Raw genomic sequence first — 71,893 nt, 5'->3', positions numbered from 1 at the left:
GAAGACGATGAGGTTTGCGATCGTGCTATCGTGGATCGGCCGCCATTACCGTCTCCTCTTGCCGACTCCAGCTGTTGAAGCGTCTCTCCGTGAGAACTCCGTGACAATTTGGTGGAGCCTGCTGGGTACGAGTATCCCATGCAAGAAACCCCTCCAGGGAGCCGTGCCGCCAGCCCTGCGCCGATTGACACCCCGGTACACCGCTTCAGCCGGAGGCTGCAGGGACTTTCACCGGAGCTTGGACCACTCGCGACAGTCATGATGCCAGCCACCGGTATTCTCACGCAAGCTGCCGGTGCTACACCTGCCCACTATACCTTGCAGACCCCGCGGGTTCCCAAGGCCTTCCACGGGGACCTTTTCGAAGACGTGGAGGACTGGTTCCTTCACTTCGAGCGTGTGGCTGCTTATAACCAGTGGGACGACGCCGCGAAACTAAGAAACGTCTACTTTAGCCTAGAGGATGGCGCCCGCACGTGGTTTGAGAACCGTGAGGAAGTTCTAACTTCCTGGCGAGAGTTTCGCCGTCGCCTGCTGGAGGCCTACACCAGCGCGGATCGCCGCGAAAGAGCGGAGCGGGCAATCCAGTCCCGCGTCCAGCTACCGAACGAAAGCGTACAAATGTACGTCGAGGACATGACGCGGCTCTTCAGGAGAGCTGATCCTGCCATGCCTGAAGAGAAGAAACTTCGGCACTTAATGAGAGGCGTCAAAGAGCAGCTGTTCGCAGGCCTCGTGCGCAGCCCACCATCTACAGTTGCTGCATTTCTTTCGGAAGCCACAACGATGGAGAAGGTCCTGCAACAGCGTTGCGCCAGTTACGACCGGCCCGTGCATGCTGCTGCAGTCACATCATCGTTTGCCACCATCGGACAGCATCCTGATGATTTGCGGGAACTTATTCGCACAATCGTGCGTGAGGAGCTTCACAAATTTTGTAGCCCGTCGCAGCCTGCGCTCGGTTCCATCTCCGCTCTTGTACGAGAGGAGGTGCAACAGGCGTTCCGGGGCCCTGTTCCTGTGGTCGACGTACCACCTCTGCCTGGGGCCTACCACCGTCCGACGTACGCCGAAGTTGCAAGGCGTCCGGCTCCCGCTTCGCCGCCACCAATTCACGCCACGCCTCAAGCCCCGCGGCCCTCTGTGCAACCGGTGCAGTACTTCGAGGATCGTCGAGCACCCCTCCGAAAGACCGACGTTTGGCGTACACCTAACCGACGACCGCTCTGTTTTCACTGCGGAGAGCCAGGTCATCTTTATCGAAATTGTTATTACCGACGCATCGGCATCCAAGGCTTCCGCACCGACTCACCGAGACCCCGTCAAGGTGAACGACCCCCTGAAATTGAAGAATTCCTTGCGGACCAGCGCAATCCATCCCGAGCGCAGCGGCAGTCGCGCTCACCCTCACCGAGGCGCTCTTCCCCGACACCTCCCGGCTTCTCGCGAGCGGCATCGGGCCGATCGCCAAGTCCTCGTCGGGAAAACTGAAACCCGCGACCTTCGGGGGCGAGGTCGCTGGGGGGCGCTGTGCTGAAGACCTCCCGTCGTCGCCGCTACAATCCGACAAAAAACCGCCGACGCCATCACCAGAGTTAAAAAACCGCGTTTCTTTAGAAATACCCGTTCTTATCGATGGTCGCAGAGTAAGCGCATTAGTTGATACCGGGGCCGATTATTCGATCTTAAGTGGACAACTGGCGACCATTCTGAAAAAAGTGATTACCCCTTGGCCTGGCGCGCACCTTCGAACTGCCGGCGGTCATCTGGTTACGCCCAAGGGTATGTGCACTGCTCGCGTTCAGATCAGCAAGTCCACGTTCGTCGTCAGCTGCATCGTCCTGGGCGAGTGTTCTCGGGACCTAATCCTCGGCATCGACTTTCTGCGGGAGTATGGAGCAATTATCGATCTGCGCAACCGAATCGTCATGTTTTCCACAGAGCAAGCCGCCGAACTCGACTACTCCTGCCAACGCAGCGCCGCACTTCGCGTTTTCGCCGACAGCGTCACACTTCCGCCCCGTAGCAGTGTTTTGATTGAAGTCGCCTGTGCTGAGTTGCACGACACTGAAGCAGTCGCCGAGGCTAATCATTCGCTCCTCCTGACTCAAGGCATCTGCGCCGCTCGAAGCTTACTAACAATTCGCGCTGGCCGGTCTGCGATCCTTGTTACAAATTTTTCTCCAGAGCACCGGCACCTTTTCTCTGGAACTGCGATCGCTACCGCTGAAGCGGTTGTGGATGTTCCGGTCTGCTTTGCGTTCGCGGCAGCGGCCCCTGACGACCAATCATCGCGCGCCACTGACGACCAATCTGTTCCGAATGTCGACATCAACTGCAACCTCCCCGAAGGAAAGCGCCTGGCCTTAGAGCACTTGCTATTGGAGTATAAACAGTGTTTCGCTTCTTCGTCGAAAGTTCGTCAAACGCCCCTAACGCAACACCGGATCATTACGTATGACGACGCTCGCCCTATCCGCCAGCAGCCTTATCGTGTTTCCGCCAAAGAACGGGAAGTAATCCAAAAGCAAGTTCAGGAGATGATTGACGACGGTGTAGTTCAACCTTCCCAAAGCCCGTGGTCTTCGCCTGTTGTCCTTGTTAAAAAGAAGGATGGAACACTTCGATTCTGCGTGGACTACCGTAAATTAAACAATGTGACTAAAAAGGACGTCTACCCGTTGCCCCGCATTGATGACTCCCTGGACAGATTACGGCGTGCTAAGTACTTTTCATCCATTGACCTGAAGAGCGGTTATTGGCAAATTGAAGTGGACGAACGGGACCGCGAAAAAAACTGCCTTCGTTACACCAGATGGCCTCTATGAATTCAAAGTGCTGCCTTTTGGCTTGTGCTCTGCGCCAGCGACGTTTCAACGGATGATGGACACTGTCCTCACCGGCCTCAAGTGGCAAAGTTGTCTTGTATACCTGGACGACGTTGTCGTTTTTTCAGAAACTTTTGAACAGCATCTCGTGCGCCTGCGAACTGTCCTCAGAGCCCTCCATTCCGCTGACCTTACGCTGAAGCCCCAGAAGTGCCACTTCGGTTACACAGAGCTCAGGTTCCTCGGTCACGTTGTGAGCGCCGACGGAGTTCGACCCGACCCCGACAAGACAGCCGCCGTCGCCAATTTTCCTACTCCGACTGACAAGAAAGCTGTCCAGCGTTTTCTGGGTCTCTGTGCATATTACCGACGGTTTATTGCGGACTTCGCAAAGATTGCAGAGCCGTTGACGCGCCTCACCAGGAGCAACACCTCCTTCGTTTGGACAATAGACCAAGAGACGGCTTTCTCTTCGCTCCGCCAACGCCTTCAGACATCTCCCGTTCTTGCACACTTCGACGAAGAGGCCGACACCGAGATCCACACCGACGCCAGCAATATCGGTCTTGGAGCTGTCCTTGTCCAACACCAAGAGGGCATTGAGAGAGTTATAGCCTATGCTAGCCGTACTCTCTCCCGCGCCGAACGCAATTACTCTACGTCAGAGAAGGAATGCCTTGCTGTCGTATGGGCCACCATGAAATTTCGCCCTTACCTTTACGGCCGCGCATTCAAAGTCGTAACCGACCACCACTGCCTATGCTGGCTGGCTAATTTGCGAGACCCGTCTGGACGATTGGCCCGCTGGAGTTTACGACTCCAAGAATTCGACATTACCATCGTATATAAGTCGGGCCGTAAACACGAAGACGCCGACACGCTGTCGCGTGCACCACTCGACTCTTCCGGTCCCGAAATCGACGACGACAGCGGTTTCCTCGGTATACTTAATGCATCGGACATAATAGCCCGGCAGCGGGCTGACACGGACCTCCGACCGCTGATTGACAACCTTGAAGGTCACGCCATGCCTCTACCACGACACTTCGCTCGACGTCTCGGCTCTTTCTGTTTGCGCGAAGGTATCTTATACAAGAACTCGAGAGGCCAAGAAAGAGCTTACCTTCTGGTACTTCCGGCCGATCTTCGCGCCGACATTTTATTGGCATGCCACGACGAGCCCACTTCAGGCCATCTGGGTTTTTCCCGGACGCTCGCCAGGATACGCAACATGTACTACTGGCCCGGACTCTCGGACGATGTCCAAAGGTACGTAAAAAGCTGCCGTGAATGCCAGCGCCGGAAGACGCCACCGCTTAAGCCGGCGGGTTTTCTCAAGCCCGTTACTACACCCCGCTCTCCGTTCAATCAAATAGGAATGGACCTTCTCGGTCCTTTTCCGTTGTCACTCTCAGGAAACAAGTGGATCATAGTCGCTACTGACTATTTGACTCGCTACGCCGAGACCAAGGCGATACCCTGTGCCACAGCTTCAGAGGTCGCCGACTTTTTCATGCAAAACATCGTCTTGCGGCACGGAGCCCCTTCGTGCGTTATTACCGACAGAGGCACAGCGTTTACAGCGCAGCTAATCGACCATATATTTACGTTGAGCTGCACTAGCCATCGCAAGACCACAGCTTATCATCCGCAGAGCAATGGGCTAACCGAACGCTTAAACAAGACCATTGCGGACATGCTGTCAATGTACGTAGACGTTCAGCACAAAACTTGGGATGAGGTGCTACCGTACGTCACATTTGCGTACAACACGGCCCTCCAGGAGACTACCCGCTTTACTCCCTTTCGTCTTGTATATGGACGTGAAGTCCAGAGCATGCTTGACGCGATGCTACCATGCCTCGATGACGACCAACTCGCACCCGATGTTCATGAAATTGCCCAACGCGCTGAAGAAGCCCGTCAGCTTGCCCGCGTACACATCGGCCAGCAGCAGGGCACTGATGCGCGCCGTTACAACCTTCGACACCGACAGGTCGACTACAATCCCGGTGAACAAGTTTGGGTGTGGACACCTGTCCGCCGCCAGGGCTTGTCCGAGAAACTACTCTGCCGGTACTTTGGCCCCTATAAAGTGCTACGGCGTATCAGTGATGTTACCTATGAAGTGGTTCCCGACGGTGCCGCGCAACCGAGACGTCGACAGCCCAACAGCTCTGACATTGTGCACGTTGTGCGGCTTAAGCCGTACTATGCCCGATAACGGCTTAGCGGCCCTCCGTTTTGACTCTGTGTGTGCTCCGTTTTCCTGCGATGCCCTTCTTTTTCGGAGGGGGGAATAATGCCACCTAGTGTTGCCAGGTGGCGCAAGCTGTCCGCGAAGACGATGAGGTTTGCGATCGTGCTATCGTGGATCGGCCGCCATTACCGTCTCCTCTTGCCGACTCCAGCTGTTGAAGCGTCTCTCCGTGAGAACTCCGTGACAATATATATATATATATATATATATATATATATATATATATATATATATATATATATATATATATATATATATATATATATATATATATATATATATATATATATATATATGTATAATTGGTTTTTGGGGAAAGGAAATGGCGCAGTATCTGTCTCATATATCGTTGGACACCTGAACCGCGTCGTAAGGGAAGGGATAAAGGAGGGAGGGAAAGAAGAAAATGGTGCCGTAGTGGAGGGCTCCGGAATAATTTCGACCATCTGGGGATCTGTAACGTGCACTGACATCGCACAGCACACGGGCGCCTTAGCGTTTTTCCTCCATAAAAACGCAGCCGCCGCGGTCGGGTTCGAACCCGGGAAGAAGTAAGATGCGGAGATTTTATTTTTTTTACAGGCGTGATGCCTGAGGGACTATTTTTGTTGCTGCCCGTCGCGTCCCCTTGAAGAACTGAAAATTGGTTTTGGGGGAAAGGAAATTGCACAGTGTCAGCTGTCTCACATACCGGCGGACATCTGAACCGCGCCGTAAGGGAAATGATAAAGTAGGGATTGAAAGAAGAAAGAGAGAAAGAGGTGTCGTAGTGGAGGGCTCCGGAATAATTTCGACCACTTGGAGATCTTTAACGTGCACTGACATCGCGCAGCACACGGACGCTTTAGTATTTCGCCTCCATCGAAACGCAGCCGCCGCGATCGGGTTCGAACCAGGGAACCCCGGATCAGTAGCCGAGCGCCTACACCACTGAGCCACCGCGGCAGGTTCGTCCCCTTGGCGCTGTCACTGAAATTCAACGCTTGTTGAACCTCGTTTTTGAGCAAGTATTGTAGGGGTTAATTACAAAGCGTCTTCTCCGCACTTTACCACCCTTCCTTCTGAGACACAATGGTATCGACCGTATTGTCCCCCCCCCCCCCCCCCCCCACCGCTTAAGTGCCGACTCGAGGTAGGACTCACCGGCTTGGTCCGCGCCGATCGAACAGTGGCTTCGGACGCGGGAGGGTGTGACACGTAGTCAGGCTCCGGAACAGCGGAGGCAATGTGCGAGTATCCCACGGGATCCACGCTCTCTACGTCCTGCTGGCGAGGATCGCTTATGGAGGGACGCGCTTATGAGCCTGGTAGGGTTGTGTGCCCGCCGATAACAACCAGCGCAACTTGAACAGGGAAGAGCTGATCGGGAATGTTAAGAAACAATGCGGACAAAGCAGAAATCCCTGCTGGCCATCCTGCGCAGTGACCTCGACAGTTCGATCAGCGTCTATGGCAGCGTGATGTACCGCTACTGGAAAGCGCCGCCCTTGATTGAGACCTCTTCGATCACTGGTAGGATAGCATATGATGTATGAATGGCAACCGTTCGCGATCGGCCCTTAAAGCATAACTATTTCAACTATAACAAGCGTACATATCTTGTTGTTGTCCATGGTCACATGGCACATACCCACGACGGGGGATTGGCCAGGGTTCTGTGGGGAGACCCCACAGAATAGGGTAAACTGGTGTCAAGCTAATGATTGCGCCTTGGGTAAAATTTCAGAGTAATTTAAAGGGAAAGGAAGAAACAAAATATAGGGAGAGAATATCTGACAATTAAATAATAAATATATGAAAATACCCAAACGCTCTTACCAATGCGGAAATTTGGAAACAATTGGCAAGGGAATCTTCGATAGCTGTTATATAATTGTGGAGGTATTTGGAAACTTGATGCATTGCAAAACCCCTGGCGCTCGCGCCGAAAGAGGAACCGACCAAGTGAGAACCAGCTTCGTATTGGGAATTTCTAGGTGTGCTCTCCTCTGATGTGCTAACCTCCGGCAAGAGAGTTAGAAATGCTCCAATGTCTCTACTTCACCACACGCCGCACAAAGGTTTGTGGGACTGAACCTGCATCTACATAAATGAAGATTTAAACGGGGAATTCTGCACCGCATGGGTGTCATCACTACCTCACATTCCGGGTTTTACACGCACGAGTCTTCCAAGGGTACATGAGATGTTGGTAGTCAACAGTAGAGAGTAAGGGACCGTTTCACTCGGCGGTTATAAACTGAAAACGCTGAAATCAAGTCATACCGAAAAGAACAATATTAGGGACGCTACAGGCAACTGGTGCATTTAGAGCTGATTTTGCCAAAAAGTCTGCTGCTTCATTTTGTAAAATACCGCAGTGGCCTGGTATTCGAACGAAGCGCACCTCTTTCACCCATCCAGGAATAAAAAAACTTTAATGAGCGCCTCAAAAATGCGTCTCGTGTGGACTTCAGCGCCAGCAAAACAGAGAGACAATCTGAGAGGAATACCACCTGAGAAACAGTTGTGGGAATTTTCTAAGCGGCCAGCCCCAGAACTCTGCTAGAAATATGGTTGTGTAATCCGTGACTCTAACGAAAAAGCGCCACGAGAGAGACTGAAAAAATACCAACCCCTGCCTTCCGGTAGGCCCCAGACGCATCTGTAGCAATTACAGTATGTTACGGGTACTGGGCCAAGTGATCAAAGAGGATTTCAGTTAATGTCCTTGCAGGCTAATGCTTCGCATTATGTGGGAAAATATAATCAAAAGTAATATCCACAGGGTACGCTGCCCTACCAACTCTGCATACAAAATTGAGATCCACACCAATGTTGGATAAATGGTTCTGAGTAAATACAACTTGAGGGATGCGGAACCTTGACCAATGTGGTGTGAGGAAAAGTGCTGGGTGCGAGACTAAAATAAGAGTAGCCACACCAGGAGCCGACTCAAATCCCCGCAAAAAAGTCCTGACAGTTAAAAGGTGAAAACGGGAGTTAAGGTCGGGAATACGAGCCACCAGGTACAGAGCTTTCCGAGGCATGAGGTTAGCGAAATCGGGCGAAGGTTTTGAAGTGTAAGTGTTTTGTTGGGTTTGGGTATGAATATTACCTTCGCGTGGCGCCAGGACTGCGGGAGGATACGCTCCCTCCAGGTCTGGTTGAAGTATTGCATAATTTGGGTGAGCGATTGGTCGTCCAGATTACGGAGCATGGAGTTTGTGATTTGGTCTGCACCAGGTGCGGAGTTGGTTCGGAGAGTCAGGAGGGCCGCTCTGACTTCCGTCTCAGTGATGTCTGTGTCGAGTGTTGTATTGGTTGGTCCTGTGTAGGTGGGTAGAGGTGTGGGGGCACCCGGAGAGGTGTATGTGTTCTGAAGTGTGTTTATGAGGGCCTCGGGATCGTCAATATGTTGGTGTGTGAGGCGTGTCACGTGGTGTTGTGTGGAGGATTTGGTGTATGTGGGGTCGATGAGGTGTCGGAGAAGTTGCCATGCTCGTTTGCTGGACAGGTTTCCGGCGATGCCGTCTCATATCTGTCCCCATTTGGATCGGCAGAGCTCCTCCGAGTGTTGTTGGATTTTTGTCTGCAGTGCGGCCAGCCGCTTTTTAAGTGTCCTGTGATATTTATTGCCTTTCCAGCGTTCCAGGAGGCTGTGATAACCTCCCAGAGGTGGGCTAGGTGTGTGTCCAGGGCAGGGGTTTCGGTGGTCGTTTTATTAGGAGCAGTCATTAAAAAAGTTCTCTATTGCTTTACTATGCCAAACTTAACTACTCGATGCGAACGATGGAAAAGATTTAAAAGAAAGATTTTGCTACGCATCAGAAAAATAGACCATACCTTCAATATTTTCATAACAGTACTTTCTAGCATTCCAATATATGAAAATTTTATACTTGAGTTGCTGGCAGCTTATTCAAATTCCCACGTCACTTCAATGATGATGACTATGAAGGCGTTCCTTCACTAGCAGGGTGACAGCTAACACCACTTCGATGCAGCATTAAAAGGCTACCTGTCTTTGGCATCAAAAGAAAGTGCATGTCCAATCTTTTTGTTACTAACACATGAAAAAAAGCTGCGATTAGCAGCAGTTCGCAAAGCACTCGCGTTTTATATCTCATAAATGTAATTTTTTTGTAAGTCGAGATCGGAATTCATGCGCGCATATATTCCGATTATCATTTCACGTAGTTCATAAATCGTGTTTATTTCACTGGAACACTTCTACAGGTAAATGCCGAGTAAAAAGTTTATTACCTACATTGAACCGAACAGGATCGATGAGATCGATTGTTGATTGACCCAACATTGGCGTGACATAAAAAGGGTAACCACGTTGGTAACGCGGCCCTTAATATTGATGCGCCAACATTCACTGCCAACTGTCAGCCAACCGCCTTCCTCGGCATAAGTAGGCATGCAATCGGCAAAATGTTCAGCTGCTATCGAAACCGATTTTGTTTCAGCCCGAACATCGGCAGTTTGTCTATTTAAAAATTCTGCTGCCTCAGATTAGAGGGATTGCAGGAGTGGTTATACAAAGCGAACCAAATGAAATCATAGTGGGTAATGATTGCACTTTCTTCACAAACTATGCAGGCGGTAGCTGCCGCAAATAAGCATCCAGTTCATTCCACAATTTGACTGTGCGCGGGAAGAAAAAAATTTATGACAATAAAACGATATCCTCAATGTTGTAAAATTATATGAACGGTACAGTGTTCAAAGAATCGGTACTGTGCGCCTCACAGACAGTGGCCAACGAGTAAAAATAGTGGAACTTTACAATCGATCTTATGAACAATTTTTTTGTAGCATGATAAGCCATTCACACGTCCGTCGATGCTCCAGCGAAATTCAGTGGTAAGACGAGGTAATGCTATGATGGGGAAATGTTTAAATCGCAACGGTTAAAAATTAATCCGAGGTGTTTTTTCTGTACGCACTTGAGTTAGCAATGAACGCTTGGGAGAGTTACGCTTTTTTTTCTGCGAATTTCTGTGAGACTCATCAGAGACTTCTAGCATTCAGTGTCTTCAAACGTACTACTTCGAACCAATTTAACTAGATTCTTTACGTACAAGATTTTATTTGTACAAGAGCGCTTTTCTTTTCATTACAACAGATGACAGCTGCCGGGAACATTCATGCTTACGAGTTTAGAGCAAGCTATAATGTTCTTTGTTGAGGGCTTCTGACAGCCACATGTCGTCTGAAGCGCAACGCTTCTGGTGACATCTGCCAAAGAAGAAAACCAACAAATTAACAAACAAACAAGAAACAAACAGTGACAAGCAACGGATATTTTTTTGTGATTTCAGCAACTTTCGTGCTTTCTTTCATTGGTACTTTTGTTAAGTGCAGTGGAATAAGAAACAATGAACTGAAATATCAGCGGAGTGCACCTTAAAGATGCCCAGGTGGTCGAAATTATCCCGGAGCCCTCCCCATACCTATAGCTATCCAAACATGACATAAATACTTTGGATGCCTTGATCCGCAAAGCATTCAAAGTCGCACTTCATCTTCCCCTCAACACCCCCACAGACAGATTACTAGGCCTGGGCCTCCACAACACGATCGGGGAACTCGTGGAGACCCATCGACAGGGTCCATACATAAGGCTTACACAAACCTCCACAGGCCGGTATATCCTGGACTCCCTCGGAATCAGAATACCGGCCAACGACCCAACCCTCCTCCCCATTCCTCGATCCCTTCACCGACAGCTGGTCATCAAGCCACTGCGAAAAAATATGCACCCCTCCCACCATGAGCAGCGCCACAGAGCCCGTGCGAAGGCACTCCGCCAAGTGTAAGTCTCCGAGCCGGACGCCGTATGGGGGGACGCCGCCTGCACGGATGACGAAGCAACCGCATCCGTGGAGGACTGCTCTTCATCCGCACTCATCACACTACCTCTCCCCCCTGACACCATCCCAGAGGTTGCAGAGGAAGCCGCCATCGCAATTGCCATCACCCGTACGGAAACCCAGTACATTTTAACAGACTCTAAAACTGCAATTCTAAATTTTGCTCGAGGCCGAGTCCACGTCCCTGCTTTTGGCATACTGGGCTCACCTGATGCACCCCCACCCCGCCATGTAGAGCTTATATGGGTGCCTGCGCACTCCGGGAATCCCGGAAATGAGGCCGCCAACCTTTTAGCTCGAGGTTCTTTAAACCGGGTTCACGTGGCCTCGGATCGGGGATTTTGCGAGGAAGCGAATGCACTCGTTCAGCTAGATGACGCAAGCCTACAGAGCCTCGCGCCAGCTCTACCCCCCCGCCCCCCCCCCCCCCCTCCCTAGATAACAAACACGCAACACTGTGGCGCAAACTACAGACACACACACTCCCCTCACCCCTGACCCTAGCCCACTATCACCCCTCCTTCCCCACTCCTGCCTGCACCTTGTGCCCAGAACCATTCGCCTCTTCCCTCCACATCCTCTCCCTCTGCCCGGCGGACCCTCCCCCGCGCGGCCTAGAGGACCTCAAGACCTGGGAGGACTGGGAGACCTTGCTGCGCTCGGAGGACCCGGCCGTGCAGACAATCGCCACCGGCCGGGCTGCCAGTGTTATGGACCTTAGGGACATAAACACTTGAGTGCAGTATGGTCGTGAGGAAACCCATGGGCGTGCCCCGACTTCCTCCCCAACAATAAAGTTTTTCTCTCTCTCTTTCTCTCCAGGTACAGAACTGCGGTAGAAACTGATTGAGGGAGACCTAGGCAGAGGCGCAGTGCGTGCCTTTCTAAAAGCAGCAACGGATGAAGCTTATATTTAGGGGAGAGCGAAAAACGTATGCAGCCAAATTCCAAAATTGGTCTTACATAGGCTTTGCAGAAAAGTACAAGCGTGTCCCGGCGCATGCAAAATTTCCTATTACTTATCCGTGGAAACCTACCTAGTGCACGCTCTCCTCTCTCAACGTTAGTCTTGATGTGGGGCCGCCAATTCAAATTGGCATCACAAATGACGTCTAGATACCTCCACGATTCTACCTAGGGTATGCTGTCCGAGCGATAATGTAGCCTTATATATAGAGGCCATGAAGCAATCATGGAAGGAATCAACAATACCATGTGTGGGAGAAGAATCCACAACTATGTAAGGGCCTTCCTGTCGAACCGCACGGCCACGGTGGGACTGGGAGACCTAAGAAGCGAAACATTTAACACACCAAACAAAGGAACTCCACAAGGATCGGTGATCTCACCGATCCTGTTCAACATGGCAATGATCGGCCTCGCACGCAAGCTGAGCAAGATCGAAGGTATCCAGCATGCCATGTATGCGGATGACATCACTGTCTGGGTCAACCAAGGGTCACTTGGCCGAAAAGAAGAACTATTGCAGAAAGCAGCGACATGCGTGGAGGAATACGTCAGGCCTAGAGGACTCGCGAGTTCAACCGAGAAATCGGAAATTCTGTGGGTCGGAAAGAAGCCAACGCCGGAAGAATTGACAGTGCGTTTGGAAGGACAGACCATTCCAGAACGAAACATGATAAGAATACTGGGTATGTGGATCCAAGGATGCAATAGATGCAGCCACACACTCAGTCTCCTAAAACAATCAACACAGCAAGTCAGCAGAATGATCACGCGAGTCTCACAGAAAAGGCACGGGATGAATTAGGGAGATACAGTAAAGGTGATTAAAAGCCTCGTAATCAGCCGGATCACCTATTCCCTGCCGTATCACCACATGACAAAGAATGAGAATGAACAAGCGGACACGCTTATAAGGAAAGCCTTCAAAACAGCGCTAAACCTACCAAGAAATACATCAAATGAAAACCTCTTGATGCTGGGCATCCACAATACCTTCGAAGAGCTACGAGAGGCGCAAGCTGGATCGCAACTAACCAGACTACAACAGTCGACCACTGGCCGTGCGCTCCTCCGCAGGTTACGGTATAGCAGTAAAGAAACAGAAGGCAGAGTAGCAAACATACCAGACGAAGTCATACAAACCATCAGAGTCTGCCCCTTACCGAGAAACATGGACCCAAACCTGCACGGGGCTGGACGAGCCGCTAGGGCAGAGTACGTAGAAAAACACTTAGCTACCAAAGAAAACACGGTATACACAGATGCAGGCCTGTATCCGTGGAACAGGGACACCAAAGAACATAGAGTTACATCAGTGGTCGTCAACCAGAACCTAGAGGCGGTCCCGTGTGCAACAACCAAAAAGTGTTCGGTAACCGAGGGGGAAGATGTTGCCGTAGCTCTGGCAGTAGCTGAAGGGAACCGACTAAATAAATAACTCACGATTCTGACGGACTCGAAAGCCGCGTGTAGAAGCTACACGGCGGGAAGAATATACAAGGGAGCACTGCAAATCATCCTCCAGGCAGGGCCTCCCAATACATCATTACAACACAAAATTTTCTGAATACCGGGACACGCCGGAGTGGAAGGGAACCTGAGGGCAGACAGTCTAGCTCGCGAGATGACCCACCGAGCAGACACAACGGAGTCACAGGAACATACCACAACGGAAGTTTGGAACAAGCCTTATTGTAAGTCATATGAGGACATCAATAAGTGCTTCGAGGAAATAGACCTCTCCCGGCCTACGTCATTAGCCCAGGTGTCTCTGGTGAGAGAAGAAAGGTTGCGAGGCGCCTCGAATCGGAGCAGAAAGGCGGCAAGGGAGCCCTCGACACCAGCAAAACCGGTTCAAGCGTGCAACACCTTGTGCTTAATTCGAGGAAACGGCGCGGAAGCCAGGGCACACGCGTTCTCGTCAGCGCGCACCGAACCTACCTCTGTCGTCTAGCAACAGTGACATATCCCTCTCAGACTCCGCCTCGTGTGTGAATGCGGGAGAGGCAGTGGGTCAACACCACTCTGGTCCCACGGTGGGATCCTCGCTGGCCAGTGACGTCATGAGCTCCTCCCCTCTCGAGGTCCCTGGTGTGAATTTTTTTTCCTCCTCCAGGACCCAATAAATTTGTTTTTATGTAACCATTTCGGTTGTCTTGTTCGCCTTCATTTGTTGCTGATATTGCATAGCTTTCAGCTCCGCAAAACACACGACGGAAGCAGCCCGCTAATTTCGCTTGATGCCGGGCCGCCTGCACACCGCCCGCGTCATTTTGGGGTGTCATCAGCGCACCGTGAACATGACACAACCCCAATTAATGGACCACCGGTGCCCCAAGAATGCACGAAGGACGTATATCTGTTGCTGGATATTCGTATGTCCGATGGACGTCGAGTTTGAACCTGGATAGGAACTGTGGACATCCCTGAGACCGTCCCGCGCAAAAAAAAGGCTGCCGAAGTAACGTCCCTCGTACGTTCACACCGGACGTTCCGACGTCCTTAGGATGCCAGGATTAGGATGTAGTGCGAATTCAAGATGCTCAGACCTTTGTCGAACAACTCAGTGTCTACCTTGTCATCCTCTGGACGTCCGGAAGCGGATATATCTTGGACCATTTGTGGCAGCTGCTAAAACAAATAAGTTTAAAGTGCTAATTCCTTGGCATTATCAGAACACCGAAGGAACAATTAACATGCGTACAACTTTCTCAGAAACGGTCATACAATCCTGCAGGCAGGCAATCACGGAACTCTTGACAGCAGGATAATCTTCATTATTAACAGCTATAATTAATCTGATAACTCTAAGGCACAAAGAGGGCAACAGTAGAGCGCATGGACGCACCTCGCTACCTAACCTTTGAAGCCATGGGAGGAGGAGGAGGAAAACTTTTATTTCTATTTACAGTGAGAAGCCATGGGCTCATCCTCGTATGCCTATGTGTGGTGTTCATGGTGCTCTATTGGTGGGTGGTTAATAAGTGAAGTTTAATGAAATATTTGCGCCACGTATGCCAGCTAAGGCAGGCACAATTTAAGAAGTTCAAGTGCAAAATTCTGTTAAGTTGAAAAGCATCATTACTGTATCGAGGGGGAAAAAAATGTAGGATACAATGCTAGAAACATACTTCTGTTTCTGCTGGTATCACAGCTTTCATTAGACGTTCCCCCTCTCTCTAATCCTTACCTCTCGTCCCATCGATCGTACAGTAGCTGCTGTCTCACTGCCACCACGCAAAATGATTTTGTAATCAATTTTGTCTTTTTTACCGCATTTCAAAATCTCGGGAGAGGAAAGTGTATCCTGCAGACGTCCGGACTCGGCCGTCCGTGCCTGGGCGTATATCGTACTTCCCGTGGATATCCGGATTTGGTACGGAACTATACGGATCTTAGTGGAGCGTCGATAGCTAATCGCTGGACGTAGTTTCATGGGCAATGGCAACAGCATCAGTTATTGCGCGCCATTTGAAACTCTTGCCGTGGACACTGGTTTTTCGAGTAGTAGTATGGCTTATATATCGTTGATGCCTGCTGTGTGCCTCTTGGATGAGCGCCGTAGTGAATTTAAATGATGAAGCAGCGATTATATCGCATTTCTCCATGCCTAACGTGACATGTATTCGGTCATTCCAGCTCCTATAGGTGACGCGGCGGCAGTGCGACATGGCGGACGAGGCGGTGATGGCGCCGATGCCATAACGTGCGGCTCTATAAAGCAAAGCAGCTTCTTGATGTTGTGGCACCTTTGGTGCGATTTTTAGAGTCTGGATAAGCAGCAGTAAATGATTCTTGGTTATTAATAAGATCCTATGCTTAAGTTTGGCTGCATTACAGGCTCAAAATAAATTTCATGATTGTGAGCATGGAATCGCTAGTTCGCAAGTGCCGCGCGCGCAAAAACCCCGTCGGCGTTGAAACTTGCGAACTCAGCATGGTCAAGTGCGACGAGCATTTTAAAGTGTAATTTTCTGCGCGTTCACTTTTTTTTCTTTCGGCACTCACCCGAAAGCGCAAAGAAACTACTTTAATGACCCAGTCAGTCTGACGCTATATTTCGCGCCTACACGAGTGCGGCCCTTACTCGCGTAAATACGGGATGCGTATTTATTGCGGGCTGATCTTATAAGGACACAACTAAAAAAAAATCAGCAGTTGGTAACACTGGCTATGGTCCGCAGCGTAATATTACAATTACAATAGTCATCAAAATCAACTTTTTAATGTTGGACTGCATCAAGCAAGCCAGAAACGTCAGAAGCCTTGAGCGTACAATTTCAACGCGTGATTGACTGATTGTTTACCTAAACAGAAAAGTTTCACCAGTGGTCTACATTTTCTAACGGAGGAATTCTGTTCGGTGGCCCTGAATGTGCACGGATCTTTACTGCACATTTAATTGTATCCGATTATAGTCAGTCTGCAGCGTGCGTTGGTCACATATGCGGTAATAGAAGAGGCAATGTAGCTGTTGTTTGAAGCGACAGCCATGGGGCCATTCAAGCTTTATAATACAGTCGAAATTAGCGCTCAAAATGTGTTTTTTTATTAGCGGGAGAAAACGCTGTGATCGAGTGAGCAGACGGCAGTTTCCAAGAAGCGTTTGCAATTATTCATCCACTTTACGCACATATCCGAGGAATGAAGGTACAATTGTGAAGTTCTTGCTATTCATATCACTCTTTAGCAATCACGTCGTGGCCAGAAAACCGTGTTTAATCTAGACCAGAATGGACTGAAGCGTGATGGAAAAATCTGTTTGCTGCAAACGTCCGCCTTAAAATATAACCAATATACTCCATATCAGCTAAGTGTTTAAGCTCTGCACTGCTTTCATGCAGCTGTAATAGGCTCAGCTGGTAGCATGAACAAAACTCCGAATAGGAATGCACTGACGACACCATGTCGTGGCATCAACAGCGTACGTCGCTGATTAACAGACGGGTCATTGTGCTGAAACTCGTTACCAATCTGCAGAATGAACTTTTTTTTAAAGCGAAATTTATTGCCCGGGGGCATCAATGACGGGTGAAGGTGTGATGAATGATGTAGTAGAGATTAAATGAATGGAAAAAGGTTAGCTGATTTGATGAAGTCCTGTAGAGAACGATGGTACGGTCCCTGCGTCCAGGCAATGTATGAAGCAGGGTTGCTTGGTGAAAGACCTGTTACCATCAGGTGCCGGATCCTTGTAGGCTTGAGAGCTGGGCGCAGTCCCACAGTAAGTGGTGAATGTCGGCCTCAATGTTCTCGTGTTTACATATCGGACAGCCTGGCCGAGGAAACAATTCTCGGTACTGAGGCCACTTCCGAGTGATGGCTGGTGTGAGGGTAACCCCGACCCGGATCCTACTAAGCGCAACCTCCTCTGCACGGGTAAGACCGCGGGGGAGGGTTACCGCACACGGAGGGATGAGAGCGCGTGTGCGGCGCCGGAGGAGTTCCTTTCTTGATGAAAGGAGGGTAAAATTGTCCAAATGAAGGAGCCGATGCGGTGATGAATTTGTATTCTCAAGGCTGGTCGCCTAATCTGCCTGGCTTTGATAGGTCAGAAGATCGCGTGGGACCCTCTCAATACGTACTGGCTGCGGGATGCGTGCCGCGAGCCGGTGGATGTCCTGACATATCGTTGGACAGCGGCTAACACGTCGTAGCAACCGGACAACTTGAAGGGCGTCAGTGCGGATGACAACGCGGGCCTCAGAGAGCATAGTTATGTCGGCCACGGAGCAGAGTGCTTCTTGAGCTGCAACGAGCTCAGCACAAAAGGACGAAGGGGGTTCCGTAAGCTGAAACCAAGAGGTTTGATTCAGGGCAGGTCTGCACGTGCAGTAGGTAGCTGTTGTTGCTTTGCAGTGTTGTATGCTTGCGTCTACGTATACAATAATTGATCCTTCAGGCAGGCAAGCATCTTGTTCCTCAAATATCTGACGAAGCAACGATGCCGGACGAGCAGATGTTCGTCGGCGATTATCTGTTGGCTTGTTGTCGCTGAGCTGTACAAACTTCCATGGGGAAAGAACTGGCGTTGGCGGCTGAACAATGGAGTGTGACGCTGCATAAGTCCTCAGTGCATGCGTGGAGTGCGATAGACTGGTCTTAAGGCTGCGCGCTTCACGGCGCTGCTGCACAAGATCGTCAATGGTATTGAGCTGCGCATTTTCTTGTAAAGATATGATCGGTGTGATGCGTAGAAGGCACGTAATGTTCCTCATAGCCTCTCGGTTCACGGCTTCAAGGCGATCCCATTGGGCTCTTGTAAGATGTTGAAAATGGGCTTGATAAACAACACGTGGCTGCAGAACTGCCCTGACCAGCTGCCGTGCAACGAACGAGCCTGCGCCACCAGTTTTAGGGGAAATTCTTCTAATCAAACCCAAAGTCTGAATAGCTTGCCTTTTTGCCCGAGAAAGCCATGCAGTCGCTGATCCTGATTGATGAATCACTAAGCCAAGGACTTTTACACTCGGATTTCCTGTAGTGTGGTGCCTGATAGACAAAGACGGATTGGACTTGCAGCAAGTTTACGGCGTCCTCAGCTGTTGGCAACTGACGTGTATGTTGTTTTATGCATGGATAGCTGAAGTCCGATGGATGATGCGTAATTACAGGTAACATCCAAGGCAGATTAAACGGCAGCCTCCTGAGTACGGAGATCTTGGTGAGTACCCCACACCGTGATGTCGTCAGCGTACTAAAGAAATTTTAGGTCACGGATGTCATGTAAGCGCCAAGCCAGCGGGATGAAAGCAATATTAAATAACGTCGGCGACAATACTGATCCCTGGGGCACGCCACAAAGAGGAACAAATGATCCGACCGCTTCGCCGCTGGGGCGTATTGCAAATTTTCTGCCTTCCAAAAATGATTGGACAAAACTACGCACTCTCAGAAGGAGATGAAGCATGTCGATGGAGTTTAGAATGACTGCATGACTGATGTTGTCATATGCTTTTTCAACGTCCATTGCTAAAACAGTAGGCACATTGCGGCTGCGGGTAGATGACAAAACTGCAGATGCTAAGACAGCCAACCCGTTCTCTGTACCAACATATGGACGAAAGCCGATTTGTGCTGGGTGATAAAAACCGTGCTGCTCTAGCCACCATGACAATTGTGTGGCTAGCATTTTCGCCGCCAGCTTGCACAGCTTAGGAGTTAAGGAGATAGGTCGCAAGTTGGCAAGATCCGTCGGAAGCTTTCCTGGTTTCGGGATAGGAATCACGACAGCGGATTTCCAGCTCTCGGGCACTACGCCATCCAACCATACTTTGTTTATGGCGTCAAGTAGTTGAGGGCGTGCAGCGCTACTCAGGTTCTTGTACACCTCGTACGGAATATTGTCCGAGCCGGGCGCTGTTTTCCGTTTCGCATCATCTATTGCAGCCAGCAACTCAGGCATAGAGAATGGACACGCAATTCCATCTACGCCGACATCAGATGGCATTTGATATACATGCGCTGGGATGCCTGCCATATTTAAACTAGCGGCTGAAGAAGGCACAGCATCGTATTTTGGGAAAAACTTTCGCGCAGCTTCTTTGGCGAAATCATCTGGCTACAAGTTAGCCGCGAAGCATGCGGTTGCCGCTGCGTCAGTCGAACAGCGACCGTGTTCCATTGTACGGAATGTTCGCCAGAGAGAGGCATTCAAGGATCTTGCAGAAAATTCCTCGCACCACGCATGCCACTGCCGCCGAGAGAGGTCGCGTTCATATTTGCGTGCCTTAGCTGCAAGATAGTGCAATTGCGTACGTGCCTGCGACGAAGTAGGGTCTGGCGTAGCAGCCAGCTCGGCTTGACGGCGTGCCGCCCACAAGTGAAGAAGGCCGAGGCCAGGTGCCGGTCGACCAACACCAGTCCAGGTGGTAGTTGCAGCACTGTTGAGCGCTGTTTGTATGCGCTCGACAAGGATTGGCGAAGAATCTGAAGAGAGATTGTCCATACAGGAGCGAAAACTGTCCCAATTGACCACAGAACATTTGTAGCGTAAATGTCGGAAATGTGAGCTGTGAAGACCGATGATGATAGGGTGATGATCACTTCCCCAGCAGTCTGGCTCCGTGTGCCAGGAGGGAGTACCCGGATTCGACCACCACGTCAAGTCTGGATCATAGGAAGCACTGCGAGTTTGACGCACTGGCCGTGTTGCTGTCCCAGGATGGTTGTGAAGCACAAATTGGACATCCGTGAAGGCGTTCCGCAGACGCCTGCCACGAGGGCTTGAAGTGGGGTACCGCCAATCCTGGTGAGGGGCGTTAAAGTCGCCTCCGACTAAAATCAGACACCCGGGGTACTGCCGACGGACACTTGTTAACCAACCAAGATTAATACGGGACGAAGCACCACCGGCTGGTCTAACGTAAAATGAAACGACCACATAGGTTCCCTTCTGAAGTTTCGCAGCCACTGCCACTACCTCTTGATACGACGTGCACCAGTTTTCGAGAGCAAGGCGTACATGCGGAAAACGTGAGTCCACATACACCGCCGCCTTTCCCGGGGGAGCAGCAGTTTGTACACGATGGTCTATCATTGAAGGAGACATGTAGGCACTAAAGCCTGGAATCGATGGCAAGGCATTTGTTTCCGGTAGCAGCATGGCCCATACCTGGAGCTTGTGAATTTGTAGTCGGGTCTTGAGCTCTCCCACCTTCGTGGAAATGCCTCTGCAGTTCCGCTGCAGCACACCAGCACGACTGGAACTCGCCATTTCTAGTAACTAGCCCAAGCGCGGTAGAATCACGGACGTCAGGTTGGACCACTAGTTGACCATAAACCGGAGCAAAGAAGTCGCAGAGTTGTCCAGTGGCACTGCGGTAACCTGGGAAGAGGCGGCAGGAAATGATACTGGTGGGCGGCAGGGAGGCGATGTTGCTGCACCATTGATGGATGTGGCGTATGATTCCGCTGCCCGTCTACGTCGAGCGAGCAGTTCCCGGTGTTGCCGGAGCTTGGTGACCTCCGCTAAAAGACGTGTGATTTGTTCGTCGACTGCGGCCATATCGTCCTGCGGTAGCTCAGGCACACTGCGCTGTTTTGTCGGCTGTTTTCGGAGGCGTTCTTTTCGCACAGTACCTTTAGAAGGCTGCTGAGCTGAAGGATCATGCGAGGTGTGCTCAGAGCGCTCCGGCCACTTGTCCTCATCCCACTGGAGAGCTGCGAACCGATTGGATGTCTGCATTGAAGTTATACTGTCTTGTATTGGCCAATTTCAGTAGAACACGTTCTTGGGCAAGTTGGTTCATAGCTTTAGTAGATGAAGCGCACAAAAACACAGCACACAGGAAAGGAAGACACGATACAGGCGCTTCTGTCTTGAGTATTCCTTTCCTGTGAGCTGTGTTTTTGTGCGCTTCATCTACTACAGGTATTGGTCAATGCTTAGTCATTCGACGACGAGCCTGTTGTGTTGGCTTTTGTTTTGTCGGACAGCTTGGAGATGTTATCTCGTGGTCGTCAGATTTACAAAGGCCGCATCGATAAGCCACTTTCCCTTCCGATGTACTTTCACCGTCAGCAGTGAAGGGGCAGGATTTGCGCATATGTCCAGTACGGAAGCAGTTATAGCAATATACCGCACTCGGTTTATATGGCCGAGGTCGTAAAATACAGCCATAATAGTACAGACGGGCTGGTAGTGTCAGAGGGCCTTGCAAGGTGACTATGCAAGAGCGCCCCTTTCCCATGCGTCGGGCCTGGATGACACGGTGCGTAGGACAGTACAGCTCACGCTGGAGTGCAGTTTGATCCTCAGTGGTATCGACCTTGTAGACGACGCAGCGCTGCAAGTCGGAGCCTTCAACTAAATACACTTGTACTGACACTGAGATTTCGCTTGTCAGTGAAATACTGGTGAGCGTTTGCAGCCGTTCTACGGCAGTCAGAGTCTAAGCCACACTGCAGTGGTGTTGGACTTTGTCCTGTTTGTGAAGCACCGAAAACCTTTGGTTCAGAGGCACGCGTCCAAGTTAGCTTGTAAAATCTTGTTTGGTATATTCGTGAGGCTTTTGTTGGCCAGTGATTTAATGGTCACTTTGTAAGAAGACGATCCGGGTGTAGGGTCCACCGAGTTCTCGATCGTAAGGCAAGTGCGCTTACCTTGCACCGCCCTATGCTCTTGGTTTTGTCGCATCTGTCTCTAGGTCCTTTTGTGTTTCCTCCTTTGCCCATAATTCTCAGCCCTTGAGCCTCGAGGAATTGGTCTGCAGTGTCGGCGAACTCTTCCAATGAACACAACTTTCTGTCGCGAATAGCGCTAGCTTTGAGCTGCAACATGCTAAAAATTGCCCTGTGACAAGCTTGTCACGCATCCCTTCAAAACTCTTTTCGTGTTTGCCATATCAAGCCACCTATAGAAATAGTTGGTCAGCCTGCAGGAAAACCGCTTAGCGGTTTCAGAATCCTCAGGTTTGGCGGTGCGAAATCGCTCACGAAAACCCTCTGCCATAAGCCTGAATCTTTGGAGGAGTGCCTTCTTGACTTTCTCGTAGTTTATGGAATCAGCAGCAGGCATTCTCCCGAACACATTCAGTGCCTCTCCGACTAAACACATGCTCAATGCCGTGGCCCATACACTACGCTCCCAGCCTTGCCCCAAAGCTATCCGCTCGAATCGTTGCAGATATACGTCCAGATCATCTCTTAATTTTGTCATCAAAAGGAGCCATCAGCTTTCTTGGACAAGCTCTGGCCGGTCTAGGAGATTCTGTACTCGCTAAGAACGCTGATCATTTTCCGTGATCTCAACATATCCTCCCACGACATGCGCGTGATATGGCCCCTTTAATGGAGAATACCTAAGTAATCTGCTATTTACTGATGCCATTGCCTTGCTAAGTCACTCAGGATATGAACTGCAAAGCATTATAAATTAGTTAGACAGGCATATCAGAACGGTGGGTCTAAAAGTTAACATGCAGAAAACCAACGTAATGTTCAACAGTCTAGCAAGGGAACACCGGTTCACAATTGGTAGCGAGCTACTGGAAGCGGTAAGGGAATAGATCTGCTTAGGGCAGGTAGTGACAGTTATACTCCGTTTCAAACGCCATGTGCAACGCTGTCAGAGCTAGCGCTATTGTTTACGCTGCCTACATCCGCGACCAAAAAGTAGTCATTTGTGGTGAGCCAAACATAGTAAATACTTTGCCTGTAGGCTTACCACATGACACATTTATTATGATTTATTAAAACGCTGTCAATAATTTATTATCATTTATTAAAACGCTGTCGCTTTTTCGTGCCATAGACCACTCGGGCACAGAACAAGCGCGGAGTAACACGCCTTTCTTTTGAAGCGAAAAGCTTCACTACGCTAGTCAACACCGCGCTTCGCTCGAGCCGGCGTATGTCGGAGCACGAGTGACGTCACGCACGACGCAGTGGCCGCCGCGGACTCCGTCGCGTTTTCTCTCTCTCTCGCTCCCCAGTCACACCGAGCCACAGGTGTCTCGCCACTATGCAGTGTCGCGCGTTTCCTCAAAATGCAACTTTCAGTTTTCTCTTTCCTTCCCTCTTTTATTCCTTCCTTTACGGCACGGTTCGGGTGAGCCGACGGCGTTCATAGAATTCATTTGCATTGACAACTTTGCAAAGGCTGTTCATTTTCACGAAATGAAAGACGCACAAGCGGCTCCGTGGTCAGTGGAGGCCTCAATCTCGCTTTCATGTACATGGCGTTGGCGTCAAATGCCTGCTTTGATTGCTTTCCGCACACTGGATAGGCAGCGCGCCCTCCCTGCCACCCTGGGAGGTCGCGTGCAGGTTATGGTTGATAGCGAGAGATTATACGCCAAATGAACGCTGCGGCCAGATGCCGCATGTCAGCCACAACGCTGTCAACACTAATTCATTCATTCCACACCTCTATCTCTCTCACCACGAATCAAAGCACGAATGAGGCGTCCACGTATCCAGGGGGCCAGTTATGAACCCTTCCCTTGCTCAAAGCCATCGCCGTCTGGAACATTGTCAACGCCAACGAACGCAGTGAACGCCAATATCTTTCGCTTTGGATATCCTGGATTAGCTCAGCTAATCTAGATTAATTTTTTTTCCCGTCCGGACTATTTCCGTACCTTTCACAGCGTTGCGCCTGATGTATAAAACGGAGTATAATCCGGATCATACTAAAAGGATAAGAATAGGGTGGAGCGCATATGGCAGGTTCACTCAGATACGAATGGCAGTTTACCAATATTCCTCAAGAGGAAAGTGTAAAAATTGAAAATTCGTTTTTGGGGAAAGGAAATGGCGCAGTATCTGTCTCACATCGGCGGACACCTGAACCGCTCCGTAAGGGAAGGGAATAAAAGAAGGAAGAGGCGCAGTAGTGGAGGGCTCAGGAATGGATTCGACCACCTGGGGGATCCTGGAACTTTCCTGTCCATCTGCTTGTTCTGCGGTCGCACTCGGCACATCACTTACGTGACCTTTTCGTCCGCGTTCCGGTCTAGTAGACCGTGGTTACCGCTCCAAACAAGATGTTCAGACAAGACACCCCACCGAAGTACGGCCTCTTGGTGGGTACACGAATAATGGCAAGGCTTCACCACGAGATTTTAGGCGATTTTCAGTGACTAGTTAAAATTAGATTCTTGTTTCCTCCGATATCGCTCTGCTTCCTTGTTACAATATGGCATTTTCTTTTCGAATATGATCTCACGACACGTGTTTCGGTCAGTTAAAAACGTCGAGGCAGGGTATACAAGGCACGGGTATCCTTTTCAGAAGCTGCTGTTTCTCTGAAAAGGGGACTGGAGTCTCATTAGCTCCTGAACTCCGTAGCTCCTGCAATGCGCGACTAAGTCCTCGCACAGCAGCAAACACGAAAGGGTTCGCGCAAGTGCCAGGGAGGAGTACACAGAACGCAAAGAAAAGTTTTATTTGGAACATAACGACGCTTGGCAGCTTGCTCGTGGAAACCAACGTCCACCTGCACGGGCCACAGCACCTGCACACACGCCACCCCCAACAAGGAACACCCACCTATCCCACACTGCTGCTACGTGTGTAGAGGGTTCGCGTGCAATGTGTTCTATGGCCAAATCCACCAGTCATTGACACCAAGCGCAAGCCTGGCAATCGAACCGAACTAATTACTAGTGAAGCTGGCCGCTCGAGTGGCACTAGACTGACAACCGCTATTCCCCGTGTAGTGAAGTGTATAGAGACGAGCAATGAAATTATTCGTGTTGGGTATCTTGCAGCCATGCGCTCTCTCTCTCTCTCACACACACACGCACACAGACAGGCACACAAGCATCCATTCACATTTGCTGACCCCGTGTCAAAATCGTGTAAAAACACTAGAAACCCCACCAATTCCCCATTTATTTCATGTTGTACACGGCAAATACAGAGTAATACAAGCACATTTAGAACGCACAGTTAAGATTAAAACCCTAATAACCGAGCAGTTAACCTACAGAAATTAAAAAAAAAAGCGTTGAACTTCGAAGGACACTGAGCGAAAATGGCCATCGAAGAGGAGTCTTCACTGATGCTTGACCCAACGGCACGATGCAAAAATTGCGCGCGACGCGAAAACCGAACGAGTGAAGACCGCAAGCTAGAAGTAACGTGGCCAGGCACCCTCAGAAAACCAGGACGCGAACTCACCTTGTTCAGGGCGGCTCCAGGATCCAGAAAACCGAAAGCGGATCGCGACTAAGCGCCGACGATTGAACGACACATGACACCCGACAAATGACTGGACGTCTTCTGGGAAGCCTCCGTGCGGGAAGCAGCAGGCGAAATTTACTTTACTGCTGTCTAATTTGTACAGAGTAAGGCGATACAGACAAATGCAAAACATTGCGTCTCACAGCTCCCTAGCAGAGTATACAAAATAAGAGGTGGTCTCGGAACAAAGTGAGAACAAAGCGTTGCACAGTGAAATTACAGCCCAAATACAGGGCAGCTTAACCAGAGACCGGCTTTCAGTGGGGCCCGATGCAAACGTAGCATGTGCACAGCCCCCGGCGTTGCAAGCAAAGCTGAACAGCGAATCACCACAGAGGCTAGGATCACCGTGGGGCAAACGTGACAGAGAAAAAAAAATGTGCAGGTGGGTTGGGTGGTCAGGGACGGGATACGTACCATGAGATGGTGTCGACTGCTGATAACCGGACGGGCCGGCGATAGCAGGAACGCCGGACGCGTCCGTGGCTGCCATGGCGGTGGACGCGCTGTCCCCGGATAGCGCGGCGGCTGGGGAGGCGGCGACCACAGGTGCTATGGTCTTGTCGTCGTATGGTGTTAAACTATTTGGTGACGGCTTGATGTCTACTGCAAATGACAAGTTACGAGGTGGTGTCAGCAACAGGGCCGAGAAACTTGAGCAAAACTTTGTTTACCTTGACTCATGATAGAAATGTCTGAAGGCAGTGAAGGTTGAGCAGGAAGAAGGGCAGAGTTGTCGGATGTGGACCCTGTGTAAGCAGACAGCTGTGACTCGTCCCCTACTGCTTGTGACGATGAGGCAACATCTGGGAACACTGGAACCTGAGAAGAAATAAAAAAAAGGCGTATCGCAAGAACTAAGAACATGTTTGGCAATTGTTACGGGCACAGACTCTTAAACGGGGAGCACAGCAGCAAGGGGCCACCTACGTTCTCGGTCGACGTAGATTCCTCCATAACGTCCAAAGGCTGCACATCGAAGTCCGCATCGTCGCCTTCAACCGCGTTGTCCCCAATCGAGTCCTGAGTATGCTGAGAGATGCTGGCCTGAACACTTGAACCGTGACGAGCGCCTGAAGGCACGGCAGTAGACGACGCCACATTGGAAGCCCGACTCGAAGGAGACGTGGCGGGAGGGTTGGTCTTGTGATCACTAGACATACTACCGTCCTCAATAATTTCGGGACTGTCGGGCACCTTGATACGCGTCGCCGGCGGAGCGTCTTCAGAGTCGCTCTTGTTGGAGTCGCTAGATGAGCGCCGCCGAGGCCGGCGGCTTCTCTTCCTTTTACTGAGCGGTGGAGATTCGGCACGCGGCGAATCCACGGGTCCAGCGTCTGCAGCACCGTCCACACTGGTCACGAATTCACCATTCTTGTTCTTGTTGGTGTCCTCCACGAGACCCTTGACCTTCAGAATCTCGGCAGTCTTGAAAAGCGCCATGAGATCGTCCTGCGACACGTCCACCTCACCGCGGTACATGAACTCGACTATCGCCCTCAAGTCCGTGTAGCGCATGTCCTTCAGTATCACAATAGGATGCTTGCAGGGATTCTCGGCAAAAAGCGCTTGAAAAAAAGGGCTGCAGGCGGAGAGGACCATCTTGTGTGCCTTCAGCGATAGACCTTCGCACGCCAGCGTAACGTCCACCAGAGCTTCGTTAGACAGCATTTGATAGAACACGGCCAGCATGTTCGACTGGTGGTTGTTCCACTTCAGGCAGAACTGTTGGGATCCCATCGTCGTCCGAAGTGGATGCGCGGCTGCAAAGGAAAAAAATTGCTATACGCACCCGTAGAACAGCCATGCGGCACTCAAATCTACAACGACGCGGATCAAGCTGTAAAACTGGCTGAAAGCACGAAATCCTCAAATTCACGTCAAAAACGCAAAGGAAGCCAACCAAAACGCCAATGTCGGCGTCAAAAATTATAAACCCAATCGTAATAGAAATGGGCCTAATACTTTTGTCGCAAGTCCGTGCGGCCTGGGGATAATTAAGAATGGCGAACGCCAGGTTGACAAGACGCCACGCCTGTCTTCCGTCATTAAGCTGGCCTCCCCGCCTCCCTCATGCAAATGTTCACTCGAATGGTCATATTGGCTTCCGCAGAAAATATTTCCACCGGGCAAGTTAACGTACAAAATTTTACATAGCCGCATAACTCGCGCCTAAAGACCTGGAACAATGAACCCCACCACTCTAGATATTGCCCAAAATCTTGTAACTGGCCTATCAAACGCGAACTCCGCAATCCAGACGTGGCGAAGGGCACGGAACTGATTAAAAATATGGAACGAGGCCAAATTTTTTTGAATATTACAAAACGGCCGCTCAGGAAAGCTGAAAAGTCGGCATATACCGCACGGAACAGTTGCGGCGAGGAGCGTCAGTCAACGCTCGGCACGAACGCAGTTGTCGGGAAAGTGTCGTAGAACTAAAAAATATATACCTCATTGAGACGAGAACGATATTCCACTTCGCGGAATTGTTGAAAATACTTCAGAACGGCAGTCTAGCTTCAAAAAAAAAACCAAGGCGTAAAACTATCAACGGTCTTCCCGAGGAACAAAGCGCACGACTGAAAAAAAAATCCTGCAAAAGTGCCACAAAAACCCATCTAAAATAGAGAAATAGTTGACTAAAGCAAGAATGATAATTGTACTAAGGCAAAATTCGTTGAAGTTAACAACGAACACTTCCCAAGAGGAATCCAACATTTAAGCCTAACATACCTATACAGGACTAGGCGTTCGCGTTGCAGCGGCTCACCGCAGATGCGGCCTCACAGCACGGCGCCTTCGGGTCTACTCACGACGCAAGGGCTGCCCGCCGGCGGGTAGTAAGCAAATACAAGTGGCGCCAATAACCGCATCGGCCAATAAGCGCCCTCGACGTGCTGTCCTCTAATGGCGGAAACCTCAATAAACGCTAAAAAAAGGCGACCAAACGCGATGTCAGCGAACAACATTCTTAACGGTGATACTTTGTGTAGTTATGATGAATTTGCGCTATTATAGATCATTAAAGAGAGTAGTTATAGCCGCAGAACTCGCGCCTAAAAAGCTGAAACAATGAACCCCACCATTCTAGATATTCCTAAAATTTTGTAACATGCCTATCAATCGCGAACTCCGCAAGCCAGACGCGGCGAAGGGCACGGAACAGATTAAAAAGATTGAATGCTGCAAATTAACGAGTCGAACGCGATGAGGCAAAATTTCTTTGAATATTCCAAAACGGTCACTCGAACCTCTAAGAAAAAAAAAAACGAATATCCGTAAGCAGAATTTTTGAACTGTCAGAAGAGCGCTCACAATTATGTGCAGAAAACGCGTATACATGCTATCAATAGCAGAAAGCTGAAGTAAATCAGGAATGCAATTTTACTAGCCTGGAACTCCCTAAAACGAAACCGCAAAGCTCCCGCCCGCGCAAATACGGTCGAATATGGCGGACGCTTCTCCCCAGAACTAAGGCTCTACAGCGAGGCCTAGCAACGAGCGAGGCACGGCGTCTCGCCGCCATTAGACAGGGCCTCACCAACTACACCTCAAATATTTTAGAACGGCCCTCAAAATTGGTATGGAACCTGAAAACGCAGCACCTACCCCCGAAGGACGCCAGGAACGCGGAAAAACTCTGCATGTACCCCACGGTACAGTCACGGCAAGGAGCCTCATTCAACGGCCCGAACGAACGCAGATATCAGGAAAGTGTCGTAGAACTAAAAAAAATACCTCACTGATACGAGAACGGCACTCCAATACGCGGAATTTGCTGAAAATACTTCGGAACGGCAGTCTAGCTTCAAAAAACCAAGGCGTAAAACTATCAACGGTCTTCCCGAGGACGAAAGCGCCCGACTGAAAAAAGTCCCGCAAAGATGCCAAAAACCCATATAAATGAACAATAGTTGACTAAAGCAAGAATGATAATTATACTAAGGCAACATTTGTGAAAATTAGCTATGAACGAGTCCCAAAAGGAATCGAACATTTAAGGTTTACATACCCGTACAAGACTAGGCGTTCGCGTTGCAGCAGCTCAGCGCAGATGCGGCCTCACAGCACGGTGTCTTCGAGTCATCTGACGGGCAGCCGGCGGGAGGCAATCAAACGCCAGTGGCGCCAGCAAGCGCCTCGGCCAATCAGCATCCTCGCCGTGGTGCCCTCTAATGACGGAAACCTTAATCAACTCTAAAAAATTGGAAGATAATATTTCGTTTTTTGAGGAAAGGAAATGGCGCAGTATCTGTCTCACATATCGTTGGACGCCTGAACCGCGCAGTAGGGGAAGGAAAAAAGGAGGGAGTTCAAGAAGAAAGGAAGAAAGAGGGGCCGTAGTGGAGGGCTTCGGAATAATTTCGACCACCTGGGGATCTTTAACGTGCATTGACGTCGCGCGGCACACGGGCGCCTTCGCGTTTTGTCTCCGTAAAAACGCAGCCGTCGCGGTCGGGTCCGAACCCGGGAACGCCGGATCAGTAGCCGAGCGCCCTAACCACTTAGGCTTCGTCTTTAAGAGAGACGCGACCGGGTGTCGCAGCGTTGCCGAGGGGTACACGGAGCGCCAACGCCTGTTCAGCGCGACGCGTGACCCGTTGGACAATTTAAGGAAACGACGCCTGTCTCACATATCTCCGTGGACACCTGAACCGGGCCTTAAGGGAAGGAAATTGAAATGAAAATTGGTTTTAAGGGAAGGAAATGACGCCCGATCTCAAAATTCTATTCCCTTACGGCGCGTTAAGGTGTCCACCGAGATGTGCCATTTTTAGCTCACGGCCAAAGACGCCGACGACACCGTCTTCTCGGCGACACGAGTTCCTTAACGCTGTCGCGTTAATACGCCAGTCCCTTTAACGGGTACCGACATCGATGTTCGATCAAAGCTGCACTTATCTCCCCGCATCCAGCGTCCTAGTACCAAGCGTCCATTGCCAGTGAGCCTGCGTTCATGCCAACACTGCTTCGTTTACCAGATAATGCACGTGGTGACTTGGTCCCATTTGCTCTTGGTTTGTGAATAGCGGTATACTGACCAACATCAACGAGCAGTGCCAGAAATTAAGACACCAAGGCTGACAATGCAAAACATGCTCTTTATTTCGAAAAAAAAAACGCTCGAGCAAGTCTTGACATACTGTAAGGAGTACAGTCACTCTAGACGCAACGTTGACACAGCTAGTGCAATTCATCAGGATATTCTAGCCCTCCATTCTCCGTTGGTCAGACGTGAAGGCATGCTGGTGTCCTGCTCGATCTGGACGGCGGCCCAGTCCTGATACAGCTCATGTTGTCGCGTGACCCATGACGGGTATCGGGGACCTGATCACGGCGCATACCTTGAGAGCCATCCCAAAGGTCATGCCCATGGTATTTATGTGGTAGTCCTCAGTAAGCACTCGCAAAGCATTCCTGTCGGTTACCTGGGCACTGAATTCTTCGACACATTGTGTGCAGCTTTGACTTGTCGCGATGTAGGCAATAGCACTCGCAACCGTCCAGCCACGCGTGTTCTCGGCAGCCAGCAACGCTAGATGCTCCAGCACTTGCTCCTTATTCAGTTCCTCGTGGTTAACCATGTCCGCCTCTGGATTAGTCTCAGCAGTGTCGATCCTGACAGCCGCCGGCGTAAGATTCCTCACGCCCGAGTCCTCCTGCATAGAGTAAATATGCTGGCTGTAGAGCAAAAGCTCCACATTCTTACAACAGCAGTGGCAGCCATTATGGCAACGCATCAGTAGCCAAATTTAGTGCCTGTATATTCGAGGCACTATGGCCAAACATTAAAATGCAGACTAAATACAGGGCGTACTTAAGAGCGTTAATTCTGCAAATAACAGCGCCAGTTTTTATAATCTAAGCACTATGACCGAATATTTTCTGCAGACAAAATACAGCGCGTGCTCACCCGCGTCCTACGTCTCCGATCACGCGACCACGTGATTATAACTAGTACTTTCACAGCAGCATTGAAACCCCTTTAAGATCCCGTGGTGCTCAAATGGGCAAAAAAATATTTTCCTTAATAATCCTTAAGCGGAAACGCAGCCATACAATTTTTACTTGGAAGGTGGTGGTGGCGGTGGTTTTTATTAAAATAATAGCAAAAAGGAAGGAAAAGATTTTTGCTAGCCCCGGCATCTGCGGTCGATACTGAGGCACCTGAGCTGCGGGCAGCGGAAATAAAGGATAGCAGGCAGAATGGAGAAATGAAGTGAAAGAGGTGGGGGACAGGAAGAGAGGATAGGGGGAGAAGCAATATATACAAACTATTTACACAATAAAAAATGTGTCCAGGTTGTGCGCGTGATTAGTTCATGTTGGAGGAATTAAAACGCGCACAACACTCTGTTGTCTACAACTGGACTGGGGCGTCCAGTTATTATTCGTTCAACGTAGAACTCGCGGAGCTTTCGGTCACTGCGTGTAACTACCTGACAGAGAACAGACGGGACGTCAAGCCCGTTTGTTCGAGGAATGCACAGAGGCTCACCAAGGTTCGCTCACGAGTGAGCCCACTGCCCTGCGGCCACATTAGCGTCTTGAGGGAGTCTGGTAGTATGCCCAGTGCCCTATATGCCGCAAGCATATCGCGACGAGCATCGGCGAGCGCGGCACAGTGAAGGAGCAGGTATACTAGTAATTCCACTGTGCCGCATCCGTCACGCACATCACTCATCGCGATTCCGTGACGCTCCCGTCGTTCCCCGGATCACACGCAGCCAATGCGCGCGCGGAGGATCATTACACGTTGCGACCGTGTAAGTGGGCGACAGCCGGTGATGCTGTCGATGCGGTCGCCTCCTACGATGCATGGGTCGGAAGGCTGCTTTCGGAGATGGTCGTGGATGGCCGCACGCACGTCTTCCAGCGCATCAGGCAGACCGCTGGCAGATAGTTGATGTGCAGCGGTCGCGAGGTCGTCAGCTTCTTCGTTGTCGGCGATGCTGCAGTGACCGGGCACCCACTGTGCACGCACGACACATCCTCTCTGCTGCGGAAGGCGCAGAGAATTAATTTTTTGTACAGGCATGATGCCGGGGGAATATTTTCGCCGCTGCCCGTCGTTCGAACCCGACCGCGGCGGCTGCGTTTTTATGGAGTAAAAACGCTAAGGCGCCCGTGTGCTGTGCGATGTCAGTGCACGTTAAAGATCCCCAGGTGGTCGAAATTATTCGGGAGCCCTCCACTACGGCACCTATTCTTCCTTTCTTCTTTCACTCCCTCCTTTATCCATTCCCTTACGGCGCGGTTCAGGTGTCCAAAGATATATGAGACAGATACTGCGCCATTTCCTTTCCCAAAAAACCAATTATTATTGTTGCCCGTCACGTCCCCTTGAAGAATTAATAATAATAATAATTTGTATTTGGGGAAAGGAAATGGCGCGGTATCCGTCTCATATATCGTTGGACACCTGAACCGCGCCGTAAGGGAAGGGATAAAGGAGGGAGTGAAAGAAGAAAGGAAGAAGAGGTGCCGTAGTGGAGGGCTCCGGATTAATTTCGACCACCTGGGGATCTTTAACGTGCACTGACATCGCACAGCACACGGGCGCAAAAACGCAGCCGTCCCTTGAAGAATTGAAAATTGGTTTTTGTGGGGAAAGGAAATTGCGCCGTATCTCTCACATATCGGAGGACATCTCAACCGCGCCGTAAGGGAAGGGAAAAAGGAGGGAGTGAATGAAGAAAGAGGTGCCGCAATGGAGGGCTCCGGAAAATTTCGACCACTTGGAGACCTTTAACGTGCGCTGACATCGCACAGCACACGGGCGCCTTAGCGTTTTTCCTCCATAAAAACGCAGCCGCCGCGGTCGGGTTCGAACCCGGGAACTCCTGATCAGTAACCGTGCGCCCAAACCAGTGAGCCACCGCGGCAGGTGCGTCCCCTTGGCGCCGCCACTGAAATTCAACGCTTCTTGAACCTGGTTTTGAGAAAATATCGTAGGGGTTAATTACAAAGCGTCCTTTACGCACTTTACCACCCTTCCATCTTGGACGCACTGGTATCGACCGTATGATTCCACTCCACCCCCCCCCCCCCCCCCTTAAGTACTGACTCCAGTGTAGGACTCACCGGCTTGGTCCGCGCCGATCGAGCAGTGGCTTCGGACGCGGGAGGATGTGACACGTAGTCTTTTTTTTTTTATTCGAGAAGTGTGCCATGAGGCATAAGTTGAAAAAGGAAAGGGGGGAAGGAATGCACGGGATTGAAAGTTAAAAGGAGTGAAGAACCGCTGCGCTGAGGTAGTCGCAGAGGTTGTAAGTGAAACGGTTGTCCATTGTCCACTTCACGTAGTCACTTTCGCGGTTCCACCCCAGGCCCACCTCCCTGAGGAGCCGTTTTCTGATAGCAGCCGTCGCTGGGCACGTCCACAAGTGCCGCACATCACATATGTCTGGTGCAGCGCTACAGTGAGGGCACCTGTCAGGTACTGGCAGATCTTTGGCACGCCACCGATGACGGACAGATGGTGTCAGAGCCGCCCCTGCCAGAATCCGGCGCACGGATACCTCCTCCTGCCGAGTAAGACTACGGGGGCGAGGGTGCGAACACGAAGAAATTAGAGCACGTGTTCGCTGGCGCAGAACTTCGGAATCGGAAATGTGGGACAGGAACGGATCTGGGGGAAGAGGGGAACGTGGCGGATCGTCTAATGTATGATGATGAGTCATAGCATCCGCTTGAATGTTATGTGGATCCTGGGCACGGCCGCGAATCCAGTGTATGCGCACAGGACATGGATACTTTGCGCAGAGCACATGAATAGATTGTGAAATCTGGAACGTTCGTCGAACAGCCTTAAGCTGTTTAAGGGCGGCGCGGGAGTCGGTGTAAATGTGAACTGTATTGAATGTTGGAACGAGCGGAAGGGAAGCAATGGCATTATAAATGGCTCGAAGTTCCAATGCCAGGGGAGTGCACGTATCCGCAGTATACGTCGCGCGAGAGTTGAGATGCGGATGAGATAGACTATACACAGCAGTAACTCCCCTCTCTGCAGAATGAGATGCATCCGTGTATAATATGCACCCTTCAGGCAGATACGCTGCTGATCCCGACGGGGAAAAAGTGGGGCGATTGTCAGTGAGCTGGCAATAGGACCACGGTGGAAGTGTCTTTAAACGATGAAGTTTGAGAGACTGTTTTCGAGCTCTATTTGCCACCCGTTGGTCGATGATTTCACTGAGTGTATTAAGTTGGGCGAACTCCTGTAGCACAGGTATGGGTGTTAAACAAGGCAGATATGTTATGACGCGCATAGCCTCACGATTGATAGCTTCAAGGGAGTCCCACTGTCTGCGGGTGAGACGTTGAAATTGTGCCTGATATACTATCCGTGGCTGAAGGATAGAGCGCACAAGCTGGCGGGCCGTATGAGCACGTGCGCCACCAGAGCGCATAGCTATGCGACGAATCAGACATAGAGTAGCGTGAGCCGATTTACGGGTGGCTGTCAGCCACGGGGTGCCAGTCCCAGATGTATGGAGGAGAAGACCAAGAATACGAACAGTTTCTACCTGAGGAATCACAGAATTATGTACCGTAAAATTTAAAGCGGGAGCTTTCCGTAAGGCGGCTTTATTTCCAATTCGAATGAAACATGATTTAGTAGGAGAGAGTGTTAGATCCAGAGGTGGGAGGCGAGATGTCAATACATTCAGCGCGTGTTGAAGGACCGACTGATGAATAGACTCATCTGGATGACAGCTACACAAGTTGATATCTTCGGCATATGCAAGCACGCGGATAGAAGGGATGGTCTCTAGGGCTCGAACAAGAGGAATTAAAGCCACATTAAATAATGTGGGGGCGAGAACGGAGCCCTGCGGCACTCCTCTATTGGAAGTGAAATTACCAAAGGGCTTTCCGTGGACACGCACGCTGAAGGTTCGATTTGCTAAAAAGGCGTGAATGGAGAGGAGGAACCGGTGAGGGAGACCAAGAGTTTGAAGGGAGGCAAGAATGGCAGAGTGAAGGATGTTATCATATGCCTTTGTTTTATCTGTAGCGATTACGGTTCGTACAAGGTGACTCTGCGGAGAGTGGTCAAGCACGTCAGCAGCCAAAGAAGCAAGGCCGTCATCCGTTCTAATTTGTGGGCGGAAACCAATTTGGGAATCTGGGTAACAATCATGGGATTCCAGCCACCATGATAAGCGTGCGGCTAGAATGTTTTCATAAAGCTTGCAGATGGTAGGGGTAAGAGACATTGGACGAAGGGCCGAGAGAGATACTGGAGGCTGACCTGACTTGGGTATTGGAACCACAATAGAATGCTTACAGTCTCCCGGCATGACGTCAGAAAGCCGCACTTCGTTAAAAGTATCAAGTAGGGTTTCCAAAGCCCTCCCCTCCAAGTTACGGAATAAGGAGTTAGGTATGCCGTCGTGCCCGGGAGTAGTAGTAGTTTTTAAACGGTCAATGGAGGCCAGCAGCTCTGCCATGGTGAGGTCAGAAGTACTCCCATCGGGGGGCTCTGTTACCGATAAGTCAGGTGGAGACGTAGCGGTGCAGTCATGGTTTGGAAAAATTGATGGGCCGCTTGTTGTGCAAATGTGTCCTCATCCACATTTAGCGCGAGGCGAATGCTCTTTGTGTAATCTGCAACCTGAGAAGGGCGCTCCATGGCGTGAAACACTCTCCAAAGATGTCGATTGCCCTGCGTAGAGGACAGGCGGGCACACCATGCAGCCCAGCGTTGCCTGCCTAGCCGCTTTGCATAGCGCCGCGCCCGTGCGGTAGCGCGGTGAAGAGTAGGAAGAGCCGAAGGGTCATCGGGGTGACGAGTAGCGTAAAGATCCGCCTGGCGACGAAGAGCCCACAGATTCAATCAAATACATCAATAGCATTTGGGACGGAGAGACTCCTCTCCCTCTCGATTGGAAATCGGCTCTCGTGACCTTCATTCCGAAGGCCGGCAAACCTATCGATGTGGAGAACCTTCGCCTCATCTCTCTGACGTCTTGTGTCGGCAAGCTGATGGAGACGATGGTGCGCGACAGACTATCCGATTATCTCGAAACACAGCACATTTTCGCGGACACCATGTTCGGTTTTCGTCCTCACAAGTCAGCACAGGATATACTTCTGCAGCTCCACCACGACATTTTAGATCCGGTCGAATGTCCCCACAACGATAAGGTGGTCCTGGCCTTGGATCCTAAAGGCGCATTCTACAACGTCAAACTAGCAGGAATCCTGGACCACCTCAGTAACACCAACTGTGGCCACAAAACATCCCATTAAATAAGTCAATTTCTTACAGACGGTCAAGCCTATATACGCATACAAGATGCGGAACACGGGCCATACACCATCGGCTCGAGGGGAACACCTCAAGGCGCGGTCCTGTCTCCCCTGCTCTTCAATTTGGCGATGCTTCGCCTTCCGTCCAAATTGTCTTCTCTGCCCGGGATACATCACGCTCTTTATGCGGATGACATTACAATCTGGGCCACGCAAGGCAACCTGGGCCACATGGAGTCCTGCCTGCAAGCAGCAGCGACCCTAGTCGACGACTACGCGGCCTACTGCGGACTCCAGTGCGCCCCAGCTAAATCAGAATTTGTGCACTTACGTCCCTCCCCCCGGGACACAACTCCGCTTCGCATCAGTCTCCCCTCGGGACCGATCCGGGAGGCCAAGGAGATCCGCGTCCTTGGCCTCTTCATACACCACCAACGCAGAGTCGACACCACCATAGCCAAACTTCGCACGGTGGGAGACCAGGTGGGCCGAATGGTCCACCGGGTCTCAAACAAGCGGGGCGGATTACGAAGCAAGGATGCACTGCGGCTTGCCCATGCTTTCGTAACGAGTAGAATCCTCTACTCAACTCCCTACTTGCACCTGCGCAAACATGATTATGACCAACTGGAGGTCATCCTGCGGAAAGTCATCAAGCGGGCTCTCGATCTTCCGATCACCACGTCCAACCAGAGGCTTCTGGCCTTGGGCGTGGTGAACACATTTCGGGAGCTTCGAGAGGCCCACTTATGCAACCTATACACGCGTCTTGCACAGACCACGTCCGGTCACCGCCTCTTGAACCGGCTACACATCGAACACGACTATCACATTGAGGAAAGGGAGAGAGTGCCAGAACCCTGGAGACGCGCCCTCCGGGTCCGACCCCTTCCCCGCAACATGTCTAGTGAAGACCATAGCGGTCGTCGCCAGGCGCGCGCGGAAGCGTTGGCGCGATACTATGGTAACCAAGAACATGTGTATTACGTAGACATTGCCGGCCCACACCACGGGGGGTGGTACACGGCTGCAGTCGTACACAACACAAACACAGTTAACGGGCTCACTTTCAAAGCCTACAGCGCAACACACGCGGAGGAGATTGCCATTGCTCTGGCTCTCACGAATCCCAAGTCAAAACACATCATCACCGACTCGCGAGGGGCCTGTCGGAACTACGAGTTGGGCTGGGCTCCCCCGCTTGCCTGGCGCATACTGGAATATAGCTGTCGATCTGAAGATCCAACTCCACGCAACCTGATTTGGGCCCCCGGTCACCAGGGCCTCCAGGGAAACGAACAGGCCGATCAGGCCGCCCGCGCACTCTCTCCCCGGACCTTCTCCCTGTCCTTGGAAGGGTACTCCCAATCAGACAATCTGGCCATTACATTCAAACAAATCACCGATTACTACAAGGAGGAGCACCGGCGCTACCCGGTCCCTTGTAAGGGTCTGGATCGCGCTGACGAGCGCCTCCTCATCAAAATTCTGACTAACACTGTACTGTGCCCGGCGGGGCTTAAACACTTCAATACATCCTTTGATGGCACGTGCCAGTTCTGTGGGGAGGTGTCTGACACCTTCCACATGATTTGGGCGTGTGGATCTAACCCATCTATCCTCCCCAACCCCAACCCCACCAGAGAGGACTGGGAGGTGGCCCTGCTCGGCTGTCAAGACCTGAAGAGCCAAAAGGCCTTGGTTCAACGGACGCGGGCGGCGTTGCTTGCCAATGGGGCCCCGGAATAGGGGCTCCACCTAGTACTGTGAGGGGAAAGGGCCAATAGGGTCCTACCCCAATCACCTTTCTGTAAAAATTTAATTGCTTATAAATGTTTTTCACCACCACCACCCACAGATTTAAGAGATGTATGTTCGGGTTTGGGTCGTCTTCATTTACAGTAGTGGTAATAGTGGGAGTTGCGAGAACAGCAGATAGAGTAGACAATCCTGAAGAGGGGTTGAATGTAGATAAATGATTGTCTGCGCGTACAGAGTCCCATGATGTTATTCGTACAGTGCGGCGTATTTTCCGTAGACGCGTAGGCGTGAGGGAGATAAAAATAGGGCTGTGATCGCTACCCCAAGTATCTGAATCAACAGCCCAACGATGGTTACCGGGGCCTAACCACCAAGTCAAATCAGGTGAATACGAGCCACCTCGTGGGCGGGTAGAAGTATTCGGGTGGTTTAAATTTGAAAGGAATGATCCGAAAAGCTCCCTTGGATGTGCGAACCCCTTGATGAATCCGATGGGTAACCCCACGCAGTGTGTGCGCCGTTGAAGTCGCCACCAACTAGAATAGGGATACACGAGTTGGTAGAACGTAGAAAACGAACCCATCCCAGATTGGGAGATGCGGAGCCAGTACGACTATAAAAAGAAACTAGAATAAGGGGTTTGCGTGCAGGTTTTACGAGAAGGGCGACTACCTCTTGACGTGTGTTGCACCACCGTGAAAGGTCGAGCGGTGTGTGCGGAACTGAACTGTGAATATAAATTGCAGATTTACCTGGGCTGAGGGAGGAGGCGGTGCAACGGCGATCACGGATAGATGGTGAATGGTATGCGCAGAAACCTGAAAGGCGTGGTAGTGCATTATGCTCTTGCAGTAGGAACGCCCATGCCCTCAGCTTTCCGTTGCGAAGGCGGATGTTCACTTCAGAGGCCTTACTAGCGAATCCTCGACAGTTCCAGTGCACCACCACCGATGATGCGCTATCCATGACGAGGCCGAAGAGCTTCCACGATGAGGGATGTCACCTGCTTCATCAGCGCTAATATCTTATCCACTGTCGGGGTAGTCACGGCTAACAGGTGGTCGGCACCTGCTTGTGGCCAATGCTTACCCTAGGTGATTCCTCTGATGATTGCTCCCGGGTTATGAGAATTCTTCAAGAGGATTGAGAACGACGATGTTCCCGGCGCTGGGTGAGTTCAGCTAGTCGGCGGCGAGCCTCCGCGATTGCATTGTCGAAAGCTGTGTCTTCATCTGTGGTATCCACATGTGATGGACGCACTGGACGTTTTTGCGTACCATTTGATCCGGGAAGGTGAGCCGCTTGTGCATATGTACACTGGCGAGGAGACGTATGGTGAGCAGCAGGCTCAGATAATGGGAGTTCAGGGAAGTCGTTGTTGTCACATGCGAGAGGTGCAAAGCGATTACTTGTAGGAACATCCATTTTTCCAGGCGACTTGTGAAACTTCTTCGCTTGCTTCTTCTTTGGACAAGCGGGGGAGCGAATGTCATGGTCCGGCGATTTGCACAGCGCACAATGAGCTGTTGGTTCATTCATGTCGGCCACAGCTGCTGGATTAGGGCAGGTATTTTGCATATGTCCTTCTTTGTGGCAGTGATAGCAAAAAATACGACGAGGTCGGAAGGGCAGTGGTTTGACGATCGCACCGTAGTAGGTAAGGTACTTCGGGAGAGTCAACGGGCCTTGCAGGATGAGTAGGTATGAGCCCCGGCGACCCATAGGCCGTGCTTGCAGTATAACATGAGTTGAGCAGCGAATATTTGCGCGCACCTCCTCGGGAGGGCTCCTGCTGTCGACATGATAAACCATGCAGCGGAGTGTGTCAGGACCAGATGCAAAATATATTTGCACCGGGACATGGTTGCTGTCATCCAGGGGGATCCGCGTAACAGCGCAATGTTTCTGGGCGTCCATCAAGGATGACAAGTTTACCGTGATGGTGTTCGATGGGCGATGGACGACAAACCCGCAGTAGTTCGAAGAGCCAAGGGCATGGTCAATTGTGGCTTGAACATTCCAGGCAGGGATGGCAGTCATATCAAAGCGCAATGTAGGCTTGATGGTAACGCGGAACGAGTTCGCAGCAGGCGGAAGAGAGCGTTGACTCACGGGAGGCATCTGTGGAGGAGGCTCAGACGCTGGTGACGGCCGTTTGTGGGAATACTGAATTGGCGCGACAGGCACAGTTTCTTGAGGGTGTGCCACGGGCACGGAGGCGGTAGAGCAGTCCATGTCACAGGCCAAAGTCGTAGCATCGGAAGACGGCGCAGGCTGGAGGCCCAGAGGCGCTGACGATTGCGTGGACGTGGAGGCTGCGTCAGGTGGCAACACAGCGGGCATCCGCGTAGCTGTCGTCGACAACGCAGAATCCATGCAGACGCGTAGCGCGGCCTCGCTCGGCAGCGCCGAGCTAAGCCTAGCTTGCCCCTGAGGGTTCAGGTTGGGTTTTCTCACTTGAGAATGCGCCCGCCGTGCCGGGAATTTCTCCGCAGGGGCGTCGTCAGCATTCGGTCTCACGGAGGGCACTGTCCGACCCACGCCACAAGCGAGAAGACGGCGAAAAGCGAAAACACAGACCTAGAAGCAGACACGTAGCCACCCACTAGATCTTCGTCTTCTTCTCCACGCGGTAGTCAGGCTCCGGAACAGCGGAGGCAGTTTGCGAGTATCACACGGCATCCACGCTCTCTACGTCCTGCTGGCAAGGATCGCTTATGGAGGGACGCGCTCCTGAGCCTTGTAGGGTTGTGTGCCCGCCGATAATAACAACCAGCGCAACTTGAACAGGGAAGAGCTAATATATATATATATATATATATATATATATATATATATATATATATATATATATATATATATATATATATGTATAATTGATTTTTGGGGAAAGGAAATGGCGCAGTATCTGTCTCATATATCGTTGGACACCTGAACCGCGTCGTAAGGGAAGGGATAAAGGAGGGAGGGAAAGAAGAAAAAGGTGCCGTAGTGGAGGGCTCCGGAATAATTTCGACCATCTGGGGATCTTTAACGTGCACTGACATCGCACAGCACACGGGCGCCTTAGCGTTTTTCCTCCATAAAAACGCAGCCGCCGCGGTCGGGTTCGAACCCGGGAAGAAGTAATATGCGGAGATTTTATTTTTTGTACAGGCGTGATGCCTGAGGGACTATTTTTGTTGCTGCCCGTCGCGTCCCCTTGAAGAACTGAAAATTGGTTTTGGGGGAAAAAATTGCACAGTGTCCGCTGTCTCACATACCGGCGGACATCTGAACCGCGCCGTAAAGGAAATGATAAAGTAGGGATTGAAAGAAGAAAGAGAGAGAGAGGTGTCGTAGTGGAGGGCTCCGGAATAATCTCGACCACTTGGAGATCTTTAACGTGCACCGACATCGCGCAGCACACGGACGCTTTAGTATTTCGCCTCCATCGAAACGCAGCCGCCGCGATCGCGTTCGAACCAGAGAACCCCGGATCAGTAGCCGAGCGCCTAAACCACTGAGCCACCGCGGCAGGTTCGTCCCCTTGGCGCTGTCACTGAAATTCAACGCTTGTTGAACCTCGTTTTTGAGCAAGTATTGTAGGGGTTAATTACAAAGCGTCTTCTCCGCACATTACCACCCTTCCTTCTGAGACACAATGGTATCGACCGTATCGTCCCCCCCCCCCCCCCCCCCGCTTAAGTGCCGACTCGAGGTAGGACTCACCGGCTTGGTCCGCGCCGATCGAACAGTGGATTCGGACGCGGGAGGGTGTGACACGTAGTCAGGCTCCGGAACAGCGGAGGCAGTGTGCGAGTATCCAACGGGATCCACGCTCTCTACGTCCTGCTGGCGAGGATCGCTTATGGAGGGACGCGCTTATGAGCCTGGTAGGGTTGTGTGCCCGCCGATAACAACCAGCGCAACTTGAACAGGGAAGAGCTGATCGGGAATGTTAAGAAACAATGCGGAAAAAGCAGAAATCTCTGCTGGCCATCCTGCGCAGTGACCTCGACAGTTCGATCAGCGTCTACGGCAGCGTGATGTGCCGCTACTGGAAAGCGCCGCCCTTGATAGAGACCTCTTCGATCACTGGTAGGATAGCATATGATGTATGAATGGCAACCGTTCGCGATCGGCCCTTAAAGCATAACTATTTCAACTATAACAAGCGTATGTATCTTGTTGTTGTCCATGGTCACATGGCACATACCCACGACGGGGGATTGGCCAGGGTTCTGTGGGGAGGCCCCACAGAATAGGGTAAACTGGTGCCAAGCTAATGATTGCGCCTGGGGTAAAATTTCAGAGTAATTTAAAGGGAAAGGAAGAAACAAAATATAGGGAGAGAATATCTGACAATTAAATAATTAAATATATGAAAATACCCAAACGCTCTTACGAATGCGGAAATTTGGAAACAATTGGCAAGGGAATCTTCGATAGCTGTTATATAATTGTGGAGGTATTCGGAAACTTGATGCAATGCAAAACCCCTGGCGCTCGCGCCGAAAGAGGAACCGACCAAGTGAGACCCAGCTTCGTATTGGGAATTTCTAGGTGTGCTCTCCTCTGATGTGCAAACCTCCGGCAAGAGAGTTAGAAATGCTCCAATGTCTCTACTTCACCACACGCCGCACAAAGGTTTGTGGGACTGAACCTGCATCTACATAAGTGAAGATTTAAACGGGGAATTCTGCACCGCATGAGTGTCATCACTACCTCACATTCCGGGTTTTACACGCACGAGTCTTCCAAGGGTACATGAGATGTTGGTAGTCAACAGTAGAGAGTAAGGGACCGTTTCACTCGGCGGTTATAAACTGAAAACGCTGAAATCAAGTCATGCCGAAAAGAACAATATTAGGGACGCTACAGGCAACTGGTGCATTTAGAGCTGATTTTGCCAAAAAGTCTGCTGCTTCATTTTGTAAAATACCGCAGTGGCCTGGTATTCGAACGATGCGCACCTCTTTCACGCATCCAGGAATAAAAAAACTTTAATGAGCGCCTCAAAAATGCGTCTTGTGTGGACTTCAGCGCCAGCAAAACAGAGAGACAATCTGAGAGGAATACCACCTGAGAAACAGTTGTGGGAACTTTCTAAGCGGCTTTCTAAGCGGCTTTTCTAAGAAATATGGTTGTGTAATCCGCGACTCTAACGAAAAAGCGCCACGAGAGAGACTGAAAAAATACCAACCCCTGCCTTCCGGTAGGCCCCAGACGCATCTGTAGCAATTACAGTATGTTACGGGTACTGGGCCAAGTGATCAAAGAGGATTTCAGTTGATTTCCTTGCAGGCTAATGCTTCGCATTATGTGGGAAAATATAATCAAAAGTAATATCCACAGGGTACGCTGCCCTACCAACTCTGCATACAAAATTGAGACCCACACCAATGTTGGTTAAATGGTTCTGAGTAAATACAACTTGAGGGATGCGGAACCTTGACCAATGTGGAGTGAGGAAAAGTGCTGGGTGCGAGACTAAAATAAGAGTAGCCACACCAGGAGCCGACACAAATGCCCGCAAAAAAGTCCTGACAGTTAAAAGGTGAAAACGGGAGTTAAGGTCGGGAATACGAGCCTCCAGGTACAGAGCTTTCCGAGGCATGAGGTTAGCGAAATCGGGCGAAGGTTTTGAAGTGTAAGTGTTTTGTTGGGTTTGGGTATGAATATTACCTTAGCTTGGCATCAGGACTGCGGGAGGATACGCTCCCTCCAGGTCTGGTTGAAGTATTGCATAATTTGGGTGAGCGATTGGTCGTCCAGATTACGGAGCATGGAGTTTGTGATTTGGTCTGCACCAGGTGCGGAGTTGGTTCGGAGAGTCAGGAGGGCCGCTCTGACTTCCGTCTCAGTGATGTCTGTGTCGAGTGTTGTATTGGCTGGTCCTGTGTAGGTGGGTAGAGGTGTGGGGGCACCCGGAGAGGTGTATGTGTTCTGAAGTGTGTTTATGAGGGCCTCGGGATCGTCAGTATGTTGGTGTGTGAGGCGTGTCACGTGGTGTTGTGTTGAGGATTTGGTGTATGTGGGGTCGATGAGGTGTCGGAGAAGTTGCCATGCTCGTTTGCTGGACAGGTTTCCGGCGATGCCGTCTCATATCTGTCCCCATTTGGATCGGCAGAGCTCCTCCGAGTGTTGTTGGATTTTTGTCTGCAGCGCGGCCAGCCGCTTTTTAAGTGTCCTGTTATATTTATTGCCTTTCCAGCGTTCCAGGAGGCTGTGATAACCTCCCAGAGGTGGGTTCGGTGTGTGTCCAGGGTAGGGGTTACGGTGGTCGTTTTATTAGGAGCAGTCATTAAAAAAGTTCTCTATTGCTTTACTATGCCAATCTTAACTACTCGATGCGAACAATGGAAAAGAGTTAAAAGAAAGATTTTGCTACGCATCAGAAAAATAGACCATACCTTCATATTTTCATAACAGTACTTTCTAGGATTCCAATATATGAAAATTTTATACTTGAGTTGCTGGCAGCTTATTCAAATTCCCACGTTACTTCAATGATGATGACTATGAAAGCGTTCCTTCACTAGCAGGGTGACAGCTAACACCGCTTCGATGCAGCATTAAAAGGCTATCTGTCTTTGGCATCAAAAGAAAGTGCATGTCCAATTTTTTGTTACTAACACATGGAAAAAAGCTGCGATTAGCAGCAGTTCGCAAAGCACTCGCGTTTTATATCTCATAACTGTAATTTTTTTTTGTAAGTCGAGATCGGAATTCATGCGCGCATATATTCCGATTATCATTTCACGTAGTTCATAAATCGTGTTTATTTCACTGGAACACTTCTACAGGTAAATGCCGAGTAAAAAGTTTATTACCTACATTGAACCTAACAGGATCGATGAGATCGATTGTTGATTGACCCAACATTGGCGTGACATAAAAAGGGTAACCACGTTGGTAACGGGGCCCTTAATATTGATGCGCCAACATTCACTGCCAACTGTCAGCCAACCGCCTTCCTCGGCATAAGTAGGCATGCAATCGGCAAAATGTTCAGCTGCTATCCAAACCGATTTTGTTTCAGCCCGAACATCGGCAGTTTGTCTATTTAAAAATTCTGCTGCCTCAGATTAGAGGGATTGCAGGAGTGGTTATACAAAGCGAACCAAATGAAATCATAGTGGGTAATGATTGCACTTTCTTCACAAACTATGCAGGCGGTAGCTGCCGCAAATAAGCATCCAGTTCATTCCACAATTTGACTGTGCGCGGGAAGAAAAAAATTTATGACAATAAAACGATGTCCTCAATGTTGTAAAATTATATGAACGGTACAGTGTTCAAAGAATCGGTACTGTGCGCCTCACAGACAGTGGCCAACGAGTAAAAATAGTGGAACTTTACAATCGATCTTATGAACAATTTTTTGTAGCATGATAAGCCATTCACACGTCCGTCGATGCTCCAGCGAAATTCAGTGGTAAGACGAGGTAATGCTATGATGGGGAAATATTTAAATCGCAACGAAAAAAAATTAATCCGAGGTTTTTTTTCTGTACGCACTTAAGTTAGCAATGAACGCTTGGGAGAGTTACGCTTTTTTTTCTGCGAATTTCTGTGAGACTCGTCAGAGACTTCTAGCATTCAGTGTCTTCAAACGTACTACTTCGAACCAATTTAACTAGATTCTTTACGTACAAGATTTTATTAGTACAAGAGCGCTTTTCCTTTCATTACAACAGAAGACAGCTGCCGGGAACATTCATGCTTACGAGTTTAGAGCAAGCTATAATGTTCTTTGTTGAGGGCTTCTGACAGCCACATGTCGTCTGAAGCGCAACGCTTCTGGTGACATCTGCCAAAGAAGAAAACCAACAAATTAACAAACAAACAAGAAACAAACAGTGAGAAGCAACGGATATTTTTTTTGTGATTTCAGCAACTTTCGTGCTTTCTTTCATTGGTACTTTTGTTAAGTGCAGTAGAATAAGAAACAATGAACTGAAATATCAGCGCAGTGCACCTTAAAGATGCCCAGGTGGTCGAAATTATCCCGGAGCCCTCCCCATACCTATAACTATCCAAACATGACATAAATACTTTGGATGCCTTGATCCGCAAAGCATTCAAAGTCGCACTTCAACTTCCCCTCAACACCCCCACAGACAGATTACTAGGCCTGGGCCTCCACAACACGATCGGGGAACTCGTGGAGACCCATCGACAGGGTCAATACATAAGGCTTACACAAACCTCCACAGGCCGGTATATCCTGGACTCCCTCGGAATCAGAATACCGGCCAACGACCCAACCCTCCTCCCCATTCCTCGATCCCTTCACCGAGAGCTGGTCATCAAGCCACTGCGAAAAAATATGCACCCCTCTCACCATGAGCAGCGCCGCAGAGCCCGTGCGAAGGCACTCCGCCAAGTGTAAGTCTCCGAGCCGGACGCCGTATGGGTGGACGCCGCCTGCACGGGTGACGAAGCAACCGCAGCCGTGGTGGACTGCTCTTCATCCGCCCTCATCACACTACCTCTCCCCCCTGACACCATCCCAGAGGTTGCAGAGGAAGCCGCCATCGCAATTGCCAACACCCGTACGGAAACCCAGTACATTTTAACAGACTCTAAAACTGCAATTCTAAATTTTGCGCGAGGCCGAGTCCACGTCCCTGCTTTTGGCATACTGGGCTCACATGATGCACCCCCACCCCGCCATGTAGAGCTTATATGGGTGCCTGCGCTCTCCGGGAATCCCGGAAATGAGGCCGCCAACCTTTTAGCCCGAGGTTCTTTAAACCGGGTTCAGGTGGCCTCGGATCGGGGATTTTGCGAGGAAGCGAATGCACTCGTTCAGCTAGATGACGCAAGCCTACAGAGCCTCGCGCCAGCTCTACCCCCGCCCCACCCCTCCCTAGATAACAAACACGCAACACTCTGGCGCAAACTACAGACACACACACTCCCCTCACCCCTGACCCTAGCCTACTATCACCCCTCCTTCCCCACTCCTGCCTGCACCTTGTGCCCAGAACCATTCGCCTCTTCCCTCCACATCCTCTCCCTCTGCCCGGCGGACCCTCCCCCGCGCGGCCTAGAGGACCTCAAGACCTGGGAGGACTGGGAGACCCTGCTGCGCTCGGAGGACCCGGCCATGCAGACAATCGCCACCGGCCGGGCTGCCAGTGTTATGGACCTTAGGGACATAAACACTTGAGTGCAGTATGGTCGTGCGGAAACCCATGGGCGTGCCCCGACTTCCTCTCCAACAATAAAGTTTTTCTCTCTCTCTTTCTCTCCAGGTACAGAACTGCGGTAGAAACTGATTGAGGGAGACCTAGGCAGAGGCGCAGTGCGTGCCTTTCTAAAAGCAGCAACGGATGAAGCTTATATTTAGGGGAGAGAGAAAAAGTATGCAGCCAAATTCCAAAATTGGTCTTACATAGGCTTTGCAGAAAAGTACAAGCGTGTCCCGGCGCATGCCAAATTTCCTATTACTTATCCGTGGAAACCTACCTAGTGCACGCTCTCCTCTCTCAACGTTAGTCTTGATGTGGGGCCGCCAATTCAAGTTGGCATCACAAATGACGTCTAGATAGCTCCACGATTCTACCTAGGGTATGCTGTCCGAGCGATAATGTAGCGTTATATATAGAGGCCATGAAGCAATCATGGAAAGAATCAACAATACCAGGTGTGGGAGAAGAATCCACAACTATGTAAGGGCCTTCCTGTCAAACCGCACGGCCACGCTGGGACTGGGAGACCTAAGAAGCGAAACATTTAACACACCAAACAAAGGAACTCCACAAGGATCGGTGATCTCACCGATCCTGTTCAACATGGCAATGATCGGCCTCGCACGCAAGCTGAGCAAGATCGAAGGTATCCAGCATGCCATGTATGCGGATGACATCACTGTCTGGGTCAACCAAGGGTCACTTGGCCGAAAAGAAGAACTATTGCAGAAAGCAGCGACATGCGTGGAGGAATACGTCAGGCCTAGAGGACTCGCGTGTTCAACCGAGAAATCGGAAATTCTGCGGGTCGGAAAGGAGCCAACGCCGGAAGAATTGACAGTGCGTTTGGAAGGACAGACCATTCCAGAACGAAACATGATAAGAATACTGGGTATGTGGATCCAAGGATGCAATAGATGCAGCCACACACTCAGTCTCCTAAAACAATCAACACAGCAAGTCAGCAGAATGATCACGCGAGTCTCACAGAAAAGGCACGGGATGAATTAGGGAGATACAGTAAAGGTGATTAAAAGCCTCGTAATCAGCCGGATCACCTATTCCCTGCCGTATCACCACATGACAAAGAATGAGAAGGAACAAGCGGCCACGCTTATAAGGAAAGCCTTCAAAACAGCGCTAAACCTACCACGAAATACATCAAATGAAAACCTCTTGATGCTGGGCATCCACAATACCTTCGAAGAGCTACGAGAGGCGCAAGCTGGATCGCAACTAACCAGACTCCAACAGTCGACCACTGGCCGTGCGCTCCTCCGCAGGTTAGGGTATAGCAGTAAAGAAACAGAAGGCAGAGTAGCAAACATACCAGACGAAGTCGTACAAACCATCAGAGTCTGCCCCTTACCGAGAAACATGGACCCAAACCTGCACGGGGCTAGACGAGCCGCTAGGGCAGAGTACGTAGAAAAACACTTAGCTACCAAAGAAAACACGCTATACACAGATGCAGGCCTGTATCCGTGGAACAGGGACACCAAAGAACATAGAGTTACATCAGTGGTCGTCAACCAGAACCTAGAGGCGGTCCCGTGTGCAACAACCAAAAAGTGTTCGGTAACCGAGGGGGAAGAAGTTGCCGTAGCTCTGGCAGTAGCTGAAGGGAACCGACTAAATAAATCACTCACGATTCTGACGGACTCGAAAGCCGCGTGTAGAAGCTACACGGCGGGAAGAATATACAAGGGAGCACTGCAAATCATCCTCCAGGCAGGGCATCCCAATACATCATTACAACACAAAATTTTCTGAATACCGGGACACGCCGGAGTGGAAGGGAACCTGAGGGCAGACAGTCTAGCTCGCGAGATGACCCACCGAGCAGACACAACGGAGTCACAGGAACATACCACAACGGAAGTTTGGAACAAGCCTTATTGTAAGTCATATGAGGACATCAATAAGTGCTTCGAGGAAATAGACCTCTCCCGGCCTACGTCATTAGCCCAGGTGTCTCTGGTGAGAGAAGAAAGGTTGCGAGGCGCCTCGAATCGGAGCAGAAAGGCGGCAAGGGAGCCCTCGACTCCAGCAAAACCGGTTCAAGCGTGCAACACCTTGTGCTTAATTCGAGGAAACGGCGCGGAAGCCAGGGCACACGCGTTCTCGTCAGCGCGCACCGAACCTACCTCTGTCGTCTAGCAACAGTGACATATCCCTCTCAGACTCCGCCTCGTGTGTGAATGCGGGAGAGGCAGTGGGTCAACACCACTCTGGTCCCACGGTGGGATCCTCGCTGGCCAGTGACGTCATGAGCTCCTCCCCTCTCGAGGTCCCTGGTGTGAATTTTTTTTTCCTCCTCCAGGACCCAATAAATTTGTCTTTATGTAACCATTTCGGTTGTCTTGTTCGCCTTCATTTGTTGCTGATATTGCATAGCTTTCAGCTCCGCAAAACACACGACTGAAGCAGCCCGCTAATTTCGCTTGATGCCGGGCCGCCTGCACACCGCCCGCGTCATTTTGGGGTGTCATCAGCGCACCGTGAACATGACACAACCCCAATTAATGGACCACCGGTGTCCCAAGAATGCACGAAGGACGTATATCTGTTGCTGGATATTCGTATGTCCGATGGACGTCGAGTCTGAACCTGGATAGGAACTGTGGACATCCCTGAGACCGTCCCGCGCAAAAAAAAAAAGGCGGCCGAATGAACGTCCCTCGTACGTTCACACCGGACGTTCCGACGTCCTTAGGATGCCAGGATTAGGTTGTAGTGCGAATTCAAGATGCTCAGACCTTTGTCAAACAACTCAGTGTCTACGTTGTCATCCTCTGGACGTCCGGAAACGGATATATCTTGGACCATTTGTGGCAGCTGCTAAAACAAATAAGTTTAAAGTGCTAATTCATTGGCATTATCAGAACACCGAAGGAACAATTAACATGCGTACAACTTTCTCAGAAACGGTCATACAATCCTGCAGGCAGGCAATCACGGAACTCTTGACAGCAGGATAATCTTCATTATTAACAGCTCTAATTAATCTGATAACTCTAAGGCACAAAGAGGGCAACAGTAGAGCGCATGGACGCACCTCGTTACCTAACCTTTGAAGCCATGGGCTCATCCTCGTATGCCTATGTGCGGTGGTCATTGTGCTCTATTGGTGTGTGATTAATAAGTGAAGTTTAATGAAATATTTGCGCCACGTATGCCAGATAAGGCAGGCACAATTTAAGAAGTTCAAGTGCAAAATTCTGTTAAGTTGAAAAGCATCATTACTGTATCGAGGGGAAAAAATGTAGGATACAATGCTAGAAACATACTTCTGTTTCTGCTGGTATCACAGCTTTCATTAGACGTTCCCCCTCTCTCTAATCCTTACCTCTCGTCCCATCGATCGTACAGTAGCTGCTGTCTCACTGCCACCACGCAAAATGATTTTGTAATCAATTTTGTCTTTTTTAACGCATTTCAAAATCTCGGGAGAGGAAAGTGTATCCTGCAGACGTCCGGACTCGGCCGTCCGTGCCTGGGCGTATATCGTACTTCCCGTGGATATCCGGATTTGGTACGGAACTATACGGATCTTAGTGGAGCGTCGATAGCTAATCGCTGGCCGTAGTTTCATGGGCAATGGCAACAGCATCAGTTATTGCCCGCCATTTAAAACTCTTGCCGTGGACACTGGTTTTTCGAGTAGTAGTATGGCTTATATATCGTTGATGCCTGCTGTGTGCCTCTTGGATGAGCGCCGTAGTGAATTAAAATGATGAAGCGGCGATTATATCGCATTTCTCCATGCCTAACGTGACATGTATTCGGTCATTCCAGCTCCTATAGGTGACGCGGCGGCAGTGCGACATGGCGGACGAGGCGGTGATGGCGCCGATGCCACAACGTGCGGCTCTATAAAGCAAAACGGCTGCTTGATGTTGTGGCACCTTTGTTGCGATTTTTAGAGTCTGGATAAGCAGCAGTAAAGGATTCTTGGTTATTAATAAGATCCTATGCTTAAGTTTGGCTGCATTACAGGCTCAAAATAAATTTCATGATTGTGAGCATGGAATCGCTAGTTCGCAAGTGCCGCGCGCGCAAAAACCCCGTCGGCGTTGAAACTTGCGAACTCAGCATGGTCAAGTGCGACGAGCATTTTAAATTTGTAATTTTCTGCGCGTTCACTTTTTTTTCTTTCGGCACTCACCCGAAAGCGCAAAGAAACTACTTTAATGACCCAGACAGCCTGACGCTATATTTCGCGCCTACACGAGTGCGGCCCTTACTCGCGTAAATACGGTATGCGTATTTATTGCGGGCTGATCTTATAAGGACACAACTAAAAAAAAAATCAGCAGTTGGTAACACTGGCTATGGTCCGCAGAGTAATATTACAATTACAATAGTCATCAAAATCAACTTTTTAATGTTGGACTGCATCAAGCAAACCAGAAACGTCAGAAGCCTTGAGCGTACAATTTCAACGCGTGATTGACTGATTGTTTACCTAAACAGAAAAATTTCACCAGTGGTCTACAATTTCTAACGGAGGAATTCTGTTCGGTGGCCCTGAATGTGCACGGATCTTTACTGCACATTTAATTGTATCCGATTATAGTCAGTCTGCAGCGTGCGTTGGTCACATATGCGGTAATAGAAGAGGCAATGTAGCTGTTGTTTGAAGCGGCAGCCATGGGGCCATTCAAGCTTTATAATACAGTCGAAATTAGCGCTCAAAATGTGTTTTTTTTATTAGCGGGGGAAAACGCTGTGATCGAGTGAGCAGACGGCAGTTTCCAAGAAGCGTTTGCAATTATTCATCCACTTTACGCACATATCCGAGGAATGAAGGTACAATTGTGAAGTTCTTGCTATTCATATCACTCTTTAGCAATCACGTCGTGGCCAGAAAACCGTGTTTAATCTAGACCAGAATGGACTGAAGCGTGATGGAAAAATCTGTTTGCTGCAAACGTCCGCCTTAAAATATAACCAATATACTCCATATCAGCTAAGTGTTTAAGCTCTGCACTGCTTTCATGCAGCTGTAATAGGCTCAGCTGGTAGCATGAACAAAACTCCGAATAGGAATGCACTGACGACACCATGTCGTGGCATCAACAGCGTACGTCGCTGATTAACAGACGGGTCATTGTGCTGAAACTCGTTACCAATCTGCAGAATGAACTTTTTTTTAAAGCGAAATTTATTGCCCGGGGGCATCAATGACGGGTGAAGGTGTGATGAATGATGTAGTAGAGATTAAATGAATGAAAAAAGGTTAGCTGATTTGATGAAGTCATGTAGAGAACGATGGTACGGTCCCTGCGTCCAGGCAATGTATGAAGCAGGGTTGCTTGGTGAAAGACCTGTTACCATCAGGTGCCGGATCCTTGTAGGCTTGAGAGCTGGGCGCAGTCCCACAGTAAGTGATGAATGTCGGCCTCAATGTTCTCGTGTTTACATATCGGACAGCCTGGCCGAGGAAACAATTCTCGGTACTGAGGCCACTTCCGAGTGATGGCTGGTGTGAGGGTAACCCCGACCCGGATCCTACTAAGCGCAACCTCCTCTGCACGGGTAAGACCGCGGGGGAGGGTTACCGCACACGGAGGGATGAGAGCGCGTGTGCGGCGCCGGAGGAGTTCCTTTCTTGATGAAAGGAGGGTAAAATTGTCCAAATGAAGGAGCCGATGCGGTGATGAATTTGTATTCTCAAGGCGGGTCGCCTAATCTGCCTGGCTTTGATAGGTCAGAAGATCCCGTGGGACCCTCTCAATACGTACTGGCTGCGGGATGCGTGCTGCGAGCCGGTGGATGTCCTGACATATCGTTGGACAGCGGCTAACACGTCGTAGCAACCGGACAACTTGAAGGGCGTCAGTGCGGATGACAACGCGGGCCTCAGAGAGCATAGTTATGTCGGCCACGGAGCAGAGTGCTTCTTGAGCTGCAACGAGCTCAGCACAAAAGGACGAAGGGGGTTCCGTAAGCTGAAACCAAGAGGTTTGATTCAGGGCAGGTCTGCACGTGCAGTAGGTAGCTGTTGTTGCTTTGCAGTGTTGTATGCTTGCGTCTACGTATACAATAATTGATCCTTCAGGCAGGCAAGCATCTTGTTCCTCAAATATCTGACGAAGCAACGATGCCGGACGAGCAGATGTTCGTCGGCGATTATCTGTTGGCTTGTTGTCGCTGAGCTCTACAAACTTCCATGGGGAAAGAACTGGCGTTGGCGGCTGAACAAAGGAGTGTGACGCTGCATAAGTCCTCAGTGCATGCGTGGAGTGCGATAGACTGGTCTTAAGGCTGCGCGCTTCACGGCGCTGCTGTACCAGATCGTCAATGGTATTGAGCTGCGCATTTTCTTGTAAAGCTATGATCGGTGTGATGCGTAGAAGGCACGTAATGTTCCTCATAGCCTCTCGGTTCACGGCTTCATGGCGATCCCATTGGGCTCTTGTAAGATGTTGAAAATGGGCTTGATAAACAATACGTGGCTGCAGAACTGCCCTCACCAGCTGCCGTGCAACGAACGTGCCTGCGCCACCAGTTTTAGGGGAAATTCTTCTAATCAAACCCAAAGTCTGAATAGCTTGCCTTTTTGCCTGAGAAAGCCATGCAGTCGCTGATCCTGATTGATGAATCACTAAGCCAAGGACTTTTACACTCGGACTTTCCTGTAGTGGGGTGCCTGATAGACAAAGACGGATTGGACTTGCAGCAAGTTTACGGCGTCCTCAGCTGTTGGCAACTGACGTGTATGTTGTTTTATGCATGGATAGTTGAAGTCCGATGGATGATGCGTAATTACAGTTAACATCCAAGGCAGGTTAAACGGCAGCCTCCTGAGTACGGAGATGTTGGTGAGTACCCCACACCGTGATGTTGTCAGCGTACTAAAGAAATTTTAGGTCACGGATGTCATGTAAGCGCCAAGCCAGCGGGATGAAAGCAATATTAAATAACGTCGGCGACAATACTGATCCTTGGGGCACGCCACAGAGAGGAACAAATGATCCGACCGCTCCGCCGCTGGGGCGTATTGCAAATTTTCTGCCTTCCAAAAATGATTGGACAAAACTACGCACTCTCAGAAGGAGATGAAGCATGTCAATGGAGTTTAGAATGGCTGCATGACTGATGTTGTCATATGCCTTTTCAACGTCCATTGCTAAAACAGTACGCACATTGCGGCTGCGGGTAGATGACAACACTGCAGATGCTAAGACAGCCAACCCGTTCTCTGTACCAACATATGGACGAAAGCCGATTTGTGCTGGGTGATAAAAACCGTGCTGCTCTAGCCACCATGACAATTGTGTGGCTAGCATTTTCGCCGCCAGCTTGCACAGCTTAGGAGTTAAGGAGATAGGTCGCAAGTTGGCAAGATCCGTCGGAGGCTTTTCTGGTTTCGGGATAGGAATCACGACAGCGGATGTCCAGCTTTCGGGCACTACGCCATCCAACCATACTGTGTTTATGGCGTCAAGTAGTTGAGCGCGTGCCGCGCTACTCAGGTTCTTGTACACCTCGTACTGAATATTGTCCGAGCCGGGCGCTGTTTTCCGTTTCGCATCATCTATTGCAGCCAGCAACTCAGGCATAGAGAATGGACACGCAATTCTATCTACGCCGACATCAGATGGCATTTGATATACATGCGCTGGGATGCCTGCCATATTTAAACTAGCGGCTGAAGAAGGCACAGCATCGTATTTCGGAAAAAACTTTCGCGCAGCTTCTTTGGCGAAATCATCTGGCTACAAGTTAGCCGCGAAGCATGCGGTTGCCGCTGCGTCAGTCGAACGGCGACCGTGTTCCATTGTACGGAATGTTCGCCAGAGAGAGGCATTCGAGGATCTTGCAGAAAATTCCTCGCACCACGCATGCCACTGCCGCCGAGAGAGGTCGCGTTCATATTTGCATGCCTTAGCTGCAAGATAGTGCAAATGCGTACGTGCCTGCGACGAAGTAGGGTCTCGCGTAGCAGCCAGCTCGGCATGACGGCGTGCCGCCCACAAGTGAAGAAGGCCGAGGCCAGGTGCCGGTCGACCAACATCAGTCCAGGTGGTAGTTGCAGCACTGTTGAGCGCTGTTTGTATGCGCTCGACAAGGATTGGCGAAGAATGTGAAGAGAGATTGTCCATACAGGTGCGAAAACTGTCCCAATTGACCACAGAACATTTGTAGCGTAAATGTCGGAAATGTGAGCTGTGAAGACCGATGATGATAGGGTGATGATCACTTCCCCAGCAGTCTGGCTCCGTGTGCCAGGAGGGAGTACCCGGATCCGACCACCACGTCAAGTCTGGATCATAGGAAGCACTGCGAGTTTGACGCACTGGCCGTGTTGCTGTCCCAGGATGGTTGAGAAGCACAAATTGGACATCCGTGCAGGCGTTCCGCACACGCCTGCCACGAGGGCTTGAAGTGGGGTACCGCCAATCCTGGTGAGGGGCGTTAAAGTCGCCTTCGACCAAAATCAGACACCCGGGGTACTGCCGACGGACACTTGTTAACCAACCAAGGTTAATACGGGACGAAGCACCACCGGCTGGTCTAACGTAAAATGAAACGACCTCATAGGTTCCCTTCTAAAGTTTCGCAGCCACTGCCACTACCTCTTGATACGACGTGCACCAGTTTTCGAGAGCAAGGCGTACATGCGGAAAACGTGAGTCCACATACACCGCCGCCGTTCCCGGGGGAGCAGCAGTTTGTACACGATGGTCTATCATTGAAGGAGACTTGTAGGCACTAAAGCCTGGAATCGATGGCAAGGCGTTTGTTTCCGGTAGCAGCATGGCCCATACCTGGAGCTTGTCAATTTGTAGTCGGGTCTTGAGCTCTCCCACCTTCGTGGAAATGCCTCTGCAGTTCCACTGCAGCACACCAGCACGACTGGAACTCGCCATTTCTAGTAACTAGCCCAAGCGCGGTAGAATCACGGACGTCAGGTTGGACAACTGGTTGACCATAAACCGGAGCAAAGAAGTCGCAGAGTTGTCCAGTGGCACTGCGGTAACCTGGGAAGAGGCGGCAGGAAATGATACTGGTGGGCGGCAGGGAGGCGATGTTGCTGCACCATTGATGGATGTGGCGTATGATTCCGCTGCCCGTCTACGTCGAGCGAGCAGTTCCCGGTGTTGCCGGAGCTTGGTGACCTCCGCTAAAAGACGTGCGATTTGTTCGTCGACTGCGGCCATATCGTCCTGCGGTAGCTCAGGCACACTGCGCTGTTTTGTCGGCTGTTTTCGGAGGCGTTCTTTTCCCACAGTACCTTTAGAAGGCTGCTGAGCTGAAGGATCATGCGAGGTGTGCTCAGAGCGCTCCGGCCACTTGTCGTCATCCCACTGGAGAGCTGAGAACCGATTGGATGTCTGCAATGAAGTTATACTGTCTTGTATTGGCCAATTTCAGTAGAACACGTTCTTGGGCAAGTTGGTTCATAGCTTTAGTAGATGAAGCGCACAAAAACACAGCACACAGGAAAGGAAGACACGATACAGGCGCTTCTGTCTTGTGTATTCCTTTCCTGTGTGCTGTGTTTTTGTGCGCTTCATCTACTAAAGGTATTGGTCAATGCTTAGTCATTCGACGACGAGCCTGTTGTGTTGGCTTTTGTTTTGTCGGACAGCTTGGAGATGTTATCTCGTGGTCGTCGGATTTACAAAGGCCGCATCGATAAGCCACTTTCCCTTCCGATGTACTTTCACCGTCAGCAGTGAAGGGGCAGGATTTGCGCATATGTCCAGTACGGAAGCAGTTATAGCAATATACCGCACTAGGTTTATATGGCCTAGGTCGTAAAATACAGCCATAATAGTACAGACGGGCTGGTAGTGACAGAGGGCCTTGCAAGGTGACTATGCAAGAGCGCCCCTTTCCCATGCGTCGGGCCTGGATGACACGGTGCGTAGGACAGTACAGCTCACGCTGGAGTGCAGTTCGATCCTCAGTGGTATCGACGTTGTAGACGACGCAGCGCTGCAAGTCGGAGCCTTCAACTAAATACACTTGTACTGGCACTGAGATTTCGCTTGTCAGTGAAATACTGGTGAGCGTTTCCAGCCGTTCTACGGCAGTCAGAGTCGGAAGCCACACTGCAGTGGTGTTGGACTTTGTCCTGTTTGTGAAGCACCGAAAACCTTTGGTTCAGAGGCACGCGTCCAAGTTAGCTTGTAAAATCTTGTTTGGTATATTCGTGAGGCTTTTGTTGGCCAGTGATTTAATGGTCAATTTGTAAGAAGACGATCCGGGTGTAGGGTCCACCGAGTTCTCGATCGTAAGGCAAGTGCGCTTACCTTGCACCGCCCTATGCTCTTGGTTTTGTCGCATCTGTCTCTAGGTCCTTTTGTGTTTCCTCCTTTGCCCATAATTCTCAGCCCTTGAGCCTCGAGGAATTGGTCTGCAGTGTCGGCGAACTCTTCCAATGAACACAACTTTCTGTCGCGAATAGCGCTAGCTTTGAGCTGCAACATGCTAAAAATTGCCCTGTGACAAGCTTGTCACGCATCCCTTCAAAACTCTTTTCGTGTTTGCCATATCAAGCCACCTATAGAAATAGTTGGTCAGCCTGCAGGAAAACCGCTTAGCGGTTTCAGAATCCTCAGGTTTGGCGGTGCGAAATCGCTCACGAAAACCCTCTGCCATAAGCCTGAATCTTTGGAGGAGTGCCTTCTTGACTTTCTCGTAGTTTATGGAATCAGCAGCAGGCATTCTCCCGAACACATTCAGTGCCTCTCCGACTAAACACATGCTCAATGCCGTGGCCCATACACTACGCTCCCAGCCTTGCCCCAAAGCTATCCGCTCGAATCGTTGCAGATATACGTCCAGATCATCTCTTTTGTCATCAAAAGGAGCCATCAGCTTTCTTGGACAAGCTCTGGCCGGTCTAGGAGATTCTGTACTCACTAAGGAACGCTGATCATTTTCCGTGATCTCAACATATCCTCCCACGACATGCGCATGATATGGCCCCTTTAATGGAGAATACCTAAGTAATCTGCTATTTACTGATGACATTGCCTTGCTAAGTCACTCAGGATATGAACTGCAAAGCATTATAAATTATTTAGACAGGCATATCTGAACGGTGGGTCTAAAAGTTAACATGCAGAAAACCAACGTAATGTTCAACAGTCTAGCAAGGGAACACCGGTTCACAATTGGTAGCGAGCTACTGGAAGCGGTAAGGGAATAGATCTCCTTAGGGCAGGTAGTGACAGCTATACTCCGTTTCAAACGCCATGTGCAACGCTGTCAGAGCTAGCGCTATTGTTTACGCTGCCTACATTCGCGACCAAAAAGTAGTCATTTGTGGTGAGCCAAACATAGTAAATACTTTGCCTGTAGGCTTACCACATGACACATTTATTATGATTTATTAAAACGCTGTCATTAATTTATTATTATTTATTAAAACGCTGTCGCTTTTTTGTGCCATAGACCACTCGGGCACAGAACAAGCGCGGAGTAACACGCCTTTCTTTTGAAGCGAAAAGCTTCACTACGCTAGTCAACACCGCGCTTCGCTCGAGCCGGCGTATGTCGGAGCACGAGTGACGTCACGCACGACGCAGGTGGCCGCCGCGGACTCCGTCGCGTTTTCTCTCTCTCTCGCTCCCCAGTCACACCGAGCCACAGGTGTCTCGCCACTATGCTGTGTCGCGCGTTTCCTCAAAATGCAAATTTCAGTTTTCTCTTTCCTTCCCTCTTTTATTCCTTCCTATACGGCACGGTTCGGGTGAGCCGACGGCGTTCATAGAATTCATTTGCATTGACAACTTTGCAAAGGCTGTTCATTTTCACGAAATGAAAGACGCACAACCGGCTCCGTGGTCAGTGGAGGCCTCAATCTCGCTTTCATGTACATGGCGTTGGCGTCAAATGCCTGCTTTGATTGCTTTCCGCACACTGGATAGGCAGCGCGCCCTCCCTGCCACCCTGGGAGGTCGCGTGCAGGTTATGGTTGATAGCGAGAGATTATACGCCAAATGAACGCTGCGGCCAGATGCCGCATGTCAGCCACAACGCTGTCAACACTAATTCATTCATTCCACATCTCTATCTCTCTCACCACGAATCAAAGCACGAATGAGGCGTCCACGTATCCAGGGGGCCAGTTATGAACCCTTCCTTTCCTCAAAGCCATCGCCGTCTAGAACATTGTCAACGCCAACGAACGCAGTGAACGCCAATATCTTTCGCTTTGGATATCCTGGATTAGCTCAGCTAATCTAGATTAATTTTTTTTCCCGTCCGGACTATTTCCGTACCTTTCACTGCGTTGCGCCTGATGTATGAAACGGAGTATAATCCGGATCATACTAAAAGGATAAGAATAGGGTGGAGCGCATATGGCAGGTTCACTCAGATACGAATGGCAGTTTACCAATATTCCTCAAGAGGAAAGTGTAAAAATTGAAAATTCGTTTTTGGGGAAAGGAAATGGCGCAGTATCTGTCTCACATCGGCGGACACCTGAACCGCTCCGTAAGGGAAGGGAGTGAAAGAAGGAAGAGGCGCAGTAGTGGAGGGCTCAGGAATGGATTCGACCACCTGGGGGATCCTGGAACTTTCCTGTCCATCTGCTTGGTCTGCTGTCGCACTCGGCACATCACTCACGTGACCTTTTCGTCCGCGTTCCGGTCTAGTAGACCGTGCTTACCGCTCCAAACAAGATGTTCAGACAAGACACCCCACCGAGGCCTCTTGGTGGGTACACGAATAATGGCAAGGTTTCACCGCGAGATTTTAGGCGATTATCAGTGACTAGTTAAAATTAGATTCTTGTTTCCTCCGATATCGCATTGCTTCCTTCTTACAATATGGCATTTTCTTTTCGAATATGATCTCACGACACGTGTTTCGGTCAGTTAAAAACGTCGAGGCAGGGTATACAAGGCACGGGTATCCTTTTCAGAAGCTGCTGTTTCTCTGAAAAGGGGACTGGAGTCTCATTAGCTCCTGAACTCCGTAGCTCCTGCAATGCGCGACTAAGTCCTCGCACAGCAGCAAACACAAAAGGGTTCGCGCAAGTGCCAGGGAGGAGTACACAGAACGCAAAGAAATAAGTTTTATTTGGAACATAACGACGATTGGCAGCTTGCTCGTGGAAACCAACGTCCACCTGCACGGGCCACAGCACCTGCACACACGCCACCCCCAACAAGGAACACCCACCTATCCCCCACTGCTCCTACGTGTGTAGAGGGTTCGCGTGCAATGTGTTCTATGGCCAAATCCACCAGTCATTGACACCAAGCGCAAGCCTGGCAATCGAACCGAACTAATGACTAGTGAAGCTGGCCGCTCGAGTGGCACTAGATTGACAACCGCTATTCCCCGTGTAGTGAAGTGTATAGAGACGAGCAATGAAATTATTCGTGTTGGGTATCTTGCAGCCATGCGCTCTCTCTCTCTCTCTCACACACACGCACACAGACAGGCACACAAGCATCCATTCACATTTGCTGACCCCGTGTCAAAATCGTATAAAAACACTAGAAACCCCACCAATTCCCCATTTATTTCATGTTGTACACGGCAAATACAGAGCAATACAGGCACATTTAGAACGCACAGTTAAGATTAAAACCCTAATAACCGAGCAGTTAACCTACAGAAATTAAAAAAAAAGCGTTGAACTTCGAAGGACACTGAGCGAAAATGGCCATCGAAGAGGAGTCTTCACTGATGCTTGACCCAACGGCACGATGCAAAAATTGCGCGCGACGCGAAAACCGAACGAGTGAAGACCGCAAGCTAGAAGTAACGTGGCCAGGCACCCTCAGAAAACCAGGACGCGAACTCACCTTGTTCAGGGCGGCTCCAGGATCCAGAAAACCGAAAGCGGATCGCGACTAAGCGCCGACGATTGAACGACACATGACACCCGACAAATGACTGGACGTCTTCTGGGAAGCCTCCGTGCGGGAAGCAGCAGGCGAAATTAACTTTACTGCTGTCTAATTTGTACAGAGTATGGCGATACAGACAAATGCAAAACAAAGCGTTGCACAGTGAAATTACAGCCCAAAGACAGGGCAGCTTAACCAGAGACCGGCTTTCAGTGGGGCCCGATGCAAACGTAGCATGTGCACAGCCCCCGGCGTTGCAAGCAAAGCTGAACCCCGAATCACCACAGAGGCTAGGATCACCGTGGGGCAAACGTGACACAGAAAAAAAAATGTGCAGGTGGGTTGGGTGGTCAGGGACGGGATACGTACCATGAGATGGTGTCGACTGCTGATAACCGGACGGGCCGGCGATAGCAGGAACGCCGGACGCGTCCGTGGCTGCCATGGCGGTGGACGCGCTGTCCCCGGATAGCGCGGCGGTTGGGGAGGCGGCGACCACAGGTGCTATGGTCTTGTCGTCGTATGGTGTTAAACTATTTGGTGACGGCTTGATGTCTACTGCAAATGACAAGTTACGAGATGGTGTCAGCAACAGGGCCGAGAAACTTGAGCAAAACTTTGTTTACCTTGACTCATGATAGAAATGTCTGAAGGCAGTGAAGGTTGAGCAGGAAGAAGGGCAGAGTTGTCGGATGTGGACCCTGTGTAAGCAGACAGCTGTGACTCGTCCCCTGCTGCTTGTGACGATGAGGCAACATCTGGGAACACTGGAACCTGAGAAGAAATAAAAAAAGGCGTATCGCAAGAACTAAGAACATGTTTGGCAATTGTTACGGGCACAGACTCTTAAACGGGGAGCACAGCAGCAAGGGGCCACCTACGTTCTCGGTCGACGTAGATTCCTCCATAACGTCCAAAGGCTGCACATCGAAGTCCGCATCGTCGCCTTCAACCGCGTTGTCCCCAATCGAGTCCGGAGTATGCTGAGAGATGCTGGCCTGAACACTTGAACCGTGACGATCGCCTGAAGGCACGGCAGTAGACGACGCCACATTAGAAGCGCGACTCGAAGGAGACGCGGCGGGAAGGTCAGTCACGCAATCACTAGACAAACTAACGTCCTCAATAATTTCGGGACTATCGGACACCTTGATACGCGTCGCCGGCGGAGCGTCTTCAGAGTCGCTCTTGTTGAAGTCGCTAGATGAGCGCCGCCGAGGCCGGCGGCTTCTCTTCCTTTTACTGAGCGGCGGAGATTCGGCACGCGGCGAACCCACGGGTCCAGCGTCTGCAGCACCGTCCACACTGGTCACGAGTTCACCATTCTTGTTCTCGTTGGTGTCCTCCACGAGACCCTTGACCTTCAGAATCTCGGCAGTCTTGAAAAGCGCCATGAGATCGTCCTGCGACACGTCCACCTCACCGCGGTACATGAACTCGACTATCGCCCTCAAGTCCGTGTAGCGCATGTCCTTCAGTATCACAATAGGATGCTTGCAGGGATTATCGGCAAAGAGCGCTTGAAAAAAAGGGCTGCAGGCGGAGAGGACCATCTTGTGTGCCTTCAGCGATAGACCTTCGCACGCCAGCGTAACGTCCACCAGAGCTTCGTTAGACAGCATTCCATAGAACACGGCCAGCATGTTCGACTGGTGGTTGTTCCACTTCAGGCAGAACTGTTGGGATCCCATCGTCGTCCGAAGTGGATGAGCGGCTGCAAAGGAAAAAAATTGCTATACGCACCCGTAGAACAGCCATGCGGCACTCAAATCTACAACGACGCGGATCAAGCTGTAAAACTGGCTGAAAGCACAAAATCCTCAAATTCACGTCAAAAACGCAAAGGAAGTCAACCAAAACGCCAATGTCGGCGTCAAAAATTATCAACCCAATCGTAATAGAAATGGGCCTAATACTTTTGTCGCAAGTCCGTGCGGCCTGGGGATAATTAAGAATGGCGAACGCCAGGTTGACAAGACGCCACGCCTGTCTTCCGTCATTAAGCTGGCCTCCCCGCCTCCCTCATGCAAATGTTCACTCGAATGGCCATATTGGCTTCCGCAGAAAATATTTCCACCGGGCAAGTTAACGTACAAAATTTTACATAGCCGCATAACTCGCGCCTAAAGACCTGGAACAATCAACCCCACCACTCTAGATATTGCCCAAAATCTTGTAACTGGCCTATCAAACGCGAACTCCGCAATCCAGACGCGGCGAAGGGCACGGAACAGATTAAAATTATGCAACGAGGCGAAATTTCTCTGAATATTACAAAACGGCCGCTCAGGAAAGCTGAAAACTCGGCATTTACCGCACGGAACAGTTGCGGCGAGGAGCGTCAGTCAACGCTCGGCACGAACGCAGTTGTCGGGAAAGTGTCGTAGAACTAAAAAATATATACCTCATTGAGACGAGAACGGTATTCCACTTCGCGGAATTGTTGAAAATACTTCAGAACGGCAGTCTAGCTTAAAAAAAAAACCAAGGTGTAAAACTATCAACGGTCTTCCCGAGGAACAAAGCGCACGACTGAAAAAAAAATCCTGCAAAAGTGCCACAAAAACCCATCTAAAATAGAGAAATAGTTGACTAAAGCAAGAATGATAATTGTACTAAGGCGAAATTCGTTGAAGTTAACAACGAACACTTCCCAAGAGGAATCGAACATTTAAGCCTAACATACCTATACAGGACTAGGCGTTCGCGTTGCAGCGGCTCACCGCAGATGCGGCCTCACAGCACGGCGCCTTCGGGTCTACTCACGACGCAAGGGCTGCCCGCCGGCGGGTAGTAAGCAAATACAAGTGGCGCCAATAACAGCATCGGCCAATAAGCGCCCTCGACGTGCTGTCCTCTAATGGCGGAAACCTCAATAAACGCTAAAAAAAGGCGACCAAACGCGACGTCAGCGAACAACATTCTTAACGGTGATACTTTGTGTAGTTATGATGAATTTGCGCTATTATAGATCATTAAAGAGAGTAGTTATAGCCGCAGAACTCGCGCCTAAAAAGCTGAAACAATGAACCCCACCATTCTAGATATTCCCAAAATTTTGTAACATGCCTATCAAACGCGAACTCCGCAAGCCAGACGCGGCGAAGGGCACGGAACAGATTAAAAAGATTGAATGCTGCAAATTAACGAGTCGAACGCGACGAGGCAAAATTTCTTTGAATATTCCAAAACGGTCACTCGAACCTCCAAGAAAAAAAAACGAATATCCGTAAGCAGAATTTTTGAACTGTCAGAAGAGCGCTCACAATTATGTGCAGAAAACGCGTATACATGCTATCAATGGCAGAAAGCTGAAGTAAATCAGGAATGCAATTTTACTAGCCTGGAACTCCCTAAAACGGAACCGCAAAGCTCCCGCCCGCGCAAATACGGTCGAATATGGCGGACGCTTCTCCCCTGAATTAAGGTTCTACAGCGAGGGCTAGCAACGGGCGAGGCACGGCGTCTGGCCGCCATTAGACAGGGCCTCACCAACTACACCTCAAATATTTTAGAACGCCCCTCAAAATTGGTATGGAACCTGCAAACGCAGCACTTACCCCCGAAGGACGCCAGGAACGCGGAAAAACTCGGCATGTACCCCACGGTACAGTCACGGCAAGGAGCCTCATTCAACGGCCCGCACGAACGCAGATATCAGGAAAGTGTCGTAGAACTAAAAAAAAATACCTCACTGATACGAGAACGGCACTCCAATACGCGGAATTTGCTGAAAATACTTCGGAACGGCAGTCTAGCTTCAAAAAACCAAGGCGTAAAACTATCAACGGTCTTCCCGAGGACGAAAGCGCCCGACTGAAAAAAGTCCCGCAAAGATGCCAAAAACCCATATAAATGAACAATAGTTGACTAAAGCAAGAATGATAATTATACTAAGGCAACATTTGTGAAAATTAGCTATGAACGAGTCCCAAAAGGAATCGAACATTTAAGCTTTACATACCGGTACAAGACTAGGCGTTCGCGTTGCTGCAGCTCAGCGCAGATGCGGCCTCACAGCACGGCGTCTTCGAGTGAACTGACGGGCAGCCGGCGGGAGGCAATCAAACGCCAGTGGCGCCAGCAAGCGCCTCGGCCAATCAGCGTCCTCGCCGTGGTGCCCTCTAATGACGGAAACCTTAATCAACACTAAAAAATTGGAGGATAATATTTCGTTTTTTGAGGAAAGGAAATGGCGCAGTATCTGTCTCACATATCGTTGGACGCCTGAACCGCGCAGTAGGGGATGGAAAAAAGGAGGGAGTTCAAGAAGAAAGGAAGAAAGAGGGGCCGTAGTGGAGGGCTTCGGAATAATTTCGACCACCTGGGGATCTTTAACGTGCATTGACATCGCGCGGCACACGGGCGCCTTCGCCTTTTGCCTCCGTAAAAACGCAGCCGTCGCGGTCGGGTTCGAACCCGGGAACTCCTGATCAGTAGCCGTGCGCCCAAACCAGTGAGCCACCGCGGCAGGTGCGTCCCCTTGGCGCCGCCACTGAAACTCAACGCTTCTTGAACCTGCTTTTGAGAAAATATCGTAGGGGTTAATTACAAAGCGTCGTTTACGCACTTTACCACCCTTCCATTTTGGACGCACTGGTATCGACCGTATGATTCCACTCCACCCGACCCCCCCCCCCCCCCCCCCTTAAGTACTGACTCCAGTGTAGGAATCACCTGCTTGGTCCGCGCAGATCGAGCAGTGGCTTCGGACGCGGGAGGATGTGACACGTAGTCTTTTTTTTTATTCGAGAAGTGTGCCATGAGGGATAAGTTGAAAAAGGAAAGGGGGGAAGGAATGCACGGGATTGAAAGTTAAAAGAAGGAGTGAAGAACCGCTGCGCTGATGTAGTCGCAGAGGTTGTAAGTGAAACGGTTGTCCATTGTCCACTTCACGTAGTCACTTTCGCGGTTCCACCCCAGGCCCACCTCCCTGAGGAGCCGTTTTCTGATAGCAGCCGTCGCTGGGCACGTCCACAAGTGCCGCACATCACATATGTCTGGTGCAGCGCTACAGTGAGGGCACCTGTCAGGTACTGGCAGATCTTTGGCACGCAACCGATGACGGACAGATGGTGTCAGAGCCGCCCCTGCCAGAATCCGGCGCACGGATACCTCCTCCTGCCGAGTAAGACTACGGGGGCGAGGGTGCGTACACGGAGGAATTAGAGCACGTGTTCGCTCGCGCAGAACTTCGGAATCGGAAACGTGGGACAGGAACGGATCTGGGGGAAGAGGGGAACGTGGCGGATCGTCTAATGTATGATGATGAGTCATAGCATCCGCTTGAATGTTATGTGGATCCTGGGCACGGCCGCGAATCCAGTGTATGCGCACAGGACATGGATACTTTGCGCAGAGCACATGAATAGATTGTGAAATCTGGAACGTTCGTCGAACAGCCTTAAGCTGTTTAAGGGCGGCGCGGGAGTCGGTGTAAATGTGAACTGTATTGAATGTTGGAACGAGCGGAAGGGAAGCAATGGCATTATAAATGGCTCGAAGTTCCAATGCCAGGGGAGTGCACGTATCCGCAGTATACGTCGCGCGAGAGTTGAGATGCGGATGAGATAGACTATACACAGCAGTAACTCCCCTCTCTGCAGAATGAGATGCATCCGTGTATAATATGCACCCTTCAGGCAGATACGCTGCTGATCCCGACGGGGAAAAAGTGGGGCGATTGTCAGTGAGATGGCAATAGGACCACGGTGGAAGTGTCTTTAAACGATGAAGTTTGAGAGACTGTTTTCGAGCTCTATTTGCCACCCGTTGGTCGATGATTTCACTGAGTGTATTAAGTTGGGCGAACTCCTGTAGCACAGGTATGGGTGTTAAACAAGGCAGATATGTTATGACGCGCATAGCCTCACGATTGATAGCTTCAAGGGAGTCCCACTGTCTGCGGGTGAGACGTTGAAATTGTGCCTGATATACTATCCGTGGCTGAAGGATAGAGCGCACAAGCTGGCGGGCCGTATGAGCACGTGCGCCACCAGAGCGCATAGCTATGCGACGAATCGGACATAGAGTAGCGTGAGTCGATTTACGGGTGGCTGTCAGCCACGGGGTGCCAGTCCCAGATGTATGGAGGAGAAGACCAAGAATACGAACAGTTTCTACCTGAGGAATCACAGAATTATGTACCGTAAAATTTAAAGCGGGAGCTTTCCGTAAGGCGGCTTTATTTCCAATTCGAATGAAACATGATTTAGTAGGAGAGAGTGTTAGATCCAGAGGTGGGAGGCGAGATGTCAATACATTCAGCGCGTGTTGAAGGACCGACTGATGAATAGACGCATCTGGATGACAGCTACACAAGTTGATATCTTCGGCATATGCAAGCACGCGGATAGAAGGGATGGTCTCTAGGGCTCGAACAAGAGGAATTAAAGCCACATTAAAAAATGTGGGGGCGAGAACGGAGCCCTGCGGCACTCCTCTATTGGAAGTGAAATTACCAAAGGGCTTTCCGTGGACACGCACGCTGAAGGTTCGATTTGCTAAAAAGGCGTGAATGGAGAGGAGGAACCGGTGAGGGAGACCAAGAGTTTGAAGGGAGGCAAGAATGGCATAGTGAAGGATGTTATCATATGCCTTTGTTATATCTGTAGCGATTACGGTTCGTACAAGGTGACTCTGCGGAGAGTGGTCAAGCACGTCAGCAGCCAAAGAAGCAAGGCCGTCCTCCGTTCTAATTTGTGGGCGGAAACCAATTTGGGAATCTGGGTAACAATCATGGGATTCCAGCCACCATGATAAGCGTGCGGCTAGAATGTTTTCATAAAGCTTGCAGATGGTAGGGGTAAGAGAAATTGGACGAAGGGCCGAGAGAGATACTGGAGGCTGACCTGACTTGGGTATTGGAACCACAATAGAATGCTTCCAGTCTCCCGGCATTACGTCAGAAAGCCACACTTCGTTAAAAGTATCAAGTAGGGTTTCCAAAGCCCTCCCTTCCAAGTTACGGAATAAGGAGTTAGGTATGCCGTCGTGCCCGGGAGTAGTAGTAGTTTTTAAACGGTCAATGGAGGCCAGCAGCTCTGCCATGGTGAGGTCAGAAGTACTCCCATCGGGGGGCTCTGTTACCGATAAGTCAGGTGGAGACGTAGCGGTGCAGTCATGGTTTGGAAAAAATTGACGGGCCGCTTGTTGTGCAAATGTGTCCTCATCTACATTTAGCGCGAGGCGAATGCTCTCTGTGTAATCTGCAACCTGAGAAGGGCGCTCCATGGCGTGAAACACTCTCTAAAGATGTCGATTGCCCTGCGTAGAGGACAGGCGGGCACACCATGCAGCCCAGCGTTGCCTGCCTAGCCGCTTTGCATAGCGCCGCGCCCGTGCGGTAGCGCGGTGAAGAGTAGGAAGAGCCGAAGGGTCATCGGGGTGACGAGTAGCGTAAAGATCCGCCTGGCGACGAAGAGCCCACAGATTCACTCAAATACATCAATAGCATTTGGGACGGAGAGACTCCTCTCCCTCTCGATTGTAAATCTGCTCTCGTTACCTTCATTCCGAAGGCCGGCAAACCTATCGATGTGGAGAACCTTCGCCCCATCTCTCTGACGTCTTGTGTCGGCAAGCTGATGGAGACGATGGTGCGCGACAGACTCTCCGATCAGGCCGCCCGCGCACTCTCTCCCCGGACTATCTCCCTGTCCTTGGAAGGGTACTCCCAATCAGGACAATCTGGCCATTACATTCAAACAAATCACCGATTACTACAAGGAGGAGCACCGGCGCTACCCGGCCCCTTCTAAGGGTCTGGATCGCGCTGTCGAGCGCCTCCTCATCAAAATTCTCACTAACACTGTACTGTGCCCGGCGGGGCTTAAACACTTCAATACATCCTTTGATGGCACGTGCCAGTTCTGTGGGGAGGTGTCTGACACCTTCCACATGATTTGGGCGTGTGGATCTAACCCATCTATCCCCCCCAACCCCAACCCCACCAGAGAGGACTGGGAGGTGGCCCTGCTCGGCTGTCAAGACCTGAAGAGCCGAAAGGCCTTGGTTCAACGGACGCGGGCGGCGTTGCTTGCCAATGGGGCCCCGGAATAGGGGCTCCACCTAGTACTGTGAGGGGAAAGGGCGAATAGGGTCCTACCCCAATCACCTTTCTGTAAAAATTTAATTGCTTATAAATGTTTTTCACCACCACCACCCACAGATTCAAGAGATGTATGTCCGGGTTTGGGTCGTCTTCATTTACAGTAGTGGTAATAGTGGGAGTTGCGAGAACAGCAGATAGAGTAGACAATCCTGAAGAGGGGTTGAATGTAGATAAATGATTGTCTGCGCGTACAGAGTCCCATGATGTTATTCGTACAGTGCGGCGTATTTTCCGTAGACGCGTAGGCGTGAGGGAGATAAAAATAGGGCTGTGATCGCTACCCCAAGTATCAGAATCAACAGCCCAACGATGGTTACCGGGGCCTAACCACCAAGTCAAATCAGGTGAATACGAGCCACCTTGTGGGCGGGTAGAAGTATTCGGGTGGTTTAAATTTGAAAGGAATGATCCGAAAAGCTCCCTTGGATGTGCGAACCCCTTGATGAATCCGATGGGTAACCCCACGCAGTGTGTGCGACGTTGAAGTCGCCACCAACTAGAATAGGGATACACGAGTTGGTAGAACGTAGAAAACGAACCCATCCCAGATTGGGAGATGCGGAGCCAGTACGACTATAAAAAGAAACTAGAATAAGGGGTTTGCGTGCAGGTTTTACGAGAAGGGCGACTACCTCTTGACGTGTGTTGCACCACCGTGAAAGGTCGAGCGGTGTGTGCGGAACTGAACTGTGAATATAAATTGCAGATTTACCTGGGCTGAGGGAGGAGGCGGTGCAACGGCGATCAGGGATAGATGGTGAATGGTATGCGCAGAAACCTGAAAGGCGTGGTAGTGCATTATGCTCTTGCAGTAGGAACGCCCATGCCCTCAGCTTTCCGTTGCGAAGGCGGATGTTCACTTCAGTGGCCTTACTAGCGAATCCTCGACAGTTCCAGTGCACCACCACCGATGATGCGCTATCCATGACGAGGCCGAAGAGCTTCCACGATGAGGGATGTCACCTGCTTCATCAGCGCTAATGTCTTATCCACTGTGGGGAGTCACGGCTAACAGGTGGTCGGCACCTGCTTGTGGCCAATGCTTACCCAAGGTGATTCCTCTGATGATTGCTCCCGAGTTATGAGAATTCTTCAAGAGGATTGAGAACGACGCTGGGTGAGTTCAGCTAGTCGGCGGCGAGCCTCCGCGATTGCATTGTCGAAAGCTGTGTCTTCATCTGTGGTATCCACATGTGATGGATGCACTGGACGTTTTTGCGTACCATTTGATCCGGGAAGGTGAGCCGCTTGTGCATATGTACACTGGCGAGGAGACGTATGGTGAGCAGCAGGCTCAGATAATGGGAGTTCAGGGAAGTCGTTGTTGTCACATGCGAGAGCTGCAAAGCGATTACTTGTAGGAACATCCATTTTTCCAGGTGACTTGTGAAACTTCTTCGCTTGCTTCTTCTTTGGACAAGCGGGGGAGCGAATGTCATGGTCCGGCGATTTGCACAGGGCACAATGAGCTGTTGGTTCATTCATCGGCCACAGCTGCTGGATTAGGGCAGGTATTTTGCATATGTCCTTCTTTGTGGCAGTGATAGCAAAAAATACGACGAGGTCGGAAGGGCTGTGGTTTGACGATCGCACCGTAGTAGGTAAGGTACTTCGGGAGAGTCAACGGGGCTTGCAGGATGAGCAGGTATGAGCCCCGGCGACCCATAGGCCGTGCTTGCAGTATAACATGAGTTGAGCAGCGAATATTTGCGCGCACCTCCTCGGGAGGGCTCCTGCTGTCGACATGATAAACCATGCAGCGGAGTGTGTCAGGACCAGATGCAAAATATATTTGCACCGGGACATTGTTGCTGTCATCCAGGGGGATCCGCGTAACAGCGCAAAGTTTCTGGGCGTCCATCAAGGATGACAAGTTTAGCATGATGGTGTTCGATGGGCGATGGACGACAAACCCGCAGTAGTTCGAAGAGCCAAGGGCATGGTCAATTGTGGCTTGAACATTCCAGGCAGGGATGGCAGTCATATCAAAGCGCAATGTAGGCTTGATGGTAACGCGGAACGAGTTCGCAGCAGGCGGAAGAGAGCGTTGACTCACGGGAGGCATCTGTGGAGGAGGCTCAGACGCTGGTGACGGCCGTTTGTGGGAATACTGAATTGGCGCGACAGGCACAGTTTCTTGAG

General features: G+C 50.5%; 2 protein-coding genes across 2 annotated transcripts; both read right to left on the bottom strand.

Moving 5' to 3' along the window:
- Positions 1–12,640: 12,640 nt before the first annotated feature.
- On the bottom strand, positions 12,641–29,688 carry LOC144108377 (uncharacterized). The gene is made up of 5 exons (XM_077641626.1): positions 29,620–29,688; positions 26,535–27,367; positions 26,279–26,426; positions 25,965–26,210; positions 12,641–12,648 (listed from the first exon to the last, which is right to left on the bottom strand). The coding sequence occupies exons 2-5, from the start codon at positions 27,342–27,344 to the stop codon at positions 12,641–12,643; spliced, it is 1,212 nt and encodes a 403-aa protein (XP_077497752.1). The 5' UTR covers positions 27,345–27,367; positions 29,620–29,688.
- A 1,210-nt stretch (positions 29,689–30,898) lies between these two features.
- LOC144108376 (uncharacterized) lies at positions 30,899–63,329 on the bottom strand. Its single transcript, XM_077641625.1, has 4 exons — positions 62,520–63,329; positions 62,265–62,412; positions 61,811–62,196; positions 30,899–31,267 (listed from the first exon to the last, which is right to left on the bottom strand). The coding sequence occupies exons 1-4, from the start codon at positions 63,327–63,329 to the stop codon at positions 30,899–30,901; spliced, it is 1,713 nt and encodes a 570-aa protein (XP_077497751.1).
- Between the last annotated feature and the right edge of the window lie 8,564 nt (positions 63,330–71,893).

Source organism: Amblyomma americanum, chromosome 10 (assembly GCF_052857255.1).
Source record: "Amblyomma americanum isolate KBUSLIRL-KWMA chromosome 10, ASM5285725v1, whole genome shotgun sequence".
Classification (NCBI taxonomy): domain Eukaryota; kingdom Metazoa; phylum Arthropoda; class Arachnida; order Ixodida; family Ixodidae; genus Amblyomma; species Amblyomma americanum.
Note: the sequence above shows the minus strand (reverse complement) of the source record. Positions and strands in the feature narration are given on the sequence as shown.

Bases quoted from the DNA above. Each gene is read 5' to 3' on its own strand.
- LOC144108377 (XM_077641626.1), bottom strand. From the start codon at position 27,344: ATGGGATCCCAACAGTTCTGCCTGAAGTGGAACAACCACCAGTCGAAC. The intron at 26,427-26,534 runs GTAGGTGGCCCC...ATTTCTTCTCAG, and splicing joins AATCTACGTCGACCGAGAAC to GTTCCAGTGTTCCCAGATGT. The intron at 26,211-26,278 runs GTAAACAAAGTT...TGTCATTTGCAG, and splicing joins CATTTCTATCATGAGTCAAG to TAGACATCAAGCCGTCACCA.
- LOC144108376 (XM_077641625.1), bottom strand. From the start codon at position 63,329: ATGGGATCCCAACAGTTCTGCCTGAAGTGGAACAACCACCAGTCGAAC. The intron at 62,413-62,519 runs GTAGGTGGCCCC...ATTTCTTCTCAG, and splicing joins AATCTACGTCGACCGAGAAC to GTTCCAGTGTTCCCAGATGT. The intron at 62,197-62,264 runs GTAAACAAAGTT...TGTCATTTGCAG, and splicing joins CATTTCTATCATGAGTCAAG to TAGACATCAAGCCGTCACCA.